The following is a 72089-nucleotide window of genomic DNA, read 5'->3' as shown; positions in this document are numbered from 1 at the left end:
CTGAGGAGTCAGGGATGGCATGACCACCTGTGATGTAAAACAAAAGAAAGCGGGAGATGTAATGGGCTGAGGCTTGAGTTGATGCACTGATGTCCCAAGCACATGAGGCTAAATAGTAATTGGACCATACTCTCTTAAGATATATGGTTGGAGAAAGAATGGCCCCCACCCACTCTTTGTGCAAGTCCTGATGTGTTGTATAGGAAATGATGTTTTTTGGTGAGTGGAGGCAGGGGGGTGGAAAAGGAAGCAGAAAGAGAAGCTGCTGCCTGGCGTCTTGTCACAGCTGCTCGCATTGCTATCGCGACCACCCCTTGACCTCCGATCCCCCTCTGCTAGCTGGCTTCCTGTCGCAGCTGTCCATATTGCTATCACAATCTTTCTTGCCCATATTGCTATCACAATCTTTCTTGCCCATATTGCTATCACAATCCTTCTTCACGTATCCTGAGAATAAAGATTGAAGATTTTTCCCTTAACCTGAATTCCTGACTCCTGCTGATTTTAAATACGTGGTCATCACAATTTATCAATTGGAGAATAGCTAGATTTCTTATAAATTAGTCAATTCTCTATATATTTTGGAAATGAGGCCTTTATCAGAACCTTTGACTGTAAAAATGTTTTCCCAGGTTATTGTTTCCTTTCTAATCTTGTCTGCATTAGTTTTATTTGTACAAAAGCTTTTTAATTTGATATAATCATTTTGTGATCAATAATGATCTCTAGTTCTTCTTTGGTCACAGATTCCTTTCTGCTTCATAGATCTGAGAGGTAAACTATCTTATGTTCTAATTTATTTATAATTTCATTCTTTATGCCTAAGTCATAAACCCATTTTGACCTTATCTGGGTGTACTGTGTTATGTGTGGGTCAATGCCTAGTTTCTGCCATACTAGTTTCCAATTTTCCCAGCAGTTTTTGTCAAACTGTGAATTCTTATCCCAGAAGCTGGAGTCTTTGGGTTTGTCAAACACTAGATTATTAGTTATTGACTATTTTGTCCTGTGAACCTAACCTGTTCCACTCATCAACTAGTCTATTTCTTAGCTAATACCAAATGATTTTGGTGACCACTGTTTTAAAATATAGTTTTAGATCTGGTACAGGTAGGCCACCTTCATTTCATTTTTTTTTTCTTTAGTTCCCTTGAAAGTCTTGACCTTTTGCTCTTCCAGATGAATTTTGTTGTTATTTTTTCTAGATCATTAAAATAGTTTTAACTACTAAATTAAAAACTAATTTATTTTAAAATAAATTTTAACTTTTTAACTAATAAATTGTTTAGGTAATGTTTGTCATCTTTATTATATTCGCTCAACCTATCCAAGAGCACTTAATATTTTTCCAGTTGGTTAGATCTGACTTTATTTATGTAGAAAGTGTTTTGTAGTTTTTGAGCCTTCTCTTTTAAGCTCTAAAACCACAAAGTTGCTAAGGAAACAAAAGGGGAAAAAAAGCAGAAAAATTAGTTGGAGTATGAAGGGACTGTGAATTTAGAGTTCAAGGAGAAACTTTAACGTTTTCAGATAAACGGTCTCTCCTCCTATCCAGCCTATTTACCATTCCATTCCAGCATATCTGTTCCCAGTCCTTTTCAGCCTTTGCCAGTCTGCTGGCTGGCCCATAGGAGGGTTTCAGTGCCAGATCAGAATGACTTGGAATTTTGCAAACTAAGTACAGACTAAGCAAGTCTGAATGACTGGAAAGCAGGCAATTTGTTGCAGAAGTACCAGATGATCAATAACCACCATCTGCTTTGTACAAACCCCCTGCAACTTGACAAAGCCAAGGGATCAGGCAATAGAATGTGAATATCAACAAGAGAGCAGTGATAATAGAACCACGGAAGAAGAGGGCAGAGTGCAAAGAAGGCTAGGCTTGCTGGAACAACTTCCTGAATTCATCAATGCCTTTGGGGTCAGATTGATGTATAGAAGCCCAGTTCATATCCTGAATGATTTTTTTCAAAGATTGTCACATTAACACCAATGGAATACAACAAATAAGTGGGCATTATCTGTTACAGTGGTAACACACAGAGGGTGAAATCTAAAATCACATTTCTTTTTTTTTTTTTTTTCTTTTCTGAACCAATTAGAGTTAAGGGTCACACAACTAGAAAGTGTTAAGTGTCTGAGACTAGATTTGAACTCAGGTCCTCCTGACTTCAGGGCTGGTGCCCTATCCACTGCCCCACCTAGCTCCCCCTATAATCACATTTCAACATAAGCTGTGGTTCTGAGTAATCTACTTGATCTCCTAAACCTAACATAGTATCTCTTATTTCAATAATAAGTTGTAATAAATTCTGATTAATAGCTTCTTGTTTTTGCAAAGCAAAAATGGCATTATGTTGTAGAAGATTTTCACATTGAGCTGTTTGTTCATTTTCACCAACAGCTTGTACAGCAACAGCGATGGATGTTGTGGAAGCAATAAGAGCTGCTAGAAGCATAACACCTGAAATGATACATGAAATATATTGCTTTTTTCCATTATGCTGAAGAAAACACAGAGTTGCTTGGGCAGGGCAATCATACCATTGTGGGGCAACAACAGGGAGAATAGAAAAAGGGATATGGGTGATAACATGACATTCTCATGAGGCAAGTGTTTTATAGTGGAGGGTATTGGTATGTCCATAGCATGAGCGGTCTTAGGGACCACCATCCCTCTGAGGGGAATAAGTGGATCTTCCCAGGTCACCAGCAAAAACCACTGTGGAACATCCCACAAGACTCAGTGGAGTTCCATGGATACATGCAAGGGTGATAGAAGAACAAGCAGGCACAGTAAGATCTTGATGGTTTCTCAGCCATTGCTTTACTCTCAATGGGCCATACTGGTCTCCAGGGCATGGTTATCTTGTCCTCAAAATCTGTAATGAGAAAAACAGATCCCTCCTCCCATTTTCCCACTATGGCTGGACCGACCCACTACCCTGTAGCCAGATCTTTCCATATAATTTGTGAAATCAATGAAGGGGGCCGGTCATGACCACCAGTGGAGGGCTTGGGTACTTGTTGGAGTGGGTGGAGTAAAAACCACTTGGCCAGGGAAGCTGAGTCAAAAGTCGAGAAATTCAAAGTGAATATCGCCTGTGCTAATTGTGCCGTGGGGAAGAGTGATTACACACAGCCATTAACTCCCCCTTTCTGTTTAAGGAGATAGGCTTTGATGTCCAGGTGGGTGTGCTCCACAATAGCCTGACCTTGGGAGTTGTGAGGAATACTTGTGAGATAATGAGGAAAGAGGCACAAAAGGTGCAAAAGGCAGAAAAAGCATTTGCAGGACCATTGTTTGTTTTAAGAGAAGCTGGGACACCCAAGGACACAAAAACGAGAAGAAAATGAGCTTTGCTGCACTGTTCAGTACTGTGTGCTGAGGCCAAAGTGAAAGAGGAATAAATCTCTACAGGGAAGTAAAGATAATGGAGGTGGCCAAACATTGAACCTTGAGTCACTCTGCCAGAGATCCTTAGGGAAATTGACCCTGGGGGTTAAAGAGGGAGGGAAAGAGGGTGGGGAGAAGAGAAGACAAGCAGGACAGCTTTTTAAGATCTGTGGAGATTGCTCTCCTCTAAGATGCAACCAATTATAGAGTGATTTAGCTGAGAGATGTGTGAGTGTCCAAGTGAATGTGGCTAATATAAGACAGTCGGGATCGAGAGCTTGAAGATTTGAAAACAATTGAAACACATTAGAGCCTCTGCAGAGGACTGCCACTTGAAAAACTGCAGAGTTCATTAGCTTGGGTAGACATAAAGGATGGAGTAGACACAAAGGATTGAGACACACAGAGAGGAACAAGGAAGCTTTAGAGTTCTTTTAATTGCTGTTTGCAGGAAGCGTCCTGCCTGAAGTGGCATAAGGTAAAATCACATGGTGAGGCTGAATAGAAGGGAAAAAAAAAAATTTTTTTAAAATAGAATCACCTTGGTGGAGCAAGGCTGTAGAGTACTCAGGAGAAAGAGACATGGTAACTGGAAGTTCTGGGTCATAATGATGAGACTCTGAATGAAGAGCGTTTATAACTTGTGCCAGAGCAGCTTTGGCTACTGGAGTGAGAGAATGGGGGGAGTAGGGAGGGAGGAAGTTAATGCTGGGTCCCCTGGTAGTATCTCATACAAGAGCTTTAAGTGAGAATTTGTTAAGGGCAATCTTGGACGCAACCACTAGATGTCACCCAAGAGCATTTGATGGGCATTAAGAGTGGTCAATCTATCAGATTGGCATGAGATGACAATTTGTGCATAAGCATAATGTGACTTAAATAACCCAAGAAGCAAAGAAGGCTACGTGTCAATGAGGCTAACTTCACTTTATTGAGCAAGTCTAGAAGGGGAGCCAGCCCTTGTGGAGCTTGTCAAGGGTGAGAAAATTGTTATATATAAACTGGGTCCCTGATGGATTTGGCCATAATCCACCCAGGATTGTGTCTGTAAGCGATATTTGTTCCCAGGGCTATCCAACAGCTGCATAACAAAGGTGAATAATAGTTTGTTGTACTGTAATTATCCCATGGATGAGGAGGGAAACAGGGCCAGAGTTACAGATTGCTATAGTTATTGATTGTTTTGTTCCATGAAACTAACCTATTCTCAGTGATCATCTACTCTGTCAGCCAAATGGTTTTGGTCCCTATTCATTTTTAAAAAATCATTTTAAATAATTTTTTTTTATTTTTAAAACATATGCATAGATAATCTGACAACATTGACCCTTGCAAAGCCTTATGTTTCAGATTTCCCCTCCTTCCCCCCACCTCCTCCCCTAGATGGTAAGCAATCCAGTATATGTTAAAGATGTTAAAATATATGTTAAATCCAATATGTATAAACATATTTATACAATTCTCTTGCTGCACAAGAAAAATCAGATCAAAAAAGGAAAGTAAGTGAGTAAGAAAACAAAATGCAAGTGAACAACAATAAAAAGAGTGAGAATGTTATGTTGTGATCCACATTCAGTTCCCACAGTCCTCTCTCTGGATGCAATAAAGAAAGCCTTACCACAAGATCATTGGAACTGGCATTAGTCATCTCATTGTTGGAAAGTGCCTAATTCATTTTTAATGAATGGTAAACTCCTTTTTTTATTTTTAGCCAGGTCCAGCTAACTTATTCTTAATTAGTGATGACAGGGGGACAAATACTATTCTCTTATGCTGAAATGTTGTCATGTCTAAAATGAGAATTTTCTTGGCAAAGTTGCTGGAATGGTTTGCTGTTTTCTTAAGTTCATTTTGACAAATGAGGCAAACCTGGTTAAGTGACTTGCCTAGAGTCACACAACAAGGAAGTATTAAGTGTGTGAAGCCAGCTTTGACCTCAAATCCTCCTAATTCCAGAATTAATTCCTTTTTGCCATCTAGCTGCCCCTCAGGATGAATCTTCCTGACTCTAGGCCCAGAACTCTTATTAATTTATGCCACCTAACTGCTCCACCTAGTGAAATATGGAAAGAATATGTGAAGAATAAAAGTGCCAAAGCAAAAAATTGCTGCTTTTATTAAACCATTACTAGTTGTGTCAGCAATAGATACAGAGAAATGGAGGAGCAAGGATTGCCCCTGCATTTGAGATCAGTCAGAGGAGTTAATCAGCAAGGAAGATTGCAGAGAGGTAAAGATGAGAATTGAAAAAAAGCCCATTGGATTTGGCAATTAAGAGATCATTAGTATTTTTGAAGAATTTGGAAGATAGAACATAGTATTAAAAGAGACAGGAGAGGAAGTGGAGATACCAGTTGCCAATAGCCTTCTCAAGGCATTTAGCTACAAAAGACAAGAAAGATTTGGGATGATAGAGGGAATGGATTGAACAAGTGAAGGTTCTTTGGGGATATTTGTAGGCAAGCAGGGAAATAACCAGGGTGCAGGGAATGATTGAAGTTCAGTGAGAAGAGGAATGTTAAGAGAAATGATAGGTAAGATAGAATGGTATTGCTTGTATGTTTAGAGGCAATTTCATTGGCAAGGAGAAGGGCCACCTCTTCATGTGAGATAAGTGAAGGAGAAGACAGTGGCTGAAAGTATTTGATTGATTAAATGAGATATAAAAGAATAGTCTTTCAGAGCCCAACTGAGATTATGTAGTAGTGGCCCTAGTAAACACAGTTGCATGATTATCTCTTATCTTTATATAGTAGCATGTGTATATGAGCAAAGGCAGCACAGGGCAGGAGTGATTCAAGGGTGAGTCTGAGCAGGATACACTTGGCAACATGATAAGTGGGCAATGGACTCAAAGGAAGGCAAGGTAGAGTTGAAGAAACATATTGAATGGTTCACCAAGGAATTAAGTTGGGGAAAGAAGAGCTAGTTCAGAAGTGATGGTCTGGGATTAGAGGTCACAGTCTGAATGAAGGACACAGTTTAAGTTTGCAAGGCAAAGAAAAAGGTGGAATGACAAGAGAGTGTGATGAGATAAGAAATGGAGGCTTTCTAAGGCTGGCAGTGCTGCATTTGTGGGTGATCAAAGGTATAAGTATCTTGGTATCAGGTCAAGGTAGGATGAAGTACACTGTATGAAATGAGAAAGTTGAGGAAATGTAAAATGAGGGTGTTTGGGGAGTGTATAAAATGTATGCTGAAGAAGTATGCTGCATTGTAAAGGAGAGAGAGATTATAAGATTACAAGGGTGAAAACAACCAAGTATAAATCAGATACTTCTAAGCTGAAGCGGGAGTAGTCTCAGTTGGAAGGCACTAGTTTTAAGGGTAATGGATAAAGGTTTCTTACAGAAGGCAAGACTTTAGCTGAGACTAGAAGGAAGCTAGGAAATGGAAGTGAGGAGCATTCCAGACAGGGGAACGGCCAGTGAAGATACTTTGTGTCAGCTGATGGAGTGCTATGTGTGAGGAACAGTCATTCAATAAATATATTGTCTACTATGTAAGTGACATTGCACTAAGGGCTGTGTATACAAAGAATGATACAAGAAAATCCTCACTGTCAGGGCACTCACATTCCTACAGAAGCAACAATGTGAAAATAGCTAAGTACAAACATGAAATTATATACAGGACAAACAGGAAGACATCAGTATTAAGGAGGATTGGGGAAATTTTCTTGTAAAAGGTAGGATTTTGGCTGGGATTTGAGTAAGCCAAGCAAGGCAAGAGAGCGATGAAAAGGAGAGATGAGAGATGAGTTGATGGAAATCAAGTGAAAATGTCAGGAGTCAGGAGGTAGGGATATCTTGTACTAGGATGAGCAAATAGCGTCTACTCCTTGCTTCATCCCTTCAACCAAACTACTAGAAACAGCAGGTCAATCTAATGTACACAACAGGTCAATCTAATGTACACAATATAGAGCAAAAGAAGACTCTAGTAATCATAGAAAATGCAACTTAATATACGATTTGCTCAGTTGTATATCTATAGCCCTATCTACATATATGCTATTTTTTTCCTTAGATGATTTTAATAAGAACTTTCCTGTCCCAAACAAATCTTAAGTGCTTGAAAACACTTTATTTATCCATATTTTCAATTTAAAATAAAGATTTACAATATGATTTTCATATAAAGACAGGTAAAAAGCAGGTTTGAAGTTAATGATTATAATTCAAGGCAGCTGGTGTTAAATGTGTACTTTATAGTATCAGCTTTATTGCTCTGTCAAAATACTTCATTTAGTTGTCCAATACAGATAGATACAATGAGTCATAGAAAGTATACATAGGAAAGTTAATTTCCAAATTGGATTTTTTAAAAAGGGCACATATGTTTAATTTTGTTTGTTAAATACCGAAAATCTGTGGCATCCTGACTAGAAATTTGAAGGTTCAAAATACAATATTCATTTGTCTAAATTATATTTTGTATTGTTTTTTCTTTCTTTCTATAAGTATTCTTAGAAGCAATGAAATTCTGCCCTGATGTAAACTTAATTTTCATGCCATTTCCAGTATCACTTATTCATTACTTTAGAAAATACAAAGTGACAGGCTATATTTTGAGTTTTTCTTAATATTTTTACTTATCCTAAAAGCCAAGAAATAAAGTCATTACCATGTAACTTATGTACATAGTTACATATATGGACCTTCTGTACATAGGCGAATCTGACTTAACAAAGCCAAAGTAGATGTATATGAGTGAGAAGAGCCTGAAATGACTGAAGCCAAAGGCTTTCATGGTTGGCTGACTGTTTTTATTACTAATCTTCTAATGGATATGTTGTACATTTAGGCCATGTATTGATACAAATAATGTCTTTTTAATAGAATCATTTATTTTAATTTTAAAAATTTATGTAATATTTTAAAATTTCCTAGGTTGCATATAAAATCTTGTTTTTTTTTTTTCCCTTTCCTTTTTTCTGATAAAATTAACCAAAGATTTATCTTGGTTGGCTTTTTTCATAAAGCAAACTCTTAAGTTTTATTAGGTCAATAGTTTTCTTAGTTCCTATTTTATAAATCTCTCTTTTGAGTTTCAGAATTTCTAACTTGGTCTTTAATTGCAGCTTTTTAATTTTTATTCTAGCTTTTTTAACTGTATAACTAATTCATTTATCTTCTCTTTATTTTATTTATGAAGCTCTTTAAAGATATAAATTTTCCTTTTAGAACTATTTTAGCTGCATTCTCTAACTTTTGGTATGTTGTCTCATAGTCATTCTCTTCAATGAAATTATGGATTGTTTCTATGATTTGTTGTTTGACCCACTCATTCTTAGAATTAGATTATTTGATTTCTAATTAGTTTTTAGTCACTCTTTCCCTGGACCTTTATTGAATATAATTTTTATAGCATTGTGATCTAAAAAGGAAGCATTTACTATTTCTGCCTTTATGCCTTTGATTTTTAGGTTTTTATATTCTAATATGTGGTCAATTTTTGTTTAGTTGCCATATACTGCTGAGAAAAAGGTGTATTCCTTTTTGTTCCTATTCAATTTTCTGCAAAGTTCTATCATTTTTAGGTTTTCGGGGATCCTATTAACTTCCCTAGTTTCTCTATTGCTTATTTTGTGGTTACATTGGTCTGATTCTGAGGGGATAAGTTTGAGGTCCCCCACTAGAATAGTTTTGCTATCTGTTTCTTCTTATAACTAGCTTAAAATCTTCTGTAGGAATTTGGCTGCTCTACCATTTGGGACATATACATTTAGTATATGGTTAGTACTTCATTATTTACTGTATCCTTTGTCAAGATGTATTTTTCCTCCTGGTTTCTTTTAATAAGATCTGTTTTTACTTCTGCTTTGTCTGAGATCATAATTGCTACCCCTACTTTTTATTTCAGCTAAAGCATAATAAATTCTGTTTCAGCCTTTTACCTTTAGTCTGAACATGCTATTCGGTGTTAAATGTTTTTCTTGTAAACAACATATTGTAGGATTCTGTTTTTTAATCCACTCTATTTGCTTCTATTTTATGGGAGAATTCAGCTCATTCACATTCATAGTCCTGATTACCAGTTCTATAATTCCGTCCATCCTATTTTCTCTCCTGTATACACTTTTGTTCTCTCTTTTCACCTTGTCCTCATTCATATATATTTTTTACCTACCTACCTTATCTCCTATCACCCTTCCCTCCTTCTCTTAGTAATGTTTTTTAATCCACCTCACCTACTACCTTATGTCCTATCACCTCTTCTCTTTCTCTTACTAGTTTTTTTTTTAAATATACCTCACCGACTACTTTATCTCCTATGACTTTTCCTTCCTTCTCTTAGTAGTGTTCATTTTTTAGAGGGACTCTACCTTATATTTTATCAACTGTTCTCCCTTTCTATATCTTTTCCCCTAGTTTTTCTGTTCTTCTATACTATCCCTCTCTTTTTTCCCCTCTTTCTCCCCTTAATTCTTTATAAGATTAGATAAATTTCTATACTCAACTGAATGATTACTCTGAGTGAAAGTTGATGAGATCAAACTTCAGACAATGCTTATTCATCCCTCTGCACATCTTCATGTGAAGTAATTTTCTCATTATACTTCCCCTTTCCTCTTTTTTTTCAGAATGTAAACTGTTTGTTAACAGTATAATATATATTTCTCTGCTGTTTACCTTCCTATGCTTCTCTTGAGTCCTTTGACTGTAGATTACATTTTCTATTTAGTTCTGATGTTTTCAATAGAAATGATTGAATGTCTCTTACTTCATCAATGTTGCATTGCCTCCCCTAAAAGATAATGCTGAATCTTTCTGGGTAATCAATTCTTGGTTGTAATCCCAGGTTCTTTGCTTTCCAGAATATGTATTTTTAAGCCCTCTGGTACTTTATTTTAGAAGCTGCCAGATCCTGGGTAATCCTGATGATTGCTCCTTGATATTTTAATTGTTTTTGTCTGGCAACTTGCAATATTTTTTCCTTGAGATTGTAGTTTTGAAGTTTCCCAACACTGTTCCTTGGGATTTTCCTTGTGGGATCTCTTTCCAGTGGTGATCAACAGAGTCTTTTCATCAGTAATTCCTTCTCTGTTTCTAGAACACTGGAATTTTCTTTAATGGTCTCTTGTGTGTGCTATCCAGACAATTTTTTTTTTTTGTCCATGGCATTGTTAGGCCAATAATTTTTAAGTTGTCTCTTCTGGATCTATTTTCCAGGTCAGCTATTTTTCCAAAGAAGTATTTCACATTTTCTTCTTTTTTTCCCCATTCTTTTTATTTTGTTTGTATGACTCTTGCTGTCTCATAAATCATTAGTTTCCATTTGTCCTGTTCTAGTTTTTAATGTGTGATTTTCTTCAGTTAGCTTTTGTATATCTTTTTCCATTTGGTTAAGTCTACAGTTTAAGGAGTTTTCTTCAGAATTTTTTTTTCCCTTCCTTTTCCAAGTTTTTGACTCTCTCATGCATACCTTCCATTTCCTTTCTCATTCCAAGAAGTCTCTTTGGGCTTGAGACCAATTTATATCACTCTTAGAGATTTTCTCTGTGGACATTCTGTCCTCATCTGAATTCATGGTTTGGTCTGCTCTGTCACCATAGTAGCTTTTTATGGTCAAATTTTTTTTCTTATTTCTTGCTTATTTTCTTTTCCTTTTCTTTCTTTCTTTCTTTTTTTTTATTTGATAGGTTTTAATTTTTTAAAAAATTCTTTTACCCCATAGTGGAGTAGCATTGACTTTGGCTTCTTGGAGGCTCTGACATTGAAGTCCAATTACTGGCAGACCTCAGTAAGCTAAAAGGGATTATGTTTGTCTCAGGCCCAAAATTTTTCAGCCATAGAAGTTCTCAGGATGATCTACTATGTGTTACCATGCAAAAAGAATTGAGTACCTACTATGGACCAAATACACAACTTTTAGATAAGACACATAGATAAGACACAGTCCTAAGCCAAGATGGCAGAGTGAAGCCATAAATGGGCTCCAGCTCTACCAGTTTGCTTCGAAAACTACAAAAAACCAAGCCTCTAAACAGTCAGTCTCACTGGGGTGAAAAGGGTTTTCAGGCCAGCTCAGCTGCAGTCTGGGAAAGGAAGTGAGAGGATCTTAATCACAGCAGATCTGCAACTGAAACCCTCAGTCCTGGCTCAGTAGAGCAGCAGACCAGTTGGGTGGCCACCAATCCCAGCTCAGAAGATAAATTCTGGGAAATCAGGCTTTTCATGAAAAGAGCAGGCAAAGCTACTCCCTGAAAACACAAGGAGTCCCTGTGCTCAAACCTAAGGCATAGAGCCACATAGGAAGCTTAGGACAGAGCCTCCTTTGGGAATAGAACTTGACTATATAAGTAAAAAAAGAAGAAGAAGAAATACAAAAAGAAAACACAAGAAAATGAGCAAGAAACATAATAGAAGCTTGACCACAGAAAACTATTATGGTTCTAGGAAAAACCAAAACAACTCAGATTAGGGTACAGTGTCCCCAGAGGAAATCCAAGATTGGTCTCAAGCAACTATTCCTATTATAAATTGTGGAGAACATAGAGATAAAGGGAATTTCCCTTGAAATATAAGCAGTATCTATCTAAAACCAATATCAACCATCATTTGTAATGGAAAGAAGCTTGATGCATTCACAGTAAGATCAGTGGTGAAACAAGGATGCCCATTATTGCCACTATTATTCAATATTGTACTAGAAATGTTGGCTTTAGCAATAAGAAAAAGAAATGAATGGGATTAGAATAGGCAATGAGGAAATAAAACTATCACTCTTTGTAGATAATATGATGATATACTTAGAGAATCCCAGAAATCATCCAAAAACCTACTTGAACAAATTAACAGATTTAGCGAAGTTGTAAAATATAAAATAAACCCACACAAATATTCCCCCTTGCTATAACTAACTTTCTTAAAATGCAAAATCCCTTTCAGGTTAGCCAGCTGGTCTGTGTGTGTCCTTTTCATCCCTCAGGTTCATTTCATATCAACCTAAGAATTTACAAAGAGACACGTTTAGTCTTTTCATCACCAAATAGCACTAAGGTCCCAGAAGACAGGTCTCCTAACTAAACTTCCTTAAAAATAGCTGGAATCCCAGGTCTTAAATCTTAGCTGCTGCCTACTCTCAGCTTTCAGCTAAGTGCTTCTATATGGGAGCTAACTCACTGTCTGTACTTTGAGACACTAATTCTATTGAATGACAATTATCTGTCCTTAACTTGTACTCTATTTATTTCATGGCATCTCTACTGGCTTTCAATTCTGCCTTCTTCTCATTAATGTCTTCCTTCCCACCTTAGGCTGTTGGCACCTTTTTATTAACATCACACAAATGTGGTGAATTAACCAATATACAAAGCATTTAGAGCACACACTTGAAAAAGTAGTTAGGTAATGTATGTATGTAATATATAATAAACCTGCACATACATTGAGATAACCTTACTAATATAAATGCCGCTATGTTAATTTACATTACAAGAAGTTCTCTTACCTCAGAGAGGAGCTGTCTCCTGCAGGGAAATGACCTGAGAAACTTTTGCTCCCATCTGGGAACCTTGATTCTCTTGGGCCATTTTAGGTCTTTTATTAGGAGAAATTACAGGAACCCACACTGCCAATCAATTGTGTTATCCCTTTCCCTTGCTAACCTCTATTTGGGTTGGTCTTCTATCTTCTATGGATATAGCCTGCCAGTCAATAGTGTATTCCCTTTCTTCTGTTAAAGTAATGGCTTATCTTTGCCATTTCACTAAAAAAAAATATGATTGATATTTCTAAATTAGTTCACAATAGTTTGAATTAAAACTAGTAATATTAATAAACCTATTAGATTATGAAAAGACTAACTATAATGTCTCACATCAATTGTGGGACTATAATGTCCCAATCTCAATTTAGATGTCTAATTTGAATTGTTACATTACATATACCTAGCATATTTTTTTCAGAATTTTGTTTTAGCATTTTTCATAATACATTCCATTGCAGCATTTAAATGGAATACCAGGCAAATTATTAGAAATATAAATTTATCAGGTTTATTTACAAGTGATTAAGCAGTACTCTGCCTTTAAAATGTCATGAGTTGTACAACAGTTTTAATCAAAATGATCTTATCTAAAAATGAATATCAGTTTGATTTTTATCATTCCCCTTTCTTGCATGTCACAATTTTTACATTGAAAAGTTTTATCTTCAAGCTGCTGAAAATTCAAATTCCTAATTTATTTTGTTGAAAATAAATTTAAAATTTCATTTCAAAATATAAAATGCTTATGAGATGATATCATTTAAAGACCTAAAGCTCTTTCTATCTTCTCAGTTATATAAGTATGTATTTGCTCTCTTAAACGGTATGTTCATTGGTTGAAAAACAAGATTTTTGTGATAGAAGAGAGAAATAAAAAGTCAATTTTGCTCTTCTACCACAAAATCTTCTTTTTCAATTTCAACATAAAGGTTCATTGAGAGATCCCTAAACTATACCAGGACACCATTTGATACCATTACTTTGAAGATACCTTTGCTTTGGGCATCTTCAAGCTCTTGTGAAAGTAAACTAATTTCTCTGGCATGTGAAGAAGGGACCTGAAACTCTAAAACTCCTTGAAGGAGAAAATCTTCAACTTTGCTTCAGTGAGGGACACCCCCCCCCAAGGGAAACAAGATAGTTTCATTCTGTTATCTAGTAAAAAAGTTCCAATCCTATTGAATTAAAGAAACTCATTCTTTTCAAATTCCAGCTTAAACTGAAACCCAGCTAGGAGATAAGCCAACTTGGGACTTCACCCGCTAGCCCTCCACAGCTTGTAGCCAAAGCTCCTATTATAAAAGAGCCAAACTAAAATCCTCTCTTTACAGAGGTTCTAAACATGTCATGTTATGCCATGTTAGGCTATGCTATGCCATGCCAAGGAAACCTCTGCCTGCTGGAATACTTCTAAATATTTCTAACCTTATTCCCCAATCCCTATAATAAATCAATCTAGATTTCCAGATCTGTAAATTCTTTTACAGAGAACCTCTGCACCCCTGAAGGGAGTTCTCCAAAATTCCCTACCCTTGCACCAAATAATAAGAGGGTGTAGGGGAGCCAAACCTCTCCATTTGGTTCTCTGAACCCCAAACTTGCCACTAGACCTTATCATTTAACTTCCTGACCACCAGAAATGCTAATCTCATTTGGTTCTCTAAATCTATACCTTATCATTTGGTTGCCTACTAAGGGAACCCCAAAACCTAAACCTCATCACATGACTCTTTTGAGAATAGATCTCTTAAGTTTTTCCTTTTCCATTTGATATATGCATTCAAGTTCCTTTATAACAAATCTGATTTAATTCTATGTGTTTTTTAAAATTAGTGTCTTTTCCCTCAGGTAAACACATAACTTTTTCAGCTTTAGAAAGCTTTTCAGAAAGGATGCCAGTCTTATACAAAAAAGGCTTTGTCCTTTAAAAGAAGCCATTAACCTTGTTCTTCACCTTGTTCTTGCTGAAAGGTATGTGCAAATTGTACTTTTGAATGTCTGACTTTGTTCAGGATCAAGAATAGCAAAACTTACTTGGAAATGTACTAGGATACCATTTGATACAATTACTTTAAAAAACACCTTTGTGGCATCTTCAAGCTATTGTTGACACAATTTAATTTAAAAAAATTACAATTCACATTTATTTAACATTAAACTCTTGAGTTTACAGAGTATGTTATTTACATTATCTCATTTGATTCTAACAACCTTGTGAAGGAGATGCAAATATCATTATTCCCATTTCAACAGAAAAGGAAAGTGAAACTCATGTGTTTCCCTTCCCCAACTCCAAATCTTTTCAGTGCTCTTTTCATAGGACAGAAAGCACCAATGGAGGTTATTTTTATCTATGTTGCTAGTCAGGACAATTTTTCTCCTTATTGACTGGGGAGAAATCAGTGGTTGACGTGTTGATCACTGAAGTGATTCAGAGCAACTCCAACAGACCTGTAAAGAGCAATCTACCTTAAGAGAAAAGTCTATGGGTGCTGAATGTGGACACAGTATTCTCACCTTTCACTGTTGTTGCCTGCTTGCCTGTTTTCTGCCCTCTGATTTTCTTCTTTTGATCCAACCTTTCCTGTGCAGCATGACAAATGCAGAAATATTTCCAGAAGAACTGCCCATATTCAATCTACATTGGACCACTTGCTGTCATCCAGGGAAATGAGAAGGGAGATAAGGAGGGAGAAAAATATGAATTCTGCCAAAATCGATCTCTGCCACTATTATAAAAATAAAGGATCAGTAGTTGATGAGGTGTGAGGCTTGAGAGGAAGGAGAGGAGATGGCAAGGCCACCTGGGTGCTATAAGGAATATTTCTGTATAGGAGAATAAACACCACCACCACTACCAATGAATGGATTCAGTTCAAGTTTTGTTTCTTCCAATCTTGTTACTTCCAAAGAAGAGCCAAAAATCTCTATCTAGATACCCTCTCTAGATCCTCCAGCGTCTTTTCCAAACATGAGCATCTTTGTAGTAAGAGGTTGGATGGGGAAAAAAAATCATATCTTCCAACCCCAATCCTCAAACCTGGAGTGCTCCACATTTCTGGAATCTAAGCCTCTTGTTGTGTTAATAGTGTTTTTGAAAAGTAAATTGTTGGAGTCCAACTCCAGTGAATAACTGAGAGTGTGAATGAATCTTCGAGGTCAGGTGGAAGATATGCTTTGCAGTCTTAGTTTATTAATCATGAGTGCCAGGCTTAACATACCTTTTTGGCTAGAGTTACAATACATCTTCAGGTGACATGTTATACCTTCCAGGGTTAGTGCGCAATCAATACTTTGGTATTTCAGTATCTATCTTAACTATTAATATCAAGATACTTATCAACACAGAATTGTAAATAGCCTAGTTGTGATGCTTATAAACCTCAACAGAATTGTAAATTGTTGTGATGTTTTATCAGTACCAAAATACTTTTCAAAACAGAGTACTAAGTAGCAGAAATGATCATACTAATATATTTACCTCAAGTATTTCCTTAAATCATTGTTAAGAGGTAAATAGTGTAGTTGAAATGCCTTGTTGCCATTGCATACATTCTCCCAAATTTACCCCAAGAATTTTTTTCAAAGATTGTTAGAAGAGATGAGCCAATATGGGCTTGCCCTAACAGAGAGTAGGTCTCAAGCCACACCTGGACTCTTTCCGTTCATGGACTTACTGGCCTTCTACATTTCCCCCTTTTTAAGACATATGGGAAAGCACAAGGGGCTAAGCCAATGAATATAAGAGTAACACAAAACACAAAAGTATAGAAGTCAGATTATATATAGGATTTATCTTTTTAACTACTCATAGTTTGCTATGCTATCAGCATCAATTCTAGGGACACTACTTTTTGCTATGTTTTCTGCCAAGGCAGTTAATTCAGATATATTTCAAGTAAGGTTGGAATTAAATATAGCTCCATTTATTTTCTACCTTTTTTGAAACCATGTCACATTGGTGGTATCATTATCCCATCTATAGAATTACATATATATGAGTGAATTTATAATCACAAGTTAGTTGTGATTGAGTTTCCAAATTGTTTACATAATCCCCTAACCACATTAATGATTGTTCTATTAACTTTGGTGCTTATTTTAATTCTCCTAATTTAGCTGTAGTTGTTAGAACTCCAGCAATGAGTAATCCAACAATTCTCCTTTTCCTACTTTTGTTTTCTAATTTTCCTTTGATATTATCTCAATGACCTGTACCAATGATGAGTAATCTTAGTAGGCACCATCACACAGGATGTGTGTTCATAATAACAACCATAGGTAGTGAATTAGAAAACATTTAGAAAGAAGTAAAACACTTGGATAAAACACAATTGTAGCATTTTACAATATATCTTCCTAACACATTCATGATTTAGATTCCCATGCCATTCCTTAAAACAGTCTATGTAATTAAAAACATCTTTGTATATTTTTAAACATGCTGTACAGTATATTACTGAGGGGCCTGAAAACATTATGGAATCCCATATCTGAGATGTAAAAATTTATGCCATCTTAAGTACATTGTAACAGGAGACTCATCCAGATACTGGATAATTTGGGGTCCATTCATCAATCAGTTCCAGTTCCTCAACAAACCAATGGAGCCCAAAATCCTCTGCAAGTAGGAGTGATGATCTCATCTTCTGAAACTACTTCCTGAGAATGGGCATAGAGCTAAATCATTTGCAGAGTCCCATATTTTTAAGAAGGGAGTGGTAAACTGGAATTGATTGAAGTATCCAATGGTTGATTTAGTTCCTTGAAGCTGGCCAATGCAGTTGTAACTGACCACAATCTAGAATAAAAAACAAATCTAACAAATAGAGGTTGGAATAATCTGACATAGAAAATCAAGTCCACAAGAACTGCTATAAGATGTAGTTTCAATAAACAACAAAATAAGAGGTCTTACAGACTAATCATATTAATTATTCTTACATTATTTGGAAATGTATAAGGGCTTTATTTCACACAAACATCTATATGTATTTATAACAAAGAGATGGCAAGGCCAAATACTCATTCACGAAATTATTTAGGATATAATGACCATGTATATGGTCATTATATTTTCAAATTGAAAAAAAAAGACAAGATATTACATAATTGAATTTGTGTTGACCATTTGCTCTTGTTATAGAAATGTTATGAGGAAAATACAGAGGTATGATAATACCATCAGAACTGATTCTTTAGGCCTCAGTCTGGGCGCATACACATGACAAAATAAAGGTTCCTTAGTTAATTTGATATCCAATTATAATAGTTTTGTATTATCAGACTCAGAAATGATCAGGTGACAAAGAAACAGAACTGGGAAACTGAGTTGGAAGGATTTCACCTTGAGCAGAAGCTCCCAACTCTTGTCCAGATCACATTTCTCTGAGTATTTGATGATAATTCTCTCAAGTGGTAAGTTTGATATGGGTGTAGTCCCTTTAAGAATTGATTTATTCCTTTCTTTCTGATTCCCAACCCCTCCTAGTTGATGCATTATCAATCCAGGACCTTTTGATTCATAAATCCTGGTCCTTTTGAATTCCAATAGAAGATCCAGACCTGTCCCAGTCCCACCCAGATCTGAGCCAACCTGGGACTCCACCCATAGGCCTCTCTAGCTGAATCTCTCATTATAAAAGAGTTACGCTGGAATCCTCTCTTTGCAGAGGTTCCAAATGTGCCAGCCTTACACCTGGCATGCCAGGGGTCTCTGTCCACTGGAATCCTGTTTCCAGTAAGTATCCTTATCTCTATCTTCACCTATTTCCTTAACTGGACTTTAACCTTACTTCCAAACCCCATAATAAACCTCCTTTATCAATATAGCTTTTTGGACTTTTCTTTGCGCCGCTTCTAGACTGCATCTAACTCCATATCCTTGTGCTGAATCTAAAGAGGTTGCAGGGGAGCTCTATTTGACTCCCTGTACCCCAAATCTACCACTAGACCTCAATTAAACCTTAATTTCATTTAGGTATCTCATATCTAGACCTCATCATTTGTTTCTCTGATGAACATCTCTGAAAACTAGATAATTTGGCAACCAAACAGAATCTGAACCTTTTCAGGGCACTCAGAATCAATATGAGTTTTGAGCTGTTCGTGCAATATTCTTCTGGGAAGAATATCTTTGTTCCTTCTTTCGTCTTACACTACTATTTCAGGTGAAAAGGCCTCTTTTTGGCACACTCTACTTTTACAGATAGCAGGACCAGGGAATCCAAAACTCTAGACAAGGTAAAAGACTTTTTTTTTTCTTTCCTTATCCTGCAGTGGATAAGTGACTGGGTCAGGCTTGGGCCATTGGTGGAGCTCTAAGCTCCCACACAATTCTTTACGAATTGCTGTGGATTGACAAAAGGCCTTCTTTTGTCTTACTCTTTGTCTCTAGAGATCCGAGAGAGGCTACAAGAATTTTGAAGACTAAAAGCTTTTACCTGTTCACAATCTAGACACACCCCACCTTTAAAATCCTTCCTGGAGCAGATACTTGGCTTGAGGAAACTCCCTCTGTCCTTCCAGAGACAAAAGCCCTTCCTTTGCAAAAAGCCCTTTAATCTTTTTTCTCTCTCACTAGAAAGCCCTGCTCTCAGGCAGGAAAGCCAAGACATGAGAGGATGTGTCTCTTTAACACTCCCACCCACAGACCAAGAGACACATGGCTGTTCGGGGGACCCTACTCCTCTCAGGAGTCCCAGGCCAGAGCTCTCTTTGATCTGTTCTGGGGAGAGAACCAAAGAAACTTAATCTGTTTGAGCCCTTCTCCCACTCCACTGTTAAATACAATAGAGTCTCTAATTGTCAGGCTGTAGCCATGAGGAGAAAGGTTACAGAATTGGGGTAAATTTAGAAATATGTCTGTACCCACTGCTGCTACTTCCTAAACAGGGGTAAGCTGTCTCTCCTTCAGATCTTGCTCTCCCAGCAAGATTTGGGGACTTAGATGAACTATCCCAACCTCAAGTTCCTACATGAAATCGCCAGAGGAGCCCTCCCCATTTGGGATGCATTGCACCGGGTAAGATGGCATCTCTTTCTCCCCTACCCTTGCTCTGGCCTTTCCTCCCTATTCTTCCATGGAGTGGGAATCTGTAATGTTCTTCTCTTCTCTAAATTACAATCGTTCTCTAGGAGCAGCTTTCTTGGGGGCTTCTGGAGGCAGCCTTTGTTTCAGTGCCGTGTAATAATCACCTCAAATGCAGCCAGGAGTTAAAATCCAGTCCTTTATTGTCTCTTCCAAAATAGCCTGGTTAGTTTTCTTAGAGGCCCATCTCTCTCCTTGGTTCCAAGAGCTCCTGTTGCTAGTCCTTTTGCCTCTGCCAGATTCAGCCTCTAGCTCTCTCTGAATCCTGGCTTCTCAATCTCCCCCACTGACTCCAGGCTTTGAGTTGACTCCTCCTCTGAATGTGGGATTGTGGGAGCTGTGACTTGTGAATCTCCTCCACTGAAATTATGAATCTCCTGGACTTGTGAATCTCCTGACTGAATCCTGACTTGTTAATCTCGAATGCTAATGTGTGTGAACTCTTAAAGGTGTGAATTTAAGTACATAAGCATTGTTTCTATCAATTCCAGTAAGTTAGCACCTTATTTTTAAGTTCTGGCCCATAACATCTCCTGCTTTCTTTTGATTTATGACAGGGATACTCAAATTACGGCCCGCAGGTCAGATGCAGCAGCTGAGGACATTTATTCCCCTCACCTAGGGCTATGAAGTTTCTTTATTTAAATGCCCACAAAACAAAGTTTTTGTTTTTACTATAGTCCGGCCCTCTGAGCCAGTGGGCTCAGGGACAGTGAACTGCCCCCCTATTTAAAAAGTTTGAGGACCCCTGATTTAGAACATAAGGTGGTCATGAACTCCCTGACTTCTCAAGGAGGTGAGAACCCCCAAAAAGAAGGTGATCACGCCTTCTCTGCTCAAAAAAAGAAGTGAAAACACCATAAAAAGGAGATGGTCACACCCTCCCTGAGTTCTCAGGAAGGGAGGTAAAACACCAAAGGAAATGGAAAATCAAATCAGATTAGTGGATTTCTGAAGGGGCTCACTTGAAACAGGTATACATAAATCCATCAATATGGGAGATATTACACATAATTACATAAATTATACAAGCACATAGTAACGTAACATAGGCTAGTGGGAATGAAACAAATAACATGAATCATCATGAGAATTTATACATGTCCATAAATCCTAAAAATAGTCCAAAAGGAATCTATTGTCCATTAGTTCATGTGCCAGGAATCCAATAATTCCTGCAAGCTTTGCAGTCCTGCAATAGTCTCATCAACAATTTTTCATCTCAAGGAACCAATGATTCCTGCTGGTTTTCAAGTCTTGCAGCAGTCTCATCTTGTGTTAGGGAATCCAATGATTCCTACAGATTTTGTTCTTAGGTCTTCTCCTTTGTTTCGAGGTTTTTCTCTTTTTTTGTCTCTCTCTGATGGATAAGGAGAATACGGCTCATTGGCACCCATCTGATTCCTTCTCGATCTGTAGAAATAAAAGCAAACCCTTTCTCCCAAGCAGTTAACCTATCTAGTCCCTTCCATTTACCACTTTTGGGATTTCTCCTTATCACCTGGCAATTACTTCGGAGCTGCTCCCACAGGACACTGCCCTTCTGTTGGGTTAAAAAGCCTGTTTTCTCCCCAATTGTAATCCCTTTCTGCTGTCTGATGCTTTTTGGCTGATTGATCACATCAGAACCCTGACCTTCTGAAGACTCTCTGGGTGTAACTCAACTGCCATCATGCTACACCTGTCTTTTGTATGATCTCTAGGAGCTGGGCCCTGCCTCTCATTTCCCTGAGTCAATTTACATTCTGAGGCCCAATACAAGGACACAGGATTTTAGGTCTTCTTTCATCCTGTCTTCTCACACTATCTCTAATATCTGCACTGGGCTCTCAGATGTCCTATTTTTCCACACTGAAAACATCAACAAGTTTCGCTAGAAGTCCCTTGCCAAGAGGGACCCTTTCTTTCCATGTACATCATAGTCTGAGTATAATAAGCATTTGCGCCCACTGTGGCACACAGCATCTTATGATCTCCTCTAAAGGAGCATCTGTGTGTAGTTTCCATCTAATTCTTTTGCAAACTCATTGGCATTTTCCTTAGCCAGATGTCTGGTCATTATTTCAGTGGCTGCATTTTCTCCAATGGTTCTTGTGACAGCTGTTTGCAAACATCCCACAAAATTAGCAAAAGGTTCATTGGGACCTTACTCTATTTTTGTGAAGGCTTCCCATCGATCTTTTTGTCTGGGGAGGGAACCCCAAGCTTTTATTAGCGCAGTTGGGATCTGTTCATAAGCTGTTGTGGGGTAATTAATCTGTTCTGAATTCTCTGCATACTGACCTTCACCGGCTAGTTGGTCAAAAGTGATTTGTACATTAACTCCTGTTTGCCTATTGTATCTGGCTTGAATCCTACATAATTCATGATACTCCGAAAGCCACAACAAGTTTTGTCCAAGTTCTAAACATGTCCTAGATATGGATTTCCAATCACTCGGGGTTAAGATTTCATAAGACAAACTATCTAGTAACATCTTAACATAAGATGATGTAGCTCCATAAAGAGCGCAGCCCTTTTTCAAATCCTTGATTTTTTCCAAATCAAAAGGAATGTATCTTCTCCTTTTTTGCAAAGAGTTAAGCTCTTCAATCACAGGGTATGCATTTATAAAATCAGATACATCCTGTCCTTCATTTTTTGCCTTAACTATGCCTTTTCTAATCTTGTCACAGGCTGCTTCATAGGTGATGCTGAATGTGTTTCTGCTTCTCCTCTTCCTCCTTCTCTCTGTACCTATGAAGGGTTAATTGTGGGAAGTAAATCAGGGGATTGGGAATGATCTAATTTCTTCTGCTGTGAATTCTTATCTGATTCTTCATCCTTTTCACCTACTTTAGTTGGCACCCTCCCTCTCCCTCCCTCCACTGCTCTTTCTTCTTTTTCCTTATTCTATAACATATAATTTTCTAAAGTCAGTTGTATTAAATTATATGTATTAAGTGTGTCTTTGGAAATTGAGTCAGGTCCATTATCATCATAGGATTGACAAAGTTGTTCTTCTACTAATTTCCACTCCTCTAGATCCAATTCTTTTTCCATAAAGAACCAAGGAGATATGTACTATACAGTTTCTAAAAGTTCAGTGATCTGCTCCCAAATATAATCAAACCTTGGCTTTTCATAATTCTAACAATGCTCTCTAAACATCTTCCTTGGCTGTTTTCTAAATATCTGTCCCATTTCAGCTGAAATTCTACTTTAGCTCTTTAACAAAGTTTCTTTGTTGTACTCATCCTATTTTCTTGATTGAAGAGACTTCCACTGGATGAGGATCGTGTCTATCCCACATTCGGGAGCCAAAATGTAATGTTCTCTTCTCTATAATATTCTCTGGGAACAGATTTCTTGGGGAGCTTCTGGAGGCAGCCTTAGTTTCACTTCAGAGTAACAATCACCTCAAATGCAGCCAGCTGTTAAAGTCCAGATCCTTTATTTTCTCTTGCCTTTACTTGGAGCTTGGCTAGCTTGCTGGAGGCTTCGGGATCTTGTTCTCTGTCTTCCTTCATTCTGCCCAACTGAATTCTGGCTCTCAATCTCCCTGTGCTCCGAGTGGATTTGTCCTTTTATATGCTCTTTTAGAGGTGTGAACTCAAAGGTTGACTCCTCCTCTGAGAATGGGATTGTGGGAACTATGACTTGCGAATCTCCTCCACTGAACTTGTGAATCTCCTGGACTTGTGAATCTCCTGACTGAAATCCTGACTTGTGAATCTCCCTGAGTGAGGCCTGACTTGTGAATCTCCCAGAGTACCTATCAATTCCAGTGACTTAGCACCTTGTAAGAATCCTAACAGGCTATCTCTGTTGTTTTTTTTTTTTTTTTTTTTTTTTTTTTTAATTTCACCTGAAGCATAATAGATTCTGCTCTAGCCTTTTACCTTTACCCTAAATGTATCACACTTCTTTAAATGTGTTTCTTGTAAACAACATATTGTAGGATTCTGGCTTTAAAACAGTTGGCTATTTGCTTCCATTTTATGGGAGAGTTCATCCCATTCCCATTCACAGTTAAAATGCTTAATTCTGTATTTCCCATCATCTTATTATGCCAAATTATACTTTTTTCCCTTTCCCTCTTTCCCTCTTCCCCAGAATTTTGCTTCTGACCACCACTTCCTTTAATCAGCCTTCCCCTTTTATAGCCCCTTTCCCTTTCTTATACTTTCCCCCTACTACTTCTGTTTTCCCTTCTATTAGTCTATTAGTCCTTTTCATGTCCTGTTTCCACTCCCACTTCTCTACAAGGTGAGGCAAGTTTCTCTATGAAACCAAATATGTCTAATATTCTCTTTGAGCCATATCTGATGAGAGTAAGATTCATACAATGTTCATCCCCCTCCTTTCTTTTCTTTAATTATAATAGGTCTTCTTTGACTCTTCATGAGATGTTCCCCTCATTTAATCTCCATTTCCCTTTTTTCCAGTATAACCCCCTTTCTATCTCCAGTTTCTTTTTTATATTATCACAGTAAAACCAAATTATACCTTCATTCTCTAAGTATACCCATAATGGAGATATGGTTCTCAATAGTTCATTCCTTTTTACCTTTTTATACTTCTTTTGAGGTCTGTATTTAGAGTTGAAATTTTTGCGTTAACTCTGGTCTTTTCATCATAAATAACTGAAACTCACCTGTTTCATTAAATGCCCATCTTTTCCCCTGAGAGATGATGTTCAATTTTGCTGGATAATTGATTCTTGGTTGCATTCCAATTTCCTTTGCCTTTCAGAGTATCAGATTCCAGGTCCTTCGATCCTTTAAGGTGGAAGCTGCAAGATCATGGGCAATCCTAATTGTGGCTTCTTGGTATTTGAGGCTGCTTGCCATATTTTTTCCCTTGGTCTAATAGTTCTGAAATTTAGCTGTGTTATCCCTTGGACTTTGCATTTTGGGGACTTTTTCAGGAGGTGGTGGGTGAATTGTTTCAGTGGCTATTTTACCCTCTAGTTCAAGGACATCAGGGCAGTTTTTCCTGATGATTTCCTGAAAGATAATGTCTAGGTTCTTTTTATTTTTCATTATGGTTTTCCAGAAATCCAGTAATCCTTAGAATATCTCTCCTAGATCTATTTTCCAAGTCAGTTGTTTTTCTAATGAAGATCTATTTTTTTTTTCATTTTTTTTGGTTTGTTTTTGCTTGACTGAATTTTGATATCTCATTGAGTCATTCATTTCCTTTTGTTCAGTTCTATTTTTAGCGAATTCTTTTCTTCGGTTTTTAAGTTTCTTTTGTATTTGGACCATTGGAATTTTAAATGAGCTGCTTTGTTTTATGGTTTTTTTTCATTTCACTAATTCTGTTTTTTAAGGAGTTATATTCTTTTTCCATTTCATACATTTTGTTTTTTGAGGAGTTTTTTTTTCCATTTTTTCAAATCTATTTTATAAGGGGTTTTTCTTCAGATAATATCTTGTTTTGTTTTGTTTTTTTTTTCCAAACTCTCTTGCGATGTCCTTATTTCATTTCCCCATTTTTCTTCTAACTCTCTTTTAACATACTTTTTGAATTCTTCCAAGAGAGTCCTGTAAAATGTGAACCAATTAATATCACCTTTTGGGGCTTCATTTCAAGATGATGTGCTTTTAGTTTCCTCAGGTTCTGAAAGTATCTATGGTCAGAGTTCTTTTTACCTTTTTGCTCATTTAAAAAAAAAAAGTTTGAGATCTGCATTTAGGGTAAAGGGGAGGTTATCCAAGCTTCATCTATAGGCAACAATGGCCTTGCTGGGTCAGTAGTGACTAACTTCTGGTGCTGGGTGGGCCTGACCAGGTTCCGTGACATTCTGAGGTATAGGGGCTCACTATTTGTCTTTTGTATTTGTATTGGATGGCTTACAGCTAATCTGCTGATCTACTGACTTATAACCAGATCAGAGTAGCCAGCACTGCTATGGATTCCTTCTGGTTGATTCTCTGATGCTGTGGAGGCCACACCCCCCTGGGCTTGCACTGCCAGTGCTTGGCCTTTCTGCACTCCACCTGCCTGTACTTGGCCTCCCTCTTTGCCTGATTGAAACAGACCTTTTCTGGGGATATTCCAAATTATCTTTTGCTGGAAATTTGTTACACTCCAAATATTTGTGAGTTCTGTCACTCCAAAATTAGTTCAGAGGATTGATTTGTTGTTAATTTAAGTGACACAGGGAGAACTCAGAAAAAAAGACATGTATCTTCTCTGCCATCTTAGCTCAGCTCCTGCTGTTTTAAATGTTTATAACAGATTTTATTTCTAAGACTTCTTTTCCCTGAAAATTAACTTGTAAATGGCAAAACTCAGCAGAATATAACTTGTCTTGAAGCCCATTCATTCATTGTACTTTTTGCTCCCAAGAGATAAAGCACAGGATAATAGCTTTAAAAATCAAGTCAAGAGCCTTAGTGCAGGGTTTGTAGTCTGGGGATCTTTAACAGAATAAGGCTCTCTGGAGAGAGGGAAACAGGAGCAAGAATTCAAGTGCATGAGAAATATTAACCATGGAGTAAAAAACTGGTTTTCGCAAGCTTGGTACTATTTTGCCTAGGAGAAAATGAACTTTCCCCATTTCTCCTGGCTCCACAGAAGCCTAATCAGTCAGTAATACTCTCTATCCACTCAGGATAATAGTTAGCACAGCAGCTAGTGAGGCATATCTTATTTGAAACAGAATGAAGGTGTTGTTTGAAAATCATAACTGAGTCAATTGACAACAAGCATTTCTCAGGTACCTACTGTGTTTCAGGTAATTATCTTAGATGCTAGACATATAGTCACGAGAGTTGGGGTAAGGTCTGAAGATCAGGGTCCAGAGTGATAACTGAAAAAGCAGACTTCAGAACTCAGCTCACATCAAGTATTGCTTGCTGCCATCATTAAATTTTATTTTTGTAATGAATGAAATTTGTTTCTTGTCCCATTAAAAGCCAATTAAAATGTAAGACAGAATTTTTACATAATATAAAGTATGTCCATAAAAATACTTAAAACCAAAATTGAAAATCTACAAAGCAGAATTTATGAAAATAATCTAAACCTGGTTCTGTCTATAGCTCTTATGCCTAGGCATTCATCATTCAGTTATGTGAAGCATAATACTCTTTCCATCTGCAATTAAGTTTGTTAACAAAAGTGTTGGAATCCTTACAAACTGCTGCTAACTAATTAGAGTTGATCTAATCTTACAAGAAGATGTTTTGGGCAGAACCTGAAACAAGGTACTAAGTAGAACTATAATTAGTACAATGCTTGTGTTTGCACCTTTACTCATTGGAGTTCACAAGTATGCCAGCTTCACAAAGTAAACTTTGTAACTTTGGGAATTCACACCTCCCTTAAAGCTCTTAGGGCCAGAGAGCACTATGGGAGAAAACCCATAATCCCTCTCTCTCGTATGCCACAATTCCTCTCTCTGGTATAAAAGAAACAGACAGAAGCTCTCGGTCAGATTTCACCGGAAGGACATGAAGAGTGGTGCTGGCTCTGGAGGCTGAAGAAAGCAGAGGCAGAAGCAAAGGACAAAGCGGCAAGAGCTCTTGGAACCAAGCAGAGAGATAGGCCTCTAAGCTAACCGGGCTATATTGGAGATAATAAAAGATCTGAACTTTTATCACCTGGCTGTGTTTTGAGAAGAAAAAGCTCACCACACAAAAGTATTGTACTTTCATTATTATGATTTTAACTAATATAAGCAGCAATAATCATTATTTTAAGGAATACTTAGTAGTGTTGTTGATAATTGTAGAAGGGGCACAAGGTACATAGGACTGGACAATAAAAAAGATCTGAGTTTAAATCCAACCTCAAATGTTCTCCAAATGTGTGACCCTGGACAAATCATCAAACCTTTTTTAGTATCAGTTATTTGATCTGTAAAATGGGAATAACAGTAGTAGCTCCCTCACCACCAGAATGTTGTGAGGATTAAATGGGATTTACATATCAAAAGTCTTTTAAAGCCTATGTAAATGCTAATTATTATGAGTATTCTCAGCAAGATCTTCACTGAGAGTGGTGTTGAATTTAAAGCTGCTTTCCCCAAATTTGGTACAATTTTGCCTAGGAGAAAATGAACTTTTTTAACTTCTCCTGGCTCAGCAGATGCCCAGTCAGTCAGTCATCCTTTCCATCCACTCAGGATAATATCTATCCTAGCAACTAGTGAGGCATAAGAATTTGAGCCAATGACAGGCTTTCACTTGTTATTGTTATTTGTACAACTTTCCACCCTGGGCTTGGAAGATTGTCTATTCAAAAGAGGATCTAAGCTAACCTATATAATAACCCCCTCTTTCCAATTTCAGGGACTAGTCTATATTTGACTATAACCTTTGGTTTCCTAGGGAAAGAAGAAAAATATCTTTTAAAAACAATTTAAAAACAAGAAGCTTGATCACCAGACAGAAAAGAAAGTGCTAAATCATAAAGAATTATAGAATGGGCAGGAATCCAGTAAGGTATCGCTGTTAGATATTTTAGGAAGGTAATATTCAGTTTTTGCAGTGCTGCTCTTCACCAGGCCAAGACAATTTACCATTCAGCAGAATTATCTTTATGATTTTTAATCTCTGTCTTTCTTTCTCTGCCTATTTTTCTTTTTCAGTTTAAGGGGATACACTGAGTGAAGACCTCTCACAGGAATGGGGCATTGACATATTCCCTAATTGTGACTTGAGACTTTGCAGTAATAGATTGAGGTAAAAGTTGCAGATATTTGATTAATGATTATATTTCCTTCCTGTCCCCTGTCTCTCCCCCACTCCCCTTTTCATTATCATTAAGAATATGTCATCGGCTAGTATTCTTTGTTTCTGGGGTAGATCTTTAGGCTCTGAATGGATTTTCTCATTAGGATGTAAGCCTGGACTCCAGCAGCCAATGGGAGAAAAGGGCAAAAAGGGATGGAGGCTTCTGCATTAGGCTCTATAGAATACTGTATTTTCAACTTGTGTTTTGTACTCCTTTACTGAGGACATCTTGTCTATTGGGAGTTATCCTTTCTTGTGAGATCATAATAAATCCTTTTTGCTTTTAACCTTGAGAGTCTCTGATTTTCATTTGGGAAGGCATCACTGCTTTCCCACACAGTTTCCATCACTCCTCCTCTCCCCATTAAAACAATTCTTTTGGCACCAGCTTATAACTGCTGCTGTAATTATAATCATCTTGGCATAAGTATTTGTTTTTGTTTGTTTGTTTGTTTTTGGTTGTTGTTGCTGTTGTTTTGCTCAGGCAATTGGAGTTAGTGACTTGTCCAGGATCACACAGTTAAGACGTGTTAAGTGTCTGAGGCCAGATTTGAACTCATGTCCTCCTGACTTCAGGGCTGGTGCTCTATCCACTGCACCACCTAGCTGCCCTGGCATAAGTATTTGTTTCTATTTTCTTAGCAGATGATTGTGCACTCAGTGTAGTCTGTGAAGCTGAGATGCAACTAAGTATGGTTGTAAGTATTCTCTGCTTTTTCTGATAACTTGTGGTCTAACAATTAACAAGAAGAAAACATAGTTGCTCTATCAGCCAGCACCACATCATTCATGTGTGGAAACACTGTTCCAGCAAATGGAGAAGCTTTGAATGCTGTGGATAAATTCTCTTATCTTGCCATTAATTGGGAAGTTGACACACCCTTTGCTAGAGGTAGCTCAGTGTTGGGGAGGCTCTGAGGAGAAGCTTGGGAGATGAGATTTATTAGACTAATTACCTGATTGAAGGGCTGTAGAGCTATTGTGCTTGCTTCATTATTGTATGTCTGTGAAACTTGGACAGTATACCAGCACCATGCCAGGAAATGGAATCACTTCCATTTCAATTGTCTTCTGAAGATTCTGAAGCTCCCATCAAGTAGGATCAAATATTAGACATCGAGGTCCTTTCTTTTCTTTTCTTTCTTTCTTTCTTTCTTTCTTTCTTTCTTTTTTTTTTTTCTTTCTTTCTTTCTTTCTTTCTTTCTTTCTTTCTTTCTTTCTTTCTTTCTTTCTTTCTTTCTTTCTTTCTTTCTTTTTTTTTTTTTTTTTTGGAGTTACATTGGTGATGTTTATTATAGTTTTATTTTTCATTCTTAATAAGCAATTGAATAAAATGTTCTGTGTATTTGAGTTTTTTTGCTTATATAGGTCCAATATCAAGTTTCTCTGTGCTATCCTACATCAACATTTTATTTACCAAAGCAAGTTTCTTCATACTTTCTCCTGAAAACCTGCTAATAAATTGCAATTACAATATGTTATAAAGATGCCTAGATATAAGTTAGGTTCTACTATTTACATATTGCTTATATGATCTTGACTATGGCGATACAAAAGTTTAAAACATTTACAGCTACTGCTTGCACCCTGGTCAAACATTAAACTAATTAAAGTAGAAAGCATTAAACTAGTTAGGCTAAGCACAACAAAATAAAACTCAAAACGAATGGCTCTCATCTTGCATTTGATGTACACAAAAGATCCTTTGTGGTTGTGATCTAGTAAAACAAATTAAGTCTAAGTAGAGCAAAATTAACATTAGTTGACAATCACCCTGCATTCCCCAATCAACATTTAAGAGTTACTCTTTTTCTTCCCCAATTCAGTTCCCAAACAAGCAATTCCTTAGTAGAAACATTGGGGTTCCGAATACAATGAATAGAGAGACCCAGAGGTAGTTTTGACTAGCATTGTTTCTTTCTTTCTTTTTTTTTTTAAATAATAACAGTATGATGGCAAAACAGAAAGGAATTTTTTCTAAACCCTCAGATTTGGTATTATTGTAAATTGTAAATTAAATAAAATGCCTTCCTAAAGACTGGGGGTTTTAAATTTATCCCTGGTATATACCACCTGGAATCAAAATTATTTGTTAAATACAGACACCACTTAGGCAACACAGCATAAGTATAACAATAAATCTCAACATGACCCACAACCATATAGACCAAAACATCATCATATTAAAATTTTCTCATGGTAAATTCAGTACACAATTTTCATTTTCGAGTTTAACAATCATAAATGCGTTTGTACATTTGGTCAATCAAGAATCAAACCTCAGTTTAAGCCACTGCATATACACATTGAAACAAAAAATACAAGTTATGAAAAATGCTTGGGCGCTTCTTTACCACAGGGAAATAATTAATGATATTAAACTATCTTGCATACTAAACATGAGAAACTGCAAAGTCAGCATTTTATATTACTGACATAACTTTTTAAAACACAACTATATTTGAATATTACAACAAAACAATAGCTATTAGTGAGGGTTGTTAAATACTTATAGTCCTTCTGTTATGCCACAGTTCTCTTTAACTGTCCTGACTCAGTTTCCTTGTACAAATTTCCCTTGTCTCAGTCTCCCTAATTACTCCCCTAAGCTGTAAATCTCCCTCTGGTCCATGAAGGCTGAGGACCAATTCGTCTAAGGTTATAAATTGTTAGCCCAAGCAAGATAAACAAGAGAGTAGACCTCCTGATTATCTTCTGTCCTTGAGAACATCCCTCTAAAATATTCCAAGATATTTCACTAACATCTTTATCTCTGGGTATTCAGACATCCTGTCTCTGGGTTCCTTTTTGATTCATAGCCTTTTCCAGCTGGGCTTTCCCGCTCTTTCCTACTCTTTCCTTCTTCTTTTTCTCCAAAAGGTATATAAAGGTTAGAGATTCTCCATTCATTGCTGGAGAATGGTGGCTGGCAGATGGATGCTGGACGCTGGATTCTTTGAGATGATAGTCTCCTCCAGACCTGGGACCAACATGAATTCCTTGGTCCCAGTATATCTTTATCTCTGTCTGACTGGATAATTTGAGATGAGAGTCCTGTCCAATCAATCTTACTCTCCCATTAGTAAAATATTAAAAACTCTCTAATCTCTCTCCTGCCTCAGTTTCTCTGGCATTACATTTCAATCATTCACTATTGCATACAAAAGCCAGCATTACAAAGAAGAGTATTTTCTGGCCCCCATTAAGAGGTTTGACATTGACATCCCACCTCTGGGATGATGCTCATCACCCTCATAAACATCTTCCTTGAGATGGGTCAAAATTCACCTGTTCTACCTGATTCATATATTCAATCTCTTCTACTTCCTTTCTTTCAGGTAGCAACTTTTCCAACAAAGATAGCTTATCTGATGAAAGAAAGCCATTTTCTGGGAAGTTTATCTTAAATTCAATTATTAAAATTCCTTTTTCATAAGGTTAATGCTAAATTAGCATACCTTCATTCAGCACACATTTAATATCTCCATGTTTAACAATTTGACCAGCTTGGGAAGTAATGACTATAGTTCTGTTGTCAAGATATCCATACATGGGAAAAGGTCATTACCTTGTCATATAAATATAGCATTATCCTTTTGATCTAAAACAATGATAATATCTCCTGGCTCAAGTCCTGGTTCCTGATCACCTTCACCATGGAATGTCATCTTCTGACCATCTTTCATGCTCTTGTCAATATAAACCTCCAGAATCTTCTTCTCTAGAACTATTTTCCTTCCATTACAGCTTTTGCATCTGTCTTTAGGGCTGCTTTGTTCCCCATGCCCTTGGCATTCCATGCAAACTGATTGAATTTGCTGAACCATTCCAGGTCCTATCTGGTGAATTCTTATTTGTTTACCAGTACCTCTGCAATTGGGACAGCATTCTACAGCTCCTTTCTTACCACCCTTTCTTTCTCATTTATCACAAATTACATTCTTTTGCAAAGCCATTTTCCTTGTTGCACCATTATATAAATCCCTCAAGGTCCTTGACAACTGATGAACAACATTTTTACCTCTCCATTCCTTTTGCATTCTTCCACCTCCTCCAAAACAACATGTCAAAGATAGCCATTGGAGAACCAAAGCCATCAACAGAACCACCCTCTTTGATAGCTTGTTTTCCACCTTTGTCATAAAGTCTCTTTTCTTTGCATCAGAAAGCAGTTCATCAGCTTGAGAAATCTGTTTGAACTTTTCTCCTTCATTTGAATTCATATCTGGGTAATATTTCAAGGCTAATCAATGTCTTCTACAGTTCTTCCTGGGAGGCATTGGGTTTTATCACCAAAACGATATAATAAATAGTTTCCTTCACCATTTTGGATAGCCAGGTAGCAATGCTCACAGTATGCCGGGGTCAAAATGTCCACGTCTGGGGTGGGATGAAAGAGGACCCCCCCAGAAATTGGTGGGGATGTTTGTTGGGGAATCAAGTGGAAGAAAGAGAAGATTGCGGGATGGGAACCTGAGCTCTTGTGTGTCCAGCACGGGCAGAGACAGTTGCAGCACTCTGCTTCTCCCCATTTTACAGATGTGGAAACTGAAGCAAACAGAAAGTGAGTGTCTTCTCCAGGGTCATCTACATAGAAAGCATTTGAGGCTGGCCTTGAATTAAGGTCTTTCTCACTCTCTGTCTTGCTTTCAATCCACTGAGTTCTACAAATGCAAAAGACTCCACAATTATGCTAACTTCCCCACATCAAGTACAATGGCTAGCTACATATTCCTTGGCAAAAGCCACAAAGAACCATTACCTCCACTAATTTTTGCCCTACACCTTCCTTCACTCTTTCCCCAGTGTTCAATTTTGAGACAAGCCTGACATTCAAATAGCAGAAAACAGCAATTAAATAGGAAGCTGTTAGAATATCCATTGGCTCTTCCCCTCCCTTCTCCTCACTGCCACCCTGCTTCAAAGGGGAAATGGCTACAATTTACCTGAGATTTGCTTTTGAGCATCTAGGTTCTCTTCAATGGAAAGAAATTAAAAATGCCATCCCATGCCTTAACTAATAGGACTTTTTTTTTTCCTTTTCCCATAGAAAACATTGAGAGAAAGCAAAGGAGAGCAGAGGAGAACTAGAGTGTACATTTAAAAAATTTAAATAGGACTTGAAAATTCAACTGGAAGCCAAGTTGTAAATTATAGTTATCTACTAGGAGGTTTACAGTAAGTCTTCGCACATAATTCCATTTGAAAATTGTTCAAATTAACAATTTCACCTTTTTCATGAACAGGGTTCGATGAAACACTGTGGTGTGTGTGTGTGTTTCCAAGGCAGATCTTTCCCAGTGGCTTCTCTTTCTCAAATGCCAACTCCTTCTTTTGCTCCAATCTGCTGCTACCACCACAACTGACCACTTCAATAAACACTATAGCCACAGTTTTAGTGGCCTTCCATGGCCTCATGACCTTTTGAAATTTACAAGGTCACCTGGGCTCATCCATCTTAAGGTTTTGACTCAATCATCTAGTGACTTTGGAAAAGCTAAGTCTTCCATCATTCTCTTAATCTACTTTCCCATGAATCTTTTTGAAGAGTCCTTACAATTACAAACCAAAAAGGAAAAAGAACATTTGGGGATGGGGACAGGGGATTGAACTTCCCCATTGGTTCTCCAGTACAAAGTATGTACAAATAATGACTTCTCTGAAGTTGGTCTGCATAGTCACTCTATTTGAAGTTCAAAGTTTCATTGGTTCTGGGCCAATTCAGTCATGTAGTGCAAATCCAACTGATGTATGTGACCGCTTTATAAGATTCAGGACTTGCATTAATTGGAACCAAATTAAGTTCTGCCTCAAAAAACAATGGGAAGACAACATATATAGACTCAATCAGATAATCTAAATCTCAAAAACATCTGGAGAATAGAACACACACATGTCCTATAAGTAGAAAAAAACAAAGAGAAACTTCAAAAGAATGGCTTTATTAAATTTGCCATCCAAAGAACTGGATTCACATCTAGCCTCTTTCACTTATCTACCGTTTGCCTAGCCAAGAACTATAACTATACTTAAAAAGTGCCTTTTTCTTATGAATTTGCAGTAAAAATAGAGCCAAAGCACATAAAGTACTGTATGAACCTTAAGATACTAGGTATGTGAGAGCTATTAGTGTCACCAATTGTGGTGTTTTCCTTCTTTAAAATGTAATGGTTCTCTACTTCACTCACTATACTGTAATGATGTAATTGTATTAGGGTATTTAAACTGGGGACAAAGTCAGACTCTGAGGGAGACTGGTTCAGACTGCAGACTGTTAGATTGCTGGAGGAGACTGGGTCAGACTATGATAGACACAGAGTGTGTAAGAGAAAATGAAGACTTTAGACTCTATTCTTGTCCATTCTCGTGGTGTCTACCCTGGTGAGACCAAGGCCCTTCCAGAGGACCTCCAGAAAGCTAGCCTGAGCATTAGCCAGGTGCCTGGTTTCTTTGGGCTTTTCTACTGGACTGGCTGGCTGCTACATCCCATATTGTCATGGCTCAAACTTCTAGCTCTGTTGGGGATTCTATCACTTCTTCCTAGAAACAGATATGGCCAAATAAAAAATGGCTGCTTTTATTAAGCTACTACTCTTTGTGTCAGCAACAGGTACAAAGAAATGAGGGAGCAGGGATTGTCCTTATTCTAGAAGGTTAATCAAGTGGAAGAAAGAGAAGATTGCGGGATGGGAACCTGAGCTCTTGTGTGTCCAGCACGGGCAGAGACAGTTGCAGCACTCTACTTCTCCCCATTTTACAGATGTGGAAACTGAAGCAAACAGAAAGTGAGTGTCTTCTCCAGGGTCATCTACATAGAAAGCATTTGAGGCTGGCCTTGAATTAAGGTCTTTCTCACTCTCTGTCTTGCTTTCAATCCACTGAGTTCTACAAATGCAAAAGACTCCACAATTATGCTAACTTCCCCACATCAAGTACAATGGCTAGCTACATATTCCTTGGCAAAAGCCACAAAGAACCATTACCTCCACTAATTTTTGCCCTACACCTTCCTTCACTCTTTCCCCAGTGTTCAATTTTGAGACAAGCCTGACATTCAAATAGCAGAAAACAGCAATTAAATAGGAAGCTGTTAGAATATCCATTGGCTCTTCCCCTCCCTTCTCCTCACTGCCACCCTGCTTCAAAGGGGAAATGGCTACAATTTACCTGAGATTTGCTTTTGAGCATCTAGGTTCTCTTCAATGGAAAGAAATTAAAAATGCCATCCCATGCCTTAACTAATAGGACTTTTTTTTTTCCTTTTCCCATAGAAAACATTGAGAGAAAGCAAAGGAGAGCAGAGGAGAACTAGAGTGTACATTTAAAAAATTTAAATAGGACTTGAAAATTCAACTGGAAGCCAAGTTGTAAATTATAGTTATCTACTAGGAGGTTTACAGTAAGTCTTCGCACATAATTCCATTTGAAAATTGTTCAAATTAACAATTTCACCTTTTTCATGAACAGGGTTCGATGAAACACTGTGGTGTGTGTGTGTGTTTCCAAGGCAGATCTTTCCCAGTGGCTTCTCTTTCTCAAATGCCAACTCCTTCTTTTGCTCCAATCTGCTGCTACCACCACAACTGACCACTTCAATAAACACTATAGCCACAGTTTTAGTGGCCTTCCATGGCCTCATGACCTTTTGAAATTTACAAGGTCACCTGGGCTCATCCATCTTAAGGTTTTGACTCAATCATCTAGTGACTTTGGAAAAGCTAAGTCTTCCATCATTCTCTTAATCTACTTTCCCATGAATCTTTTTGAAGAGTCCTTACAATTACAAACCAAAAAGGAAAAAGAACATTTGGGGATGGGGACAGGGGATTGAACTTCCCCATTGGTTCTCCAGTACAAAGTATGTACAAATAATGACTTCTCTGAAGTTGGTCTGCATAGTCACTCTATTTGAAGTTCAAAGTTTCATTGGTTCTGGGCCAATTCAGTCATGTAGTGCAAATCCAACTGATGTATGTGACCGCTTTATAAGATTCAGGACTTGCATTAATTGGAACCAAATTAAGTTCTGCCTCAAAAAACAATGGGAAGACAACATATATAGACTCAATCAGATAATCTAAATCTCAAAAACATCTGGAGAATAGAACACACACATGTCCTATAAGTAGAAAAAAACAAAGAGAAACTTCAAAAGAATGGCTTTATTAAATTTGCCATCCAAAGAACTGGATTCACATCTAGCCTCTTTCACTTATCTACCGTTTGCCTAGCCAAGAACTATAACTATACTTAAAAAGTGCCTTTTTCTTATGAATTTGCAGTAAAAATAGAGCCAAAGCACATAAAGTACTGTATGAACCTTAAGATACTAGGTATGTGAGAGCTATTAGTGTCACCAATTGTGGTGTTTTCCTTCTTTAAAATGTAATCGTTCGCTCTGAGAGCAGGTTTCTCGGGGAGGTTTTCTGGAGGCAGCCTTTGTTTCAGTTAAAAGTAATAATTACTCCAAATGCAGCCGGGTGTTAAAAGTTCAGATCTTGTATTGTCTCCAATACAGCCCCCTTAGTTTTCTTAGAGACCTATCTCTCTGCTTGGTTCCAAGAGCTCTCTCCGATTTTCTCCAAATCCAAAGGTTTGTCCTTCAGCCTCCAGCCAGCACAAAGGTGGAAAATGGAATGAATCTCTTGTCTCCTTGTCTGGGGCTGGGCGGTTTTCTGGAGAGCCTTTCAGACCAGCCTTGGTCTCAGTGGGGGAGGTGCAGGAGGCCAGCCACCACGGTGGAATGAATGAATCTGGTTGTGCCTCCGAGAGAGGGCTTCTCCTGAACTAAACTCGACTGGCTCACTGAAGCTCTATTTATGCTCCTTCTCTGATGGTGGAATTCTGGGATCCGAGAGTGGAATTATGGGTTTTCTCCCAGAGTGCTCTCTGGCCCTAAGAGCTTTTTGCTTATATGAGCTCTCTAAAGGTGTGAACACAAACATTGTTTCTATCAGTTCTACTTAGTACCTTGTTTCAACTTCTGGCCCATAACATCTCCTCGTAGGATCAGATCAATCATACTGAACCATGCTAAAGTAGATAATTATTGTCTCTATCAACTTTAGTGATTTAACACTTTGTAAGGATTCCAACAACCAATAAGTGTAAGAGGAATTATTTGTCCATTTTCATCTATTCTATTTTCATTTGTATTCCTTAAAAGTTTATGAACATGTTTTTCAACTTCCACAAATCTCATACTAGGTTTTGCCTCTATATTTGAGTATTCACAGATTAGATTTACTTGTTTATTCTTCATATACATTGGTCTTCTCTTCAATAAGAAGCATATATATTTTCAAATAATTATATAATTTGTGACCATTTTTCTGTCCACAATGTATACATAGTATAATATGTATATGATAACGGAGTCTGTTACTTGCTCACAGGCCTCTGAACTAGCCAAACTATTGTCCAAATCTATTGAAACTTTATCATGGTACTAAATGTTATGCATTTTATGCATTATATGCAATTTAGAGACAGTATTGAAGTTCTACAGGATACCATCAGGTAAAGCACAAACAATGCAGACTATCCCTTGAATAGATACTGATGGAACCATCTCCAAATATACCAATGCTGACCACAGGATTTACAAACGATGACAAATAATCCCTACTGAGACCAAAAGACCTACAGGATGAATTGATATTTTGGTTTGTTGGAAAGAATGACTAGAAGGAAAGGCAAGGGAGGGGAGGGAAATGAGGACTAGAGGGAGGGAAAGAGGGACTAGGAGAAGAAAAAGAAAGAGGAGAAGGGGGGGAAGGTAAGCAAAAGAAGAAAAGGGAAAGGGAACAGTGAAGAAGAAAGGGGAGGGGGAAAAGGGGACAAGGGGATGGAGATGAAGAGGGAGAAGGGGGAAACGCAAGACCATGGAGAAACATCATCATCATCAGCAGCAGCAGCAGGGGGTAAGAGGGGCGTGTCATCCTAGTGGGGATATGTCATTTCTGTATTTTCAGGTTCTGTGAATCTGGAGCTGAAAGCAATCAGTGTGAGCTGGTGGTGCACAGGATAAATTTCCCATCATTAATGGAACATAGGCGCAGGGAAACGCAGGAGAAGGCAAAGGCCAAGACTAGATAGATAAGAACCTGCATTGTTTCCCTTTGAAGAAATCTCCTTATATTTGGGAGGTTGAGCCCATGTCAGTAAAACAAAATACTGCTACCTTCTAGTCCACATTATATGTGACTTAAAAGCAAAGCAGACCTCATCAATGTTCCTCCTAGAACATAACATCGATAAAAACATAATACTCTAGAGGGAATCTCATTAGCCCAGATTTGAATGGGACTACAGAGGGTATACATAGCCTTAAGGTATGTTTAAATCTTTCAACTGAAAGTGGTATCTCTTTCCATTCCATTGAAGTGTTGGAATCCTTCCCTTCTGTTCCCTCCCTTAAGAACAGCACCAATAAGGCGATTTAAATTCTGTAGAGGATGGGCTTGAACCCAGGGCTACGTGGTGGAGACCGGGTGTGTGGCTGGTTGCCTCGTATAAATGCTTCCCCGACACACTTACGGGGTAGGAAGAATCAGAAGAGGCACTGGACTGCATTTGTCCATCCGGGCCCCTAGGGTCCTTTTTAGGGTGGGCGCTTCCTTCAGTTTCACAGAATTGTTAAAAGGCTGCAAGAAACTTGGGAGATTATCGAGTAGAATCTCATTTTAGAGAAGAAATCGAGGCTCCGAGAGGAAGTGCTCTGCTCATTACAAAAGTAAGCAATAGAACAGGTCCCGAGATTCGAACGCGAGAGCTCCGGGTCTCACCCGCCCTCGCGACCGGGAGCTTTGGACTCCTCGAGCTGGGAGCTAACGGATCCGGCTCCCGTTAAGCTTACCAGTGCGTGACTTGATCCTTTATCGCATCCGCGTGAGCCTCGTACCTTTACCTGACAAAGGCACGCGTAGTTCAGTTGCTCTGCTGCCTTTGCCAGAGTTGCAATCAGCTCCAGGGCTGAATCGGTTTTTAACTGTTGCGGGCTCACGGGTCTCTAAACCTTGGGCTTCGGATTATTGACATTTCCCCTTTTAATTCCCCCTTTAATTCTACTTTTATTTTCCCCTTTAATTCTCCCTTTAACACCCCCTTTAATTTCCCCTCTGAGTAGTCTGAGGGGCGCGAGCGAGGACTCCTCCCTCCCTGCCCTGAAACCTGCCTCCACGATGAAGATTTTCAATTTCGGCAAGAAGAAGGGGCAATTTCCATCTCGCCCCTTCCAGCTTTCGAGTTCCTTTGGGGTCCAAACACGCTACCCCACCGAAGGATACCTGATCCGGAGCAAGGACCTCAGGAAGATCCACAAAGCTGCCTTGCGTGGGGATGTGGCGAAGGTGCAGCAGCTACTGCTGCAGGGAAAAAATGTGAATGATCTGGATAAAGTGAAACGGTAAGAGAAAAGGTTGGGTTAGAGGGAGAAAAGGGAAAGCCCCCACCGGAGGTAAGACATCTCTCCACAGGAGTTCGTGAACCGCATCCCAATTAACCCTCGGGAAATCAAAGCACTTCAGCACCTAGGCTAGGGTCAGGATAGTAAGTCCCAAAAGCGGGCTTCACCTCTCCTTCCTGCCTAGTCACTTTTAATGAATTGGAAACTCCATTTGGTGTTTCCTCAAGTTAACTAACATTCTTGATCAACAGGAATGTGGGAGCAAATACTATTCCCATCTGTTGAAATGTTTATACATCTAAAACGGCTTTGTCAGACTATCCATGAGGATATTTGGGGGATTTTCTTGGGAAAACGAATAGAATGGTTTGCCATTTCCTTCAAGTTATTTTGACAGATGAGGAAATTGAGGCAAACCAGGTCAAGTAACCAGCTCAGGATCACAACTTTAAATATCTGACATCAGATTTGAACTCAAGAAGAGGAGTCTTAATGACTCCAAGTCCAGAACGCTTGTTTGCTGTGCCACTTAGCTGCTCCAGCTGGTGAAATATCACATGATCTGTGAAGAATAAAAGTTTCAAGGCAGAAAATTAACTGCACTTTTATTAAGATCTGTTTTATATATATATATACACACATATCTATCTTAGACACTGGATTAATAGCAACAGATACAAAGTAATTGGGGAGCAGGGATTGTCCTTATTCTAGAAGGTTAATCAAGTAAGGGACTAATAAGCAAGGGAGCCCAGGAAGCGGAAGATCTGATACTTGGGGAGAGAACCAGCAGAGAGCAGTATTACGCAACTTAGAAGGTAATAACAAGGAGAAAATGATTTCCAGTTTCAAAGACTTCAGAGGTTAAAAAAAAAAAAAAAAAAAAAAAAAAAAAAAAAAAAAAAAAAAAAAAAAAAAAAAAAAAAAAAAAAAAAAAAAAAAAAAAAAAAAAAAAAAAAAAAAAAAAAAAAAAAAAAAAAAAAAAAAAAAAAAAAAAAAAAAAAAAAAAAAAAAAAAAAAAAAAAAAAAAAAAAAAAAAAAAAAAAAAAAAAAAAAAAAAAAAAAAAAAAAAAAAAAAAAAAAAAAAAAAAAAAAAAAAAAAAAAAAAAAAAAAAAAAAAAAAAAAAAAAAAAAAAAAAAAAAAAAAAAAAAAAAAAAAAAAAAAAAAAAAAAAAAAAAAAAAAAAAAAAAAAAAAAAAAAAAAAAAAAAAAAAAAAAAAAAAAAAAAAAAAAAAAAAAAAAAAAAAAAAAAAAAAAAAAAAAAAAAAAAAAAAAAAAAAAAAAAAAAAAAAAAAAAAAAAAAAAAAAAAAAAATCGGATTATTGACATTTCCCCTTTTAATTCCCCCTTTAATTCTACTTTTATTTTCCCCTTTAATTCTCCCTTTAACACCCCCTTTAATTTCCCCTCTGAGTAGTCTGAGGGGCGCGAGCGAGGACTCCTCCCTCCCTGCCCTGAAACCTGCCTCCACGATGAAGATTTTCAATTTCGGCAAGAAGAAGGGGCAATTTCCATCTCGCCCCTTCCAGCTTTCGAGTTCCTTTGGGGTCCAAACACGCTACCCCACCGAAGGATACCTGATCCGGAGCAAGGACCTCAGGAAGATCCACAAAGCTGCCTTGCGTGGGGATGTGGCAAAGGTGCAGCAGCTACTGCTGCAGGGAAAAAATGTGAATGATCTGGATAAAGTGAAACGGTAAGAGAAAAGGTTGGGTTAGAGGGAGAAAAGGGAAAGCCCCCACCGGAGGTAAGACATCTCTCCACAGGAGTTCGTGAACCGCATCCCAATTAACCCTCGGGAAATCAAAGCACTTCAGCACCTAGGCTAGGGTCAGGATAGTAAGTCCCAAAAGCGGGCTTCACCTCTCCTTCCTGCCTAGTCACTTTTAATGAATTGGAAACTCCATTTGGTGTTTCCTCAAGTTAACTAACATTCTTGATCAACAGGAATGTGGGAGCAAATACTATTCCCATCTGTTGAAATGTTTATACATCTAAAACGGCTTTGTCAGACTATCCATGAGGATATTTGGGGGATTTTCTTGGGAAAACGAATAGAATGGTTTGCCATTTCCTTCAAGTTATTTTGACAGATGAGGAAATTGAGGCAAACCAGGTCAAGTAACCAGCTCAGGATCACAACTTTAAATATCTGACATCAGATTTGAACTCAAGAAGAGGAGTCTTAATGACTCCAAGTCCAGAACGCTTGTTTGCTGTGCCACTTAGCTGCTCCAGCTGGTGAAATATCACATGATCTGTGAAGAATTTAGAAAAAAACTCAACTCCCATTTAATTACAAAAGACGGGAGAAATGTGGGATGATAGTGGGCATGAGTTCATCAAGTGTAGTTTCTTTGGTGAAGGGGGGATAAGACAAGGGGATTTTTTGTAGGCAAGCAGGGAAAAAGCCAGGATGTACTGAAAAATGAAAATAAGTGAGAAGAGGAATGGTAAGTATGATAGAATGGTATCACATGTATAGAGAGAGGGATTTTTATTGGCAAGGAAAAAGCCAACCTCTTCATGTGAGATAGGTGAAGGAAAAATACTGGCAGAAGACATTTAGATGAATTAGATGAGGAAGGTGAAAGAGGGAGATCTCAGGGAATGGCTTCATTTTTTTTTCCAGTAAAATATGAACAGAGATTTTTTAGCTGAAAAGGTACCACAGGAGATTTGAGAAGGGATGAAAAGGTATGAAAGAGCTGCTGTGATGGCAGAGTGAATTATTTAGGGAATTATATTAAATGGGCTGCCTTGGATCAGTGAGAGCCCAATTGAGGTCAAGTATCATACATTTTTAGTGGCCCTAATCAGCACAATTGCATGATTTTCTTCAGCCTTATTGGGCAGAATGTGCATAGAAAACCTGAGGCTTAGAAGGACATTGTTGGCAATATAAGTGAATCAATGAAAGGCAATGTTGAGTTGAAAAACCATCCTGAATAACTCACCAAGATGCAAACAAATACATATAACCAAGATACATACGAGCTAAATTGGGAGTAGTCTCAGAAGGATAGCAGTAGTTTTAAGGGAGATGGAAAAGGCTTTTTGCAAGACTTTTGCTAAGACTTGAAGGAAGCCAGGAGGAAGAAGTGAGAAGCATTCCAGGCAAGGAGACCATAGGTAGAGTTACTTAGTATCAGCAGATGGGAGTGCTATGTGTGAGGAATTTAGAAAAAAACTCAACTCCCATTTAATTACAAAAGACGGGAGAAATGTGGGATGATAGTGGGCATGAGTTCATCAAGTGTAGTTTCTTTGGTGAAGGGGGGATAAGACAAGGGGATTTTTTGTAGGCAAGCAGGGAAAAAGCCAGGATGTACTGAAAAATGAAAATAAGTGAGAAGAGGAATGGTAAGTATGATAGAATGGTATCACATGTATAGAGAGAGGGATTTTTATTGGCAAGGAAAAAGCCAACCTCTTCATGTGAGATAGGTGAAGGAAAAATACTGGCAGAAGACATTTAGATGAATTAGATGAGGAAGGTGAAAGAGGGAGATCTCAGGGAATGGCTTCATTTTTTTTTCCAGTAAAATATGAACAGAGATTTTTTAGCTGAAAAGGTACCACAGGAGATTTGAGAAGGGATGAAAAGGTATGAAAGAGCTGCTGTGATGGCAGAGTGAATTATTTAGGGAATTATATTAAATGGGCTGCCTTGGATCAGTGAGAGCCCAATTGAGGTCAAGTATCATACATTTTTAGTGGCCCTAATCAGCACAATTGCATGATTTTCTTCAGCCTTATTGGGCAGAATGTGCATAGAAAACCTGAGGCTTAGAAGGACATTGTTGGCAATATAAGTGAATCAATGAAAGGCAATGTTGAGTTGAAAAACCATCCTGAATAACTCACCAAGATGCAAACAAATACATATAACCAAGATACATACGAGCTAAATTGGGAGTAGTCTCAGAAGGATAGCAGTAGTTTTAAGGGAGATGGAAAAGGCTTTTTGCAAGACTTTTGCTAAGACTTGAAGGAAGCCAGGAGGAAGAAGTGAGAAGCATTCCAGGCAAGGAGACCATAGGTAGAGTTACTTAGTATCAGCAGATGGGAGTGCTATGTGTGAGGAACTGTTAGTCAACCAATATTAAGTGTCTACTATGTAACTAACACTCTGCTTGCAGCTGAGAATACAAAGAAAGGTACAAGACAGGCCCTGCTGTCAGAGCACTCACATTTCAATGGGGGAGACAATGTGAAAACAGTGAAGTATAAACATGATACTCCATACAGGATAAACTAGGAATAAACAACAGAGGAAGACTTCAGTGTTAAGGGGGATTGGGAAACACTTATTGTAAAAGATAGGATTTTAACTGGGACTTGAACATATCATAAAAGGTGGAGAGGAGAAAGGAGAGAATTCCATGGGAGGGGAGGGGGGCATCTAGTGAAAATGCCTGGAGTCAGGAAGTGAGTGATTTGTGCTAGGAGGGGCAAATGCTTACTTTCTCAACCAAGCCACTAGAGACAACAGGCTAAATGGGTTGTACACATTATAGAGCAGAAAGAGACACTCATGTTTACAAAAAGTGTAACTCAACCTACAGTTTGCTCAAAATCTTTTCTGTGACATATTCAAAGGCTTGCCATCTCTTCAATTAATTTTTCTTTAAATAATTCTAATAAGAATTCTTCTATAATCCAACAATCCTGTTTCTTGAAAATATGTTTATCTCTTCAAGTTAAAGATCCAGAACATTAACATATAAAGACAGGTGAACATGTATGAAGTTATGACTGTGATGTAAGGAGACTGGTGTGTCATGTGTAGTTTATAGAATCAGCTTTTTTACTCTCTCAGCATACCTCATATAGCTAATGAAAAGTGTAAGTTTCTCAAGGGATATAGACAGGATTATGTGATTTAATAATAAAGAAGAAATTCCTTTGATCACTGCAGATCAATATTTTCTCTGCAACTTCAAATTTTGTGCTTTGGTCAATGAGAAGTTAACTGACTTGTCCAGGGTCATACATAGCCAGTGTATGGAAGAAGTAGGACTTGAACCTAGTAGGTCTTGCATACTTCCATCTATCCACCATACTGTGCTGCCTGTTTTGATTTAACCATGAATCTCAAAAATTATACATAGGGAAGTTAAATTTCACATGTATTTTTTAAAGGACTTTTTTATTAAATATTGAAAATCTGTGGCTACAAAGTTGATTATTCCAAATACATTATTCACTATTCAATTCACAAATTGAATTTTGTATTGTTTATTAATTTATGAACATATGCAAGTAACTAAATGTGTTTTTTAAATGTACATACATATATACATACCAACACACCTCAGGTTCATCTGCCCACCACTCCCAAGCAAGCTACATTTAAGAAAAGATGTATTTCATCCAGCCATTCTGAAGAGCGATTTGGAACTATGCTCAAAAAGTAATCAAACTGTGCATACCCTTTGATCCAGCAGTGTTTCTACTGGGCTTATATCCCAAAGAGATCTTAAAGAAGGAAAAGGGACCTGTATGTGCAAGAATGTTTGTGGCAGCCCTCTTTGTAGTAGCCAGAAACTGGAAACTGATTGGATGCCCATCAATTGGAAAATGGTTGAATAAATTGTGGTATATGAATATTATATGGAACATTATTGTTCTGTAAGAAATGATGAGCAGGATGATTTCAGAAAGGCCTGGAGAGACTTACATGAACTGATGCTGAGTGAAATGAGCAGGACCAGGAGGTCATTATATATGTCAACAACAATACTATATGATGATCAATTCTGATGGAAGTGGCCCTCTTCAACAATGAGATGAACCAAATCAGTTCCAATAGAGCAGTAATGAATTAAACCAGTTACACCCAGAGAGAGATCTCTGGGAGATGAATATGAACCATTACATAGAATTCCCAATCCCTTTATTTTTATCCGCCTGCATTTTTTGATTTCCTTCACAGGTTAATTGTATACTATGTGAGAGTCCGTTTTTTTTTTTTTGTACAGAAAAATAACTGGACATGTATCCATATATTGTATTTAACTTATACTTTAACATATTTAACATGTATTGGTCAACCTGCCATCTGGGTGGGGGGAAGGAGGAGAAAAATTGGAATAAAAGATTTTGCAATTGTCAATCCTGAAAAATTACCCATGCGTATATCTTGTAAATAAAAAACTATAATAAAAAAAGAAAAGATGTATTTATGTATACATATGTTGATATACTGAGTTGCACACACATATCCCAGATATACATTTGTCTTTCCTATCCCTGCTTACTCTTTCATAAAATTCTATACCACAACCAGGCTTACTTATTACTTAATCTTCTGCCACACAGGATTCCTCCCTCATCTTCTTCAGTCTCAAGCTTTGCTTTCTCATTTGCCCATCTCCCCTCCCCCCTTTTTTTCTTTACAGATTTTGGAGGGTGCTATACCCTTCATTGGGTACGTGTGTGCATGCGCATGTATGTGTTTATACTTATATAGTTGCTTATTGAACCCATTCCCGATGTCAGTAGGTTTTCAGAACTAGGAGCCCTCCTCCCCTCTCTAATTCCTTTGTGTCTATTCTTCCTCTACATCTTATTTGTATAACATGGTTACAATTTAACTTTACTCTGCCAGTCTTTATTTTGAGCTACCCTAATGTTGATTTAAATTGTAAACATAAAGTACACTTTTCCCATGTAGCAAAAAACATAAAGAATTTGTCCATGTTTAAACAGTTTGTCCATGTTGAGTTAAAATTGCTCTTTGAGGGACAGCTAAATGGTATAGTTGATAGAGCACCAGCCCTGAAGTCAAGAGGACCTGAGTTCAAATCTGTCCTCAGACACTTAACATTTCCTAGCTGTGTGATCCTGGGAAAATCACTAAATTCCAATTGCTTCAGCCAAAAAAAAAAAAAAAAAAAAAAAAAGCTCTTTAATATTGGCTTTTATATATTACATTTTCTGTGAAGTATGGGTTTGATTAATAGAAAATCCTGAAAATCTGCAACTTCCTTGAATGTCCATTTTTTCTCATTCAGAATTATAGATAATTTTCCTGGATATGATATTTTTGGCCTCAGGTCTAGGGTTTTTTTTTTTTTGTTTGTTTGTTTTTTTTTTTTTTGAGTTCTTCTATAAATATTCTCTGGGCAGGAAACCATTTCACATTATTCTTTGGGGTGGAAGTTTTTTTTTTTTTTGTTTGTTTGTTTGTTTGTTTGTTTGTTTGTTTTTTGCTTGTTTGTAGATATCATTTCAAGACATGTGGTCTTTTATTGTAACTGCTTATAAGTCTTGTGGAATTCCAATTGTATTTGCAGTATATTTGAATTTTTTCCCTTGATTCTTACAGAATTTTCTCTTTGGGGAATTTCAAAATTTGGCAATAGTATCTCTACGTGTTTTCCACAAAGAATTTCTTTGAGATGGTTATCAGTGGATTTTTTTCTCTTTCTACCCTCTTCTCATGTTCTATCACTCCAGGACAATTTTCCAGGATTATTTCTTGCATTATTGTGTCAAGATTGTCTTTTTGATCATAACTTTCTGGAAGTCCAATTATTTTTATATATTTTTTTCTTCTTAATCTTCTCTACAGATCTGTTGTTTTTCCTTATGAATTGTTTCACAATCTGGCCTATTTTCTTGTTCTTAAAAATCTGTTTTGTTATTTCTTGGTCTCTCATAGCTTCACTGACTTCCCCTCAAATTCTAATTTTCAGAGTTATTTTCATCTTTAAGACTTTTTAACCTCCTTTTCTAATTGGTCAAATCCCCCAACCCCCTATACTCCTCTTGTTTGTTTTGGATGGTTTTAATTTTTTTCTTCAGTTTTTCCTCAATGTGACTTATTTGATTTTTTTTTTTTGTTTGTTTTTTTTTTTTTGAGTTCTTCTATAAATATTCTCTGGGCAGGAAACCATTTCACATTATTCTTTGGGGTGGAAGTTTTTTTTTTTCCCCTGTCTTTTCTTTTTTAACTAAAGTGTCCTGCTCCAGAGATGAATCTTGGTCTTCCGTGTTGAAATAATCTGTTTCAAAGGTTGGCTTCTTTTTACTTGCTATTTCATTTTTTTTTTAAATAAGAAGTATTAGTCTAACTATCTCTCATCTTGGGATCAGCAGATGGTGCCTTAAGCTTCCCTTCATTTCTCCACTCTGATCAGGAACCCCAAACCAGGAGTTCCACCCTCCTGCAAATGTCCATATCCAGCAGTGCTCCTGCCCAGCTGCTTCTGCAGTCACCAGGTGCTGGTTCCTTTTCATCCTGGTTGCCTCTCAGCAGCACTATTGGCTTCTGTTCCCAATCTGCCAAGGTTCAGCCAACTCAAGAAGCACTATAGGAGGGGGAAGCTTCTGTGAGAAGACTCCAGCCACATGCCAGCTAGGTTGAGGGGTCCCCACTTGCTGTTTCTGTTTCTATGGAAACAAAGGTGTTTGCACTACAGACAGGTTAAGCCCGGCTTGGGGTCTTCAGAACTTGTTGCCTAGTATCAAGAGGACTACTGTTCTACCCCAAGTCTTTTTTTGTTTTTTCACCAAACTGTGTTCACCTTGAGGCACAAATTTGTTCTATTTGTGGGGGAAATTGGGATAGCTTGAAATTTACCAATCTATTCCACCAGCTTCCCAGAATCCTCTGCCCCCAAGTGTATTTTTAGAAACAATAAAATCCTGTCCTGATGTAAACCTGTTTTTTCAAGTCATTGCCAACCAACATCAGTCTTACATTCATTTTCAAACTAAAAAATTGCAAGCTTAATATTTTGCTTTTTCCTAAAAGCTAAGAAATAAAAGCATTGGCATGGTACTTGTGTGTATAGAGCCATACATCAGTGTTCTTGGCTTAAACATTTACAAAGTCAAAATAAGTGACCACAACCCCATAGGTTAAAGCAACTGAGGTATTGGCTCACTGAAATGATTGAAACCAAAGGCCTCGTAGTTGGCTGACTATCTTTACTGACCCTCTTCTGCTGGATAAACTGATTTGCAGTTTAATTAGGTTCAGAGCATATAAACAAAGAAGTACGTGTTTGTGTGTGTGTGTGTGCGCACACACATGTAATTTGTTGTTGTGTAATTTATTTATTTTAATATACTAATGACAATGGAAATGAGTATAGGTAACCATTGGTTTAAAATCTAAATATTTTCTAAAACTAAAGACAAATAAAAATCCTATGGCCATTCAGTAAGACAATTAAAAGAAAATGTTAGTCCCTTTTTAAGACTAAGATACTTTAAAATGTGTTCAATAGTGATCAGAGAACCCTTGCCAATTGAGCCTGAACAGAGTATCACTAATTATTCACCAGTTTTTAAGTTTGGCTACACTTGACATATAGACAAATTCAAAATTATTAACATTATATTTGTAAGTATCAGCCACTTATGAACTCATTGAAAACTCTCTCAGATTCTTTTCCTCTCACCTCTACTTTTATGTTTATATTCTCCCCTAAAATTCACACCAACCAAGTTGCTCTTGTAACCTGGTGCCACTCAGTCAGTATGATGGCTTACCTTGCATCTTTCTTTTACATCTTCTTTTGCTCGAATACAATTTTATGCTGCCTTGTTACCTTCCTTTCACTACTCATAACTCAATTTCCTGCTTAATTAATTTCTTAAATATAAAAACACCTTTGTAACATTTTTCCCGATTTCTACCAGATCTTTCCCAGGAATATCATCTTTGTAACCCTCTCTTCCTTTTATTTTGCTTATCCCTTTTCTGAGTAAAAACGGCCTACCTTTATATCATAGCTGATAAGCAAGGAGGACATGGATTAAGAAAGAGAAAATTAATAGTGTAAACTGAATTAACCAATCTCACTTTTTAAAAAGTTTTCTTCATAATCTCAATAATAAAAGGTTCACTTCATCTCCCCGTTTTCTAAACCTTTAAAATTCACAGTTAATTTTTAAGAGATGAAAAATTCTTATTTTGTTTTTCTGTTTTGTTTTGTTATTAATTTAATTACTAATTTGTAGCAATTACTCACAAAGTCCCAAATTCATATTCAACCTCATATACTCTCTAGTTGTGTGGCCCTCAGCAAATTTGTTTCTCAGTTATCTCAAAGATGAAATGAGGACAATAATAGTACCTACTTCCCTAGGTTATTACAAAGATTAAATGAGGTAACATTTGTAAAGTGCTGAGCACAGTGTTTGAGACATAGTAAACCCATAATAGATACCAGTTTTCCTTTTCATCAAGCTACATCTAAGCACATCAACCCCTGCAGTTGGTAGAATGGGGGAGGAAGAAATCTCTTCTCCTCTACCTACTTTACATTTTCTGGAATAAGGCATAAAGGAAAAGGCAAAAGGGGAGTCCTGACAAAACAAGGAAAAAATGAAAATAAACCTATATGAATATTTATATGAACATTCATTACTTCAATGATACCTGATTTTGTTGTTATGGATATTTCTTCCACCATTACATAACATAACCTCTTTACAACTTGGCAGATGGTCAGCCATGGGCAGCAAGGTTTTTAATGTATGGAATTCTAGGCTTGGAATCAGGAAGACTTGTCTTTGTCAAGTCAAGTCTGGTCTCAGTTACTAGTTGTGTGGCTCTGGCCAAGTCACTCAATCTTGTTTCTCTCATTTTCCTTATCTATAAAATGAGTTGGAGAAGGAAATGGCAAACCACTCCAATATCTTTACCAAGAAAACCCAACATGACAGAGTCAAACAGGACTGAAAAGACTAAACCAAAAAGATGGACTTTGAAATACACTCTCTGTAGAAAATTCATCCTCATTTGACCAACTTGCCGATATCTTTATGACATTAGTTAGATTGATCCATGAACAGCAGACATAGCAGTTCTTACTTCAAACCTTTCCAGCATGGTAGAACTACCAAACCTTCATGCTGTAAAATAGCCTGTAGCAACACAGAACCGCTTCATTTGTACAATGCTGCCTGCATTTCAGTGATTGTTAGTAGAGCATGCACACACATATATATATGTGTTTGTACAAAGATACAATATACAAATGTATAAGTTGTTTGTTTTTTTCCTGAGGCTGCTGCTTTATTAAATATTTTGTAATTGTGGATGTATAACTTTAATGGAAAAAGTTGTTTAGACTTGATACCCAGGCATGGTGAAACCCACTTGTAATCCCAGTTACCAGAAAGGCTGAGGCTGGCAGATCTCTTGAACTCATGAATTCTGGGCTGCAATGAATGTTGCTCCCAGGGTTTCTCCTCTGTTTCACATCAGTATGGTTAGTCCAAATTGCCCAAGGAGAGGTGATTCAGCACAGGTCAGACACTGAGCAAAGTTCCAATGCCAATCTGTAATGAAATCTAAATCTACCTACTTTACATTTTCTGGAATAAGGCATAAAGGAAAAGGCAAAAGGGGAGTCCTGACAAAACAAGGAAAAAATGAAAATAAACCTATATGAATATTTATATGAACATTCATTACTTCAATGATACCTGATTTTGTTGTTATGGATATTTCTTCCACCATTACATAACATAACCTCTTTACAACTTGGCAGATGGTCAGCCATGGGCAGCAAGGTTTTTAATGTATGGAATTCTAGGCTTGGAATCAGGAAGACTTGTCTTTGTCAAGTCAAGTCTGGTCTCAGTTACTAGTTGTGTGGCCCTCAGCAAATTTGTTTCTCAGTTATCTCAAAGATGAAATGAGGACAATAATAGTACCTACTTCCCTAGGTTATTACAAAGATTAAATGAGGTAACATTTGTAAAGTGCTGAGCACAGTGTTTGAGACATAGTAAACCCATAATAGATACCAGTTTTCCTTTTCATCAAGCTACATCTAAGCACATCAACCCCTGCAGTTGGTAGAATGGGGGAGGAAGAAATCTCTTCTCCTCTACCTACTTTATATATTCCACCCCACCCCACCCCCGGCAATTTTGTCTCCCACAGCAGCAACACATATTTTGTATTTCTTTAGGTGACAGTAATGGCCATTTATTTTGGAAATTATTTACAATTTAGGCATAAGAATAATAATGCATATTATATTAAAAATCTAAAAATGGTAAAATTTTGATTGTTGTAGCACATTATCAAACAATCATATTACTCTCTTATTTTTGTAGAACACCTCTTCACCTGGCTTGTGCTAATGGACATCCAGATGTTGTATCTCTCTTAGTAGAGAGAAATTGCAAACTAAATTTGTTGGACAATGACAGCCGAACACCTTTGATGAAGGTATGCAGTAGTTAACCATGCTGTTCAATGAAATGCATTTCAATTACTTTCTTTGATTAAGAAAATTAAAAGTTAGCAAATAAGTTAGTAAGCTTAACTAACTTCTTTAAATATCCCTAATGATGCTTGAACACACTAAATGTTATATTTCTTTGTTATTTCTTTGTGTGTATTATATCTACAGGCAATAGAGTGTCAGCAGAAAGAATGTGCAACAATCTTGCTTGAACATGGTGCAGACCCTAATCTTGGGGATGACAACAACAACACTGCACTTCACTATGTTGTCCTTGGTCATAACCAATTCTTGGCAAAAAAACTACTTCACTACCAAACTGATATTGAAGCAAAAAACAAGGTAGGAGCTAACCACTTGTATAATAAAGCAGATTATCATCTAAAATAAAAAAAATCAGATAGTGTTCAATTCACATATTTTATAATTCATTTATTCAAGGAAGCATTTTGTTAATGGAAAGAACTTAAACCATTCTGTAGTTGAAGTTCATTAGCCTTCAGCATTTTCTAATGGAGGATGGACAAGTGAGGAAGGGGGACAGTGGGCATGACACTGGAAGAGTTTTCATTCACCTTAATTTGCATTCATGAACATTCACATTCATTCCTATGAAGGAAATTGCCTATACTGATTTAGACCAGTGCTTGCTTTATATTTTAATCTTTAAAGCATGGATTCTTCAGCTGGGCTTCATTAACTTTAAAAAGACTATAAAAATTTTATAGTTCTTTCAATATAATTGGTTTTGTTTGTTTTAGGCATAGTTTAGGCTAAACTAGTTTAAACTAGTTTAAAAACATTATTCTGGAATAGGGTCCATGACACAAAAAAATTAAGAAACCCTGTGTTAGAGTCCTTGAGTACTACAGGGTCATCCAGTCAGTATGTATATGTCAGCAGCAGTCCCTGAATTTATGTTTTACTGATTTTGAAGCTAGACAGCTAGCTATTTCATCACATCTCTCTCTCCAGAATTGTCTTTGCATGATATATTAAATTTGCTCTCCAGAATGCAATAGTTCTACCAGATATTGCCCACAATCTTTTTTTATATTCAAACCTTCACAATATGAAGCTGGCATAAAGAAGTATCACAATTTTTTTAGAAAAAAAAACTTTTTAAAATTTGTTCCTTGTAGATATAACTACACAGAGACAAAATGTTCACAGGAACAAATCCTTAAGTACATGTTTTTTTTATCCTAATGACTACACATTTAAAGTCATTTTCTTTCTAAGAAGGTAAGAAAGAGAAAATACTAGGCAATTGAGTTTCTTCCAGATTTCACCCTCTTAAGGAAATTTTTTTTTTGAAATTTGTTTTGTTTGTTGTTGTTTTGGTTATGGTTGTCTTGAGTTTATACATTCCGGAGGAATGGGTAAAGATAACTAGTCAACTTTAAATCCAGCCAGGTTATAGCTTTATTTTAGTAATGTTCTGTGGAAATAAGTTTGGCTGCATTTGGACAGTAATCGATTATAAAATGAAAGTGGCAAGAATGGAAGACACTCATGGCATAATAGGAAATGGTCTCTAAAAATTCTGAATTTCTGTCTTCTGAAATACTGTTACATATTAATAGCTAGAGGGAATCCCAGTGATCTCTAGTTTCATTGTATCATTTTAGAGGTAAAGAAACTTAGGACCCAGAGAGGTGAAATAATTTGCTTTATGATCACATAGGAATTAACTAATGAATACAGGATTTATGCTCTGGTCTTCTAACTCCAGTGTTCCATTGGGTCATACTTCCTTAACAAGTCATTAGCAAATTCACAAGATGTTCACAAAATGTCATAAGCGGAATTGAAATAAATATAGAATTCTTGCTTAATATAACGATATCTTTATTTTGACTCTGCAGGAAGGTCTCACACCACTTTTGCTCGCAATTGCAAGAAATAACATCAACATGGCAGATTTGCTGTTAAAGAATGGAGCAAATGTGAATGCCTTGGATGGCTCTAAAAGGTACAATAACTAAAGCTTAAAATTAAAAGAAGAGACATTTCTAGAGGAATAAGATTAAATAATGGAATTTATATCATGTTATGCTTAGTGAACAACAATAAATAAATTGAATATCATTGCAAATGGGTGAAAAATGTCAACAACTACCAGCTATGAAAAGAAAAACTATGAAAAAGAAAAAAATTCTGCAAGAGAGAAAACACTTCATGTGGGCATACTAACCATTGTTTAGTGGTGATTACTCTTTGCAGTTTTCTTTATTGATTTTAAATTATTTAAGATAATTCTATAGAAGTAGTCATATGAAAAGATGCTCTAACTCATTATTCTTCAGAGAAATGCCAATTAAACCAACTCTGAGATACAACTACATACCTCTCAGATTGACTAGCATGATAGGAAAAGATAATGATGAATATTGAAAGGTCTACTGGTGAAGTTGTAAACTGATCCAACCATTCTGAAGAGCAACATGAAACTATGTTCAAAGGGCATACTCTTTGAAGAAGCAATGTCCCTACGGGCCTATATCCCAAAGAGATCATAAAAAAAGTTAAAAGGACCTATGTTGGCAAAAATGTTTGTAGCATCCCTTGTTGTAGTGGCAAGGAAGTGGATATTGAGTGGATGCCCATCAGTTGGAGAGTGGCTGAATAAGCTTTGGTATATGAAATTTATGGAATATCATTGTTCTATCAGAAATAATCAGTTGGGTGATTTCAGAGTGGTCTTGAGAGAGTTACATAAACTGATGCTAAGTGAAGTGAGTAAAACTAAGAATATCATATGCAGCAACAACAAGATTATACAATGATCGATTCTGACAGACATGGCTCTTTTCAAGAGCAAGGTGATTCAGGACAGTTCCAATGGTCTTGTGATGAAGAGAGCCATCTGCACACAGAAAGAGGACTCTGGGAACTCAGTGTGGATCACGACATAGTATCTCACTTTTGTTGTTGTTTTGGTTATGGTTGTCTTGAGTTTATACATTCCGGAGGAATGGGTAAAGATAACTAGTCAACTTTAAATCCAGCCAGGTTATAGCTTTATTTTAGTAATGTTCTGTGGAAATAAGTTTGGCTGCATTTGGACAGTAATCGATTATAAAATGAAAGTGGCAAGAATGGAAGACACTCATGGCATAATAGGAAATGGTCTCTAAAAATTCTGAATTTCTGTCTTCTGAAATACTGTTACATATTAATAGCTAGAGGGAATCCCAGTGATCTCTAGTTTCATTGTATCATTTTAGAGGTAAAGAAACTTAGGACCCAGAGAGGTGAAATAATTTGCTTTATGATCACATAGGAATTAACTAATGAATACAGGATTTATGCTCTGGTCTTCTAACTCCAGTGTTCCATTGGGTCATACTTCCTTAACAAGTCATTAGCAAATTCACAAGATGTTCACAAAATGTCATAAGCGGAATTGAAATAAATATAGAATTCTTGCTTAATATAACGATATCTTTATTTTGACTCTGCAGGAAGGTCTCACACCACTTTTGCTCGCAATTGCAAGAAATAACATCAACATGGCAGATTTGCTGTTAAAGAATGGAGCAAATGTGAATGCCTTGGATGGCTCTAAAAGGTACAATAACTAAAGCTTAAAATTAAAAGAAGAGACATTTCTAGAGGAATAAGATTAAATAATGGAATTTATATCATGTTATGCTTAGTGAACAACAATAAATAAATTGAATATCATTGCAAATGGGTGAAAAATGTCAACAACTACCAGCTATGAAAAGAAAAACTATGAAAAAGAAAAAAATTCTGCAAGAGAGAAAACACTTCATGTGGGCATACTAACCATTGTTTAGTGGTGATTACTCTTTGCAGTTTTCTTTATTGATTTTAAATTATTTAAGATAATTCTATAGAAGTAGTCATATGAAAAGATGCTCTAACTCATTATTCTTCAGAGAAATGCCAATTAAACCAACTCTGAGATACAACTACATACCTCTCAGATTGACTAGCATGATAGGAAAAGATAATGATGAATATTGAAAGGTCTACTGGTGAAGTTGTAAACTGATCCAACCATTCTGAAGAGCAACATGAAACTATGTTCAAAGGGCATACTCTTTGAAGAAGCAATGTCCCTACGGGGCCTATATCCCAAAGAGATCATAAAAAAAGTTAAAAGGACCTATGTTGGCAAAAATGTTTGTAGCATCCCTTGTTGTAGTGGCAAGGAAGTGGATATTGAGTGGATGCCCATCAGTTGGAGAGTGGCTGAATAAGCTTTGGTATATGAAATTTATGGAATATCATTGTTCTATCAGAAATAATCAGTTGGGTGATTTCAGAGTGGTCTTGAGAGAGTTACATAAACTGATGCTAAGTGAAGTGAGTAAAACTAAGAATATCATATGCAGCAACAACAAGATTATACAATGATCGATTCTGACAGACATGGCTCTTTTCAAGAGCAAGGTGATTCAGGACAGTTCCAATGGTCTTGTGATGAAGAGAGCCATCTGCACACAGAAAGAGGACTCTGGGAACTCAGTGTGGATCACGACATAGTATCTCACTTTTGTTGTTGTTTTTGTTTGCTTCCTTTTTGTTTTCTCTTTCTTTTTTTTCTTCCTTTTGACTTGGTTTTCTTGTGCAGCATAATAATTGTGGAAATGTGTATCGAAGAATTGCACATGTTTAATATATTGGATTATTTGCTATCTGGGGATGGGTGAGGGAAAGGGAAGGAGAAAAAATTTGGAACACAACATTTTGCGAGTTGAATGTTGAAACTATACATATATTTAAAAATAAAAATATTAAAAATAAATAAAATTAAATAAACAAAACAAAACCAAAAAATTGAATTCCACATTCTCTTCTTTGTCCCTACTCACAGCTCCTATTAAGAAACTGCATGTAAAGGTATGCAAAACATTTCCATAAAAAGCATGTTGAGAAAGAAAATATAGATCTCCCATTGTAAAAACAAACAAAAAATCCCAAACAACAGCAACAATAATAACAAAAAATCTTCAAGAAAATTCAAGTTAATACTCCTACTGATGAACACCTTGTCAGATGCATGCGATCATAATGAAATCCTTTTTACTTTTTCTTTAAAAAAATAAAAGTTAAAGGAAGAGAAAGAAAGGCAGGATTGGAGGGAAGGAGAGAGAGAAAAAGAGAGGGAGAGAGAGCAAAAGGGAGTGCTTCATTCTATAATCAGACATAATCAAGTGAGTTTCTTAATCATACGTCTTTCAGAGTAGATATGGGTCATTGTACTTACTGAGAGTAAGAAAGTAATTTACAACTTCTCATTGCAGAACATTGCTATTAATTTGCATACACACACACACACACACACACACACACATACACACACACACATAAACATATCTCCCCATCCAATTGAGCCAGACCTTTCCTGAAGTCCTTGCGAAATATCTTAAGTGGGAAAATGATTATACTATAAATGTTTGTGTTTGTCACTCCAGATTCCATTAAGAAGCTTGATTTATCCTTGATTCTCAGAATTTATTCTTAAATTTAGGACTGGATTATTTAGTTTTTGATTAATTTTTTATCTCTTTTTTTCCACTTCCCTTTGTTGAATTTTATCTTGCTGCATTAAGATCTGAAAAGAATACATTTCACTTTTTTGAATGACGTCTGGGAGTTGAACTAGAAAAACAAGCAGGAAATCAGTGTAACTCTCCCATTTTCACCTCCAAACAAACATAAAATAGTCTCCACACCAAATCGGGGCATAGAAGAATCATCAAAAATACTGGGAGAAATAAATTGTGAGCCTAAGAAACTTGAACAGTTAGCAGGAAATATGTCAGGTAAAAGGGGAGCACAATCCAAGTCAGGAAGCAATCCAGCAGGAAGCCCCACCTCAGCAGCCATATGTAGAAAGTGAGCACCAGTATGGTGGAGTAGGCAAATACCAACATTGGATCCCAAAAATATCCCAGTCTAGCCAGGGGAACAGCAGATTAACTCTGACAAGTGTCACATGCTTCAGTCTAGGTCCTGGCAAACAGGCAACCTCCAGAGGCCAGATTGTCTTTCAGTGTAGCCCCAGAAAAAGAAATAAACCCTAAACCTTCAGGCACCTAAACAAAAAGGCACCTTCCAGTGACTGGATCACCTGTCCTTTATTGTACTGGAGATGAAGGCAGAAGCACCTCAAGGCCCTCAATATATGCCAAACACTATCATCAAAAGCTTAACTCAGTACCAAGTAAGCTGTAAGACCCCAAGGGCCTCCAGCAGTGCTAAAGGATGAGCAAAAGAGAACACAAAAAGGATCTGACCATTGAAAAATATTATGGTGACAGAGTAGATGAGTGAAAACCTCTATGGGCAAAATGCCAATGAAAAGTTCTAACTTACCACTGAAGAAGAAATTACAAAACTAATTAGGATCTATTTTATCCAACAAATCTGACAAATTGAAATGGTTGAACATTAAAAAATGTAGTGTCCAGATTAAGAGAAGAGGAAATAAAATATTAAATATTCCCATTTTTAAAAGAGATATTGAACAAACCATTAGTGAACTCCTTGAGGAAAAAGAATTCTCCAAGCCCAGATGAATTTACAAATCAATTCTACCAATATTAAAAAACACAATTCCAATACAATATAAACTATTGGAAAGATGGACAAAGAATCCTTCCAACTTCCTCTTATGACACAAATATGGTGCTGATATTTAAATCAGGAGAAGCCTAAACAAACAATTACAACTACAATTTTTAAGAAAAGTAAAGTTAGTACTCCTACTGATGAACACCTTGTCAGATGCATGCGATCATAATGAAATCCTTTTTACTTTTTCTTTAAAAAAATAAAAGTTAAAGGGAGATAAAGAAAGGCAGGATTGAAGGGAAGGAGAGAGAGAAAGAGAGAGGGAGAGAGAGGGAAAGGGAGAGCTTCATTCTATAATCAGACATAATCAAGTGAGTTTCTTATAAGTCTTTCAGAGTAGATATGGATCATTGTACTACTGAGAATAAAAAAGTAATTTACAGCTGCTCATTGCAGAACATTGCTATTAATTTGCATATGCATACACACACACACACACACACACACACACACATCTCCCCATCCATTTGGGCCAGACCTTTCCTGAAGTTCTTCCAAAATACAAAATATCTTAAGTTGGAAATTGATCATACTATGAATGTTTGTTTGTCACTCCAGATTCCATTAAGAAGCTTGATTTATCCTTGATTCTCAGAATTTATTCTTAAATTTAGGACTGGATTATTTAGTTTTTGATTAATTTTTTATCTCTTTTTTTCCACTTCCCTTTGTTGAATTTTATCTTGCTGCATTAAGATCTGAAAAGAATACATTTCACTTTTTTGAATGACGTCTGGGAGTTGAACTAGAAAAACAAGCAGGAAATCAGTGTAACTCTCCCATTTTCACCTCCAAACAAACATAAAATAGTCTCCACACCAAATCGGGGCATAGAAGAATCATCAAAAATACTGGGAGAAATAAATTGTGAGCCTAAGAAACTTGAACAGTTAGCAGGAAATATGTCAGGTAAAAGGGGAGCACAATCCAAGTCAGGAAGCAATCCAGCAGGAAGCCCCACCTCAGCAGCCATATGTAGAAAGTGAGCACCAGTATGGTGGAGTAGGCAAATACCAACATTGGATCCCAAAAATATCCCAGTCTAGCCAGGGGAACAGCAGATTAACTCTGACAAGTGTCACATGCTTCAGTCTAGGTCCTGGCAAACAGGCAACCTCCAGAGGCCAGATTGTCTTTCAGTGTAGCCCCAGAAAAAGAAATAAACCCTAAACCTTCAGGCACCTAAACAAAAAGGCACCTTCCAGTGACTGGATCACCTGTCCTTTATTGTACTGGAGATGAAGGCAGAAGCACCTCAAGGCCCTCAATATATGCCAAACACTATCATCAAAAGCTTAACTCAGTACCAAGTAAGCTGTAAGACCCCAAGGGCCTCCAGCAGTGCTAAAGGATGAGCAAAAGAGAACACAAAAAGGATCTGACCATTGAAAAATATTATGGTGACAGAGTAGATGAGTGAAAACCTCTATGGGCAAAATGCCAATGAAAAGTTCTTATTTCTTTTCCCAATTTTTCTTGCACTTGAATTATATGATTTTTAAGCTCCTTTTTGAGCTCTCTTCAAAGCCCTTTCTAGGTCTGAAACTACTTCCCCTTTTTCTTTAGGGTTGGGGTGGGGTAGGGTAGCTGACACTGCTGGAGGCTTGTTCCTAGTTACTTGATACTGAGCCAATGTCCGAGTGTTTGTGCCTGCCCTCTTCTAAGGCTTTTCTGCATTTTTCCAGAGATACACTGAAGCAAGTGTTAGTTTAACCACTTGTGGCTGCCTGTTTGCTTAAGTACCTATAGGTTTGAAATTGACCTCTTTTCCTAGGGCTACACTGAAACACATGGAGTTCTGGCTCCTGGAGGTTGCCTGTTTACCTGGGGGCTATGCTAAAAACTAGAGATGAAGTTTGCCTGTTTCCCTGGCTATGCTGAAGTACATCGGAGGTGCTGATGTCAGCTTTTGCCTACTTCTCTGAGCTGACACTCAGAATCTCCTGCTGCCTTGCTGAGGTGGAGCCTACTGTAGGTTTGCTGAGATGCTTTCTGTTCTGGACTGCATTTCCCTTTTATTCAAGGGAGATCTTTCCTGCCGATCTTCCAAGATTCTTAGGCTCACAGATAGTTTCACTCCATCCTTTTGATGGTTCTGCTATTATAGAATTTTTATTGGGGAACTATTTTATGTTGTTTGGAGATGAATATGGGAGACTTAAAGTGATTTACTATTTACTTCATCATGAATGTTAACAACAAATAAAACAAAATGAACACTAACCTTTTTAGACATATGATAATATTAACTACTAATACTAGAGTTTATGATTGTATCAATTTCAATATCTCTCATGATCCTTTAATTCCTATCCAAACATACTTCTTGGTTCTTCTTCTCATTTCTTAGGTCTGATATTAGAGAGTTTGGATCAGAGAAAAAAGAGAATTAATATTTCTATCTGCTAGAGAGAGTTTATTAAAACTTCAAAATAAATAGTTTTTTTTAAAAAATCTATGATTTCACCAGTGAGGATTCTTCTTACACTAAATTAACAGAGTCAAGCTGTTTATCATTTATCACTGAGTAGTCAAAAAAGAGGAAATAAAAATATTAAATATTCCCATTTTTAAAAGAGATATTGAACAAACCATTAGTGAACTCCTTGAGGAAAAAGAATTCTCCAAGCCCAGATGAATTTACAAATCAATTCTACCAATATTAAAAAACACAATTCCAATACAATATAAACTATTGGAAAGATGGACAAAGAATCCTTCCAACTTCCTCTTATGACACAAATATGGTGCTGATATTTAAATCAGGAGAAGCCTAAACAAACAATTACAGACTGATTTCTTTAATGACTATTTATGCAAAAGCACCTCAAGGCCCTCAATATATGCCAAACACTATCATCAAAAGCTTAACTCAGTACCAAGTAAGCTGTAAGACCCCAAGGGCCTCCAGCAGTGCTAAAGGATGAGCAAAAGAGAACACAAAAAGGATCTGACCATTGAAAAATATTATGGTGACAGAGTAGATGAGTGAAAACCTCTATGGGCAAAATGCCAATGAAAAGTTCTTATTTCTTTTCCCAATTTTTCTTGCACTTGAATTATATGATTTTTAAGCTCCTTTTTGAGCTCTCTTCAAAGCCCTTTCTAGGTCTGAAACTACTTCCCCTTTTTCTTTAGGGTTGGGGTGGGGTAGGGTAGCTGACACTGCTGGAGGCTTGTTCCTAGTTACTTGATACTGAGCCAATGTCCGAGTGTTTGTGCCTGCCCTCTTCTAAGGCTTTTCTGCATTTTTCCAGAGATACACTGAAGCAAGTGTTAGTTTAACCACTTGTGGCTGCCTGTTTGCTTAAGTACCTATAGGTTTGAAATTGACCTCTTTTCCTAGGGCTACACTGAAACACATGGAGTTATGGTCCCTGGAGTTTCCCTGTTTACATAAGGGCTATGCTAAAAACTCGGCGCTGAAGTTTACCTGTTCCCCTGGCTATGCTGAAGTACATAGGAGGTGCTGGTGTTAGCTTTTGCCTACTTCTCTGAGCTGACACTCAGAATCTCCTGCTGCCTTGCTGAGGTGGAGTCTACTGTAGGTTTGCTGAGATGCTTCCTATTCTGGACTGCATTTCCCTTTTATTCGAGGGAGATCTTTCCTGCTAATCTTCCAAGATTCTTAGGCTCACAGATAGTTTCACTCCATCCTTTTGATGGTTCTGCTATTATAGAATTTTTATTGGGGAACTATTTTATGTTGTTTGGAGATGAATATGGGAGACTTAAAGTGATTTACTATTTACTTCATCATGAATGTTAACAACAAATAAAACAAAATGAACACTAACCTTTTTAGACATATGATAATATTAACTACTAATACTAGAGTTTATGATTGTATCAATTTCAATATCTCTCATGATCCTTTAATTCCTATCCAAACATACTTCTTGGTTCTTCTTCTCATTTCTTAGGTCTGATATTAGAGAGTTTGGATCAGAGAAAAAAGAGAATTAATATTTCTATCTGCTAGAGAGAGTTTATTAAAACTTCAAAATAAATAGTTTTTTTTAATCTATGATTTCATCAGCGAGGATTCTTCTTACACTAACTGAACCTTTAACAGAGTCAAGCTGTTTATCCTTTATCACTAAGTAGTCAAAAAAGAGGAAATCTTTCCCTTACATCACTGATATTGTATCAATACTGGCTTAGTCAAAAAGCCCATGCATCATCCAGCATACAATAAGCTCAGTACTTCAGAAAACATTTGTGCAACTCCTAAAGAATCTGAAACTTAGTAAGTTGCCTTTGTGAGTTAATGATCTTTCTCCAAATCAATTGGTGTTCTCTTTCTGTTAATTCTAAATTTATGTAAGTTTTCCCTAAACAAGAAAGTTCCTTGCTGTATTCACGTACAGAGACTTTCAGAAAGGGAAGACATAAAATATCTTGTGGTTTTGCTTTAGTCAATCAATGGTCACCTCTACACTACGATGGGGCATTGAAGTAAGAATTTATTGGAATTGCTAAGATTGTTTCTAATTGTTTTTTGTTCCTGGCTGACTCAACTGGGGAAAAGGGACTTGCCCAGGGTCACAAAGCTAGGAAGTGTTAAAGTGTCTGAGGCCCGATTTGAACTCAGGTCCTCCTAACTTCAAGGCTGGTGCTCTATCCATTGTGCCACCTAGCTACCCCTTTCAAAGAACTTCTACTTTACTTTTAAGGCCAGTAAACAAGCTGAATTCCCTTAATTGTTTCACACAAGAAACATGGACACACTCTCTCTCTCTCTCTCTCTCTCTCTCTCTCTCTCTCTCTCTCTCTCTTTTTTTTATTGTGATTAATTTCACAATCCCTATTAAAATTGGAAGAGGACAAAAAAGTGCTCTTTTCCATCTTTCTGTCTGGTTTTTATTGTCATTTGTAATGCTGCACTTGAACGAACAAAGTACTACTCTCCATCACTGTGTGTTCATGTTGCACATATGTATTAAGTCTAAAGGATATGAGATATCTTCTTATTGAAATATATTCAGAAACATATGATTCAATGTGACTAGTTTAAAGTTTTAAAATGAATTCTTTCTTGTTATTTCTTGGTCTCTCATAGCCTCACTGGCTTCCCTTTGTCTAATTCTAATTTTCAGTTTTCATCTTTGAGACTCTGTACCTCCTTTTTCCTCTATGTCTCTAATTTGATGTTCAAATTCTTTTTTTTTTTTTTTTTTTTTTTTTTTTTTTTTTTTTTTTTTTTTTTTTTTTTTTTTTTGGAGAGAATTACATGAACTGATGCTAAGTGAATTGAGCAGAACGAGATCATTATATACTTCAACAACGATACTGTATGAAGATGTATTCTGATGGAAGTGGATTTCTTTGACAAAGAAAAGATCTAATTCAGTTTCAATTGATCAACAATGGACAGAAGCAGCTACACCCAAAAAAGGAACACTGGGAAATGAATGTAAATTGTTTACATTTTTGTTTTTCTTCCCGGGTTATTTTTACCTTCTGAATCCAATTCTTCCTGTACAACAAGAGAACTGTTCGGTTCTGCACACATATATTGTATCTAGGATATACTGTGACATATTTACCAGGTATAGGACTGCTTGCCATCTGGGGGAGGGAGTGGAAGGAGGGAGGGGAAAAGTCAGAACAAAAGTGAGTGCAAGGGATAATGCTGTAAAAAATTACCCAGGCATGGGCTCTGTCAATAAAAAGTTATTAATTATTTAAAAAAAAAAAAAAAAAAAAAAAAAAAAAAAAAAAAAAAAAAAAAAAAAAAAAAAAAAAAAAAAAAAAAAAAAAAAAAAAAAAAAAAAAAAAAAAAAAAAAAAAAAAAAAAAAAAAAAAAAAAAAAAAAAAAAAAAAAAAAAAAAAAAAAAAAAAAAAAAAAAAAAAAAAAAAAAAAAAAAAAAAAAAAAAAAAAAAAAAAAAAAAAAAAAAAAAAAAAAAAAAAAAAAAAAAAAAAAAAAAAAAAAAAAAAAAAAAAAAAAAAAAAAAAAAAAAAAAAAAAAAAAAAAAAAAAAAAAAAAAAAAAAAAAAAAAAAAAAAAAAAAAAAAAAAAAAAAAAAAAAAAAAAAAAAAAAAAAAAAAAAAAAAAAAAAAAAAAAAAAAAAAAAAAAAAAAAAAAAAAAAAAAAAAAAAAAAAAAAAAAAAAAAAAAAAAAAAAAAAAAAAAAAAAAAAAAAAAAAAAAAAAAAAAAAAAAAAAAAAAAAAAAAAAAAAAAAAAAAAAAAAAAAAAAAAAAAAAAAAAAAAAAAAAAAAAAAAAAAAAAAAAAAAAAAAAAAAAAAAAAAAAAAAAAAAAAAAAAAAAAAAAAAAAAAAAAAAAAAAAAAAAAAAAAAAAAAAAAAAAAAAAAAAAAAAAAAAAAAAAAAAAAAAAAAAAAAAAAAAAAAAAAAAAAAAAAAAAAAAAAAAAAAAAAAAAAAAAAAAAAAAAAAAAAAAAAAAAAAAAAAAAAAAAAAAAAAAAAAAAAAAAAAAAAAAAAAAAAAAAAAAAAAAAAAAAAAAAAAAAAAAAAAAAAAAAAAAAAAAAAAAAAAAAAAAAAAAAAAAAAAAAAAAAAAAAAAAAAAAAAAAAAAAAAAAAAAAAAAAAAAAAAAAAAAAAAAAAAAAAAAAAAAAAAAAAAAAAAAAAAAAAAAAAAAAAAAAAAAAAAAAAAAAAAAAAAAAAAAAAAAAAAAAAAAAAAAAAAAAAAAAAAAAAAAAAAAAAAAAAAAAAAAAAAAAAAAAAAAAAAAAAAAAAAAAAAAAAAAAAAAAAAAAAAAAAAAAAAAAAAAAAAAAAAAAAAAAAAAAAAAAAAAAAAAAAAAAAAAAAAAAAAAAAAAAAAAAAAAAAAAAAAAAAAAAAAAAAAAAAAAAAAAAAAAAAAAAAAAAAAAAAAAAAAAAAAAAAAAAAAAAAAAAAAAAAAAAAAAAAAAAAAAAAAAAAAAAAAAAAAAAAAAAAAAAAAAAAAAAAAAAAAAAAAAAAAAAAAAAAAAAAAAAAAAAAAAAAAAAAAAAAAAAAAAAAAAAAAAAAAAAAAAAAAAAAAAAAAAAAAAAAAAAAAAAAAAAAAAAAAAAAAAAAAAAAAAAAAAAAAAAAAAAAAAAAAAAAAAAAAAAAAAAAAAAAAAAAAAAAAAAAAAAAAAAAAAAAAAAAAAAAAAAAAAAAAAAAAAAAAAAAAAAAAAAAAAAAAAAAAAAAAAAAAAAAAAAAAAAAAAAAAAAAAAAAAAAAAAAAAAAAAAAAAAAAAAAAAAAAAAAAAAAAAAAAAAAAAAAACATCCGGTACTTAGATAACATTTGTGTTTTCATCAACATGGATATTCCTTCCACTTGTTCAGCTCCTAAAGAATCTGAAACTTAGTAAGTTGCCTTTGTGAGTTAATGATCTTTCTCTAAATCAACTGGTGTTCTCTTTCTGTTAATTCTAAATTTATGTAAGTTTTCCCTAAACAAGAAAGTTCATTGCTGTATTCATGTACAGAGACTTTCAGAAAGTGAAGACATAAAATGTCTTTTGGTTTTGCTTTAGTCAACCAATGGTCACCTCTACATTACGATGGGGCATTGACGATGGGGCATTGAAGTAAGAATTTATTGGAATTGCTAAGATTGTTTCTAATTGTTTTTTGTTTTTGGCTGAGGCAACTGGGGAAAAGGGACTTGCCCAGGGTCACAAAGCTAGGAACTCAGGTCCTCCTAACTTCAAGGCTGGTGCTTTATCCATTGTGCCACCTAGCTACCCCTTTCAAAGAGCTTCTACTTTACTTTTAAGGCCAGTAAACAAGCTGAATTCCCTTAATTGTTTCACACAAGAAACATTGACACACTCTCTCTCTCTCTCTCTCTTTTTTTTATTGTGATTAATTTCACAATCCCTATTAAAATTGGAAGAGGACAAAAAAGTGCTCTTTTCCATCTTTCTGTCTGGTTTTTATTGTCATTTGTAATGCTGCACTTGAACGAACAAAGTACTACTCTCCATCACTGTGTGTTCATGTTGCACATATGTATTAAGTCTAAAGGATATGAGATATCTTCTTATTGAAATATATTCAGAAACATATGATTCAATGTGACTAGTTTAAAGTTTTAAAATGAATTCTTTCTTTGTTATTCTAGAACGGCCCTTATGATTGCTGTCACTAAGGAATCACCAGACTTGGTCACTCTTCTTCTTCACCATAATGCTGATCACACTGTCCAAGATGTGTATGGATGGACAGCTGAGCAGTATGCTAAGCAATATGGTTATCCTCTGTAAGTGCTAACATAATTCTAATTGTCTTGATATAACTGCATCTAAAAGAATTTTTCCTCCATAAAATTGAGAGTGAATATGGTTTTATAGTTGCATAATGTAATAACTGTCTGGCAAAGTCCCTGGAAAACTCCAGCTCTGAGAACTGCCACATGTTCAGAATAGCCCTAGGCAAACAGGCAACCTCTTGAGGATAGAACTCTGTTTCATACTTAAAGATCCTAAGAAGAAATTGAGCAAATGGTCAACTTAAGTTAATGAAGTTAAGTACACCATAGGCAAAAGAGATATGAGATAGAATCACATAAGTTTGACATCAGAATTTTCAGAAGTAATAATGGTAATAACTGCCATTTTAATAGTGATTTTAAGATTTTCCAATGTTTTACATACATTTAGTATTTGATCTTCCCAAATTATATAATATAATAATAATAAGGTACATCGATAGAGGCAGTGGTTTTTGTTGTTGTTGTTTATTTCTTTTTTAATGTCTTGCAGACATCTCTCAATTGTAAGAGACCTAAAATTAAGTTTTAGGGAAAAATCACATTATATCTTAGATATCTTCATATGAGTGCTAAATGAAAAAGAATCATAAATATTAATAGCCAACATTAAGAATTCACAGAGAGGCAGTTTGCAAGGGTAAATATGCACAATTTGGTGTCAGAAGTCCTGGGGAAAGATCATGCCTCTCACACTATGTATGACCTTGGACAACTGTAACCTTTCTGGTTAATAAAGAGATTAGCCTTAATGTCCTTAATAAGCCTTTTGAGTTTTAAGCCTACAATTCTCTAATACTGTGACTCTGTAGACAAATGTATTACATCCAAATTGAATGATTAGTTCTCCTTTAAAGAATTTATTAAAACAATAAAAAAAGTCTAAGATTTGAGATACACAAAGATCTGTTGCATATAATTTTTATCTTGGTTGATATAGACTTAACATGTTTTACTTTTTATTTTAGACTTACTTATCATCAACAAATTGAAAATCAGAAAGAGTGTAATATGCCCAGTACATCCCAAGTCAGCTGTTCAGAACAAGCTTTTGATATTGGATTTGCTTTGATTGCACAATTCCTCCAAAATAAAGGTAGAACTGAAAAACCTAAATAGCTAATTTAAAAAAATAAGAGCAATCATAAAATTCATATAGTCTCTATTTTTCTATTTCCATTTTCTATTTTAAAACAATAGGAACTGGTTTATCTTTGGCTAATGAGTTAATTACCAAATTGTAGGTCTACTGTTAGAATGCTAGTGTTAACTCAGTGGAACTTATACAATGCTTATTGGTTCACACATTAGAGCAAATCCTAACAAGGTATTAAGTCATTAATATTGATAGAAGCAATGTTTCTATCAATATTAATGACTTAAGACCTTGTAAGGATTTTTTTGCACCTTTAAGAATTCACACATTAACTCACACATTAGAGCAAATCCTAACAAGGTATTAAGTCATTAATATTGATAGAAGCAATGTTTCTATCAATATTAATGACTTAAGACCTTGTAAGGATTTTTTTGCACCTTTAAGAATTCACAGAGAGGCAGTTTGCAAGGGTAAATATGCACAATTTGGTGTCAGAAGTCCTGGGGAAAGATCATGCCTCTCACACTATGTATGACCTTGGACAACTGTAACCTTTCTGGTTAATAAAGAGATTAGCCTTAATGTCCTTAATAAGCCTTTTGAGTTTTAAGCCTACAATTCTCTAATACTGTGACTCTGTAGACAAATGTATTACATCCAAATTGAATGATTAGTTCTCCTTTAAAGAATTTATTAAAACAATAAAAAAAGTCTAAGATTTGAGATACACAAAGATCTGTTGCATATAATTTTTATCTTGGTTGATATAGACTTAACATGTTTTACTTTTTATTTTAGACTTACTTATCATCAACAAATTGAAAATCAGAAAGAGTGTAATATGCCCAGTACATCCCAAGTCAGCTGTTCAGAACAAGCTTTTGATATTGGATTTGCTTTGATTGCACAATTCCTCCAAAATAAAGGTAGAACTGAAAAACCTAAATAGCTAATTTAAAAAAATAAGAGCAATCATAAAATTCATATAGTCTCTATTTTTCTATTTCCATTTTCTATTTTAAAACAATAGGAACTGGTTTATCTTTGGCTAATGAGTTAATTACCAAATTGTAGGTCTACTGTTAGAATGCTAGTGTTAACTCAGTGGAACTTATACAATGCTTATTGGTTCACACATTAGAGCAAATCCTAACAAGGTATTAAGTCATTAATATTGATAGAAGCAATGTTTCTATCAATATTAATGACTTAAGACCTTGTAAGGATTTTTTTGCACCTTTAAGAATTCACACATTAACTCACACATTAGAGCAAATCCTAACAAGGTATTAAGTCATTAATATTGATAGAAGCAATGTTTCTATCAATATTAATGACTTAAGACCTTGTAAGGATTTTTTTGCACCTTTAAGAATTCACACATTAACTCACACATTAGAGTTCACAAGTATGGGAGAATTCACAAAGTTAGCTTTGTAACTTTGTGAATTCACACCTCCCATAATCCTGCTCTCAGAGGAGGAGTCAACCTTTGAAAGAGTATAAAAAGCCCAGTACATCCCAAATCAGCTGTTCAGAACAAGCTTCTGGTATTGGATTTGCTTTGGGTGTACCATTCCTGCACAAAAAAGGTAGAACTGAAAAACCCAAATAAATAGTTAATTTTAAAAAATCATAATAATTGGGACCAGGGAACAGAGAAGTAAGTTTGAAAGGTAATTCATAAGATCATACTTTTTCTGCCCACCTCCAATTTGACCCTTAGAAAACTTTGCACCTTGTGATTCAGATAGTTAAACTTTAGAAGAGAGAGCATTTTTTGGTTGCACTTCTAACACTTTAGCCTGCTAACTGGGCTAACTTAATAACCTAGGCTTGCAATAATAAATTCATCTCACATGTATAAAATTATTATTTTTTCAAATCCATTTTATCCATTACCACATGAGAAATATAGTATGGGTATTTTGGTAATTCCTACTTAAATGGTGATGAAAGCAGAAAACTTAAATGACTTCCTTAATAGGATAGAGTGATCAAGCACTTTTAACTCCTGGGCATTATACTATCAGAAGGAGATGGGTTATATAATTCTTTCCTTATGGAAGGAATGAGAAATCACAATGGCAAAAAAAGCAGTATTTAATTTTAAGTATAACTTATTACTGCCTAAAAATGTTCTTTAAGTATTTTTAAATCTTATTGTTAGTGAGGTGAAAATTGATTATCACTTTTCCTTATTTTATTAATTTGTAAAATAGTAGATTTCTAGCTACATATGTAAAATTATTGTGACAGGCATTTAAAGGGATAAAATGAAGTTCTATTCATCGAAATCTAGTATTATATTTTATCAATGCTAATTTGATATAAAAATTTTAAACAGTTTTTAAAATTCCTAATACAATTTTAATAAAAATGACTATATTAATAATCTCATTGACAATGGGTTGTCAGTGAAGAAATCAATAAAAAAAATGCTCAAAGGGCTATCATACTGTGCATATCCTTTGATCCAGCAGTATTTCTATTGGGTTTGTAAAACAAGAAGATCATAAAGGAGGTAAAATGATCCACATGTGCAAAAATATCTGTGACAGCCCTTTTTGTAGTGGTAAGAAAGTGGAAAGTGAGTGGAAACCTGACAGCTGGAGAATAGCTGAAAAATTAGGATGCATGAATGTTATGGAATATTATTGTTCTATAAGAGATGATCAGCAGGATGATTTCAGAGAGGCCTGGAGAGACTTATATGAACTGATGCTAAGTGAAATGAGCAGAACCCTGAGATCATTGTATATGGCAACAAGATGATGACCAATTCTTATGAACGTGGCTCTTTTTATTTTATTTTTTTTAATAAATTGTTTTTACAAGTTATATGCATGGGTAATTTTACAGCATTGGCAATTGCCAAATCTTTTGTTCCAATTTTCCCCGTCCTTCCCCCCACCCCCTCCCCTAGATGGCAGGATGACCAATAGATGTTAACTATATTAAAGTATAAATTAAATACACAGTAAGTATATATGACCAAACCATTATTTTGCTGTACAAAAAGAATTGGACTCTGGAATATTGTACAATTAGCGTGTGAAGGAAATCCAAAATGCAGGGAGGCAAAAATATTGGGATTGGGAATTCAATATAATGGTTCTTAGTCATCTCCCAGACTTCTTTCACAGGGGGTAGCTGGTTCAGTTCATTACTGCTCCATTGGAACTGATTTGGTTCATCTCATTGCTGAATATGGCCAGATTCATCAGAATTGATCATCATATAGTGTTGTTATTGAAGTATATAATCATCTCCTGGCCCTGGTCGTTTCACTCAGCACCAGTTCGTGGAAGTTTCTCCAGGCCTTTCTGAAATCATCCTCTTGGTCATTTCTTACTGAACAATAATATTCCATAATATTCATATACCACAGTTTATTCAGCCATTCTCCAATTGATGGGCATCCACTCAGTTTCCAGTTTCTGACCACTACAAAGAGGGCTGAATGTGGCTCTTTTTAGCAATCAGATGATTCAGGCCAGTTCCCGTGGTTTTCTGATGAAAAGATTGCCAAAGGTAGCATTTCTAACACAATATTGAATAATGATAGTGAGAGTAGGCAACCTTGTTTCACTCCTGATCTTATTGGGAATGGTTCCCATTTAATCCCGTTACATATGATGCTTACTGATGGTTTTTAAATAGATGCTACTGACTATTTTAAGGAAACGCCTATTTATTCCCATACTCTCAAGTATTTTTAATAGGAAGAGATGTTGGATTTTATCAAAAGCTTTGTCTGTATCTATTGAGATGATTATGTGGTTTTTGTTAACTTGGTTATTGATACAGTCAATTATGCTAATAGTTTTCCTAATATTGA

The 72089-nt window shown here is 35.9% G+C and overlaps 1 protein-coding gene, 1 long non-coding RNA gene and 1 pseudogene across 2 annotated transcripts; 1 reads left to right on the top strand and 2 right to left on the bottom strand.

Annotated features, from left to right (window-relative positions):
* Nucleotides 1-31960: 31960 nt before the first annotated feature.
* Nucleotides 31961-33034, bottom strand: LOC127538750 (dnaJ homolog subfamily A member 1-like; annotated as a pseudogene).
* Nucleotides 33035-36210: 3176 nt separating this feature from the next.
* On the top strand, nucleotides 36211-69150 carry LOC127538749 (ankyrin repeat domain-containing protein 7-like). Its single transcript, XM_051962494.1, has 7 exons — nucleotides 36211-40115; nucleotides 52206-52320; nucleotides 52505-52678; nucleotides 54205-54311; nucleotides 67003-67140; nucleotides 68118-68245; nucleotides 69047-69150. The coding sequence occupies exons 1-7, from the start codon at nucleotides 39892-39894 to the stop codon at nucleotides 69148-69150; spliced, it is 990 nt and encodes a 329-aa protein (XP_051818454.1). The 5' UTR covers nucleotides 36211-39891.
* Nucleotides 51373-52176, bottom strand: LOC127564434 (uncharacterized). Its single transcript, XR_007954268.1, has 2 exons — nucleotides 51978-52176; nucleotides 51373-51441 (listed from the first exon to the last, which is right to left on the bottom strand). It is a non-coding gene; the product is annotated as an uncharacterized LOC127564434 (long non-coding RNA).
* Nucleotides 69151-72089: the final 2939 nt, after the last annotated feature.

Source organism: Antechinus flavipes, chromosome 5, assembly GCF_016432865.1.
Source record: "Antechinus flavipes isolate AdamAnt ecotype Samford, QLD, Australia chromosome 5, AdamAnt_v2, whole genome shotgun sequence".
Classification (NCBI taxonomy): Eukaryota; Metazoa; Chordata; class Mammalia; order Dasyuromorphia; family Dasyuridae; genus Antechinus; species Antechinus flavipes.
The sequence above is the reverse complement of the archived record's forward strand: the minus strand, read 5'-3'. Positions and strand labels throughout refer to the sequence as shown.

What these genes read in the sequence shown, in the direction of transcription:
- LOC127538749 (XM_051962494.1), top strand. Translation starts at nt 39,892, where the DNA reads ATGAAGATTTTCAATTTCGGCAAGAAGAAGGGGCAATTTCCATCTCGC. An exon ending in GATCTGGATAAAGTGAAACG is followed by an intron (nt 40,116 to 52,205) that starts GTAAGAGAAAAG and finishes TTATTTTTGTAG; the next exon opens with AACACCTCTTCACCTGGCTT. An exon ending in AAGCAATATGGTTATCCTCT is followed by an intron (nt 67,141 to 68,117) that starts GTAAGTGCTAAC and finishes TTTTTATTTTAG; the next exon opens with ACTTACTTATCATCAACAAA.